The 68627-nt window shown below is 48.5% G+C and overlaps 7 protein-coding genes across 9 annotated transcripts in view; all 7 read left to right on the forward strand.

Moving 5' to 3' along the window:
* The first annotated feature begins 6798 nt into the window (after positions 1-6798).
* Positions 6799-9373, forward strand: HOXA10 (homeobox A10). Its single transcript, XM_050891514.1, has 2 exons — positions 6799-7618; positions 9036-9373. The coding sequence occupies exons 1-2, from the start codon at positions 6799-6801 to the stop codon at positions 9308-9310; spliced, it is 1095 nt and encodes a 364-aa protein (XP_050747471.1). The 3' UTR covers positions 9311-9373.
* A 6531-nt stretch (positions 9374-15904) lies between these two features.
* HOXA9 (homeobox A9) lies at positions 15905-19005 on the forward strand. Its single transcript, XM_050890838.1, has 2 exons — positions 15905-16463; positions 17578-19005. Exons 1-2 carry the CDS (start codon positions 15905-15907, stop codon positions 17814-17816), a joined length of 798 nt encoding a protein of 265 aa, XP_050746795.1. The 3' UTR covers positions 17817-19005.
* A 5780-nt stretch (positions 19006-24785) lies between these two features.
* On the forward strand, positions 24786-28075 carry HOXA7 (homeobox A7). Its single transcript, XM_050890737.1, has 2 exons — positions 24786-25226; positions 26281-28075. Exons 1-2 carry the CDS (start codon positions 24851-24853, stop codon positions 26562-26564), a joined length of 660 nt encoding a protein of 219 aa, XP_050746694.1. The 5' UTR covers positions 24786-24850; the 3' UTR covers positions 26565-28075.
* Positions 28076-33685: 5610 nt separating this feature from the next.
* On the forward strand, positions 33686-35909 carry HOXA6 (homeobox A6). Its single transcript, XM_050892291.1, has 2 exons — positions 33686-34121; positions 35508-35909. Exons 1-2 carry the CDS (start codon positions 33686-33688, stop codon positions 35765-35767), a joined length of 696 nt encoding a protein of 231 aa, XP_050748248.1. The 3' UTR covers positions 35768-35909.
* A 1829-nt stretch (positions 35910-37738) lies between these two features.
* HOXA5 (homeobox A5) lies at positions 37739-40512 on the forward strand. The gene is made up of 2 exons (XM_050892290.1): positions 37739-38472; positions 39440-40512. Exons 1-2 carry the CDS (start codon positions 37911-37913, stop codon positions 39688-39690), a joined length of 813 nt encoding a protein of 270 aa, XP_050748247.1. The 5' UTR covers positions 37739-37910; the 3' UTR covers positions 39691-40512.
* An 11148-nt stretch (positions 40513-51660) lies between these two features.
* Positions 51661-53456, forward strand: HOXA4 (homeobox A4). Its single transcript, XM_050892288.1, has 2 exons — positions 51661-52278; positions 52802-53456. Exons 1-2 carry the CDS (start codon positions 51687-51689, stop codon positions 53128-53130), a joined length of 921 nt encoding a protein of 306 aa, XP_050748245.1. The 5' UTR covers positions 51661-51686; the 3' UTR covers positions 53131-53456.
* A 5733-nt stretch (positions 53457-59189) lies between these two features.
* Positions 59190-68627, forward strand: part of HOXA3 (homeobox A3) — a 15093-nt gene continuing 5655 nt past the window's right edge. Inside the window, exon 1 of one of the 3 annotated variants that reach the window (XM_050892285.1) lies at positions 59190-59226. The gene's annotated coding sequence lies outside the window, so the exon portion shown is untranslated. Of the gene's footprint in view, positions 59227-59291; positions 59335-62006; positions 62040-68627 lie in introns of those variants that run through there. The other 2 variants (XM_050892286.1, XM_050892287.1) reach the window with 2 other exon arrangements.

Here is a 68627-nt window from a genome sequence, read left to right on the forward strand (position 1 = left end):
CCAGTTAAAAGGAGACGGACAGATGGACGGGCGGTGGGAGAGGGACAGAGGGACGGATGGAGAGCTGAATGGCAATGAAAGTTAAGCCAGCAAGCTTCCTTTCCTGGTTAAAAATTAACTGGCATTCAGAGCCCATCCCAGAGACAGTTAAACCATGGAGTTTCTCTGGTCGGGGTTTTGATTTCCCAGCCCAATAAAATCGCATCCTCTGTGCTGCTGTGACAATTGTGGCCATAAAAAGCGTCCGTGACTTGTCCGCTCGCTCGTCCGAAATGCATCGCTATAAAGGCAGGGGAGGTTCGCCCGGAGGTTTCTGCACCGGGAGGTGAGCGGCTACTGCCCGCCGCCGCCGTCCGTCCGTCCCGCCCGCCCGCCCGCCGTCCTGCCGCGGGGGCCCCCGCGGCAGGACGGCGGGCGGGCGGGCGGGACGGACGGACGGCGGCGGCGGCGGTTTGGGGGTTGCTTTGCCACAAGATGGCGATCTTCAGATCAATGTCAAAGCCGCCCGGGGCGAGGGGAGCAGCCCTGCAAAAAAAAAAAAAAAAGCAAAAAAAAAAAAATCTTGGCCTTTGTTCATTTTGCATCCCTGGAGCCGCACGGGTAATTATTGCACTTACCGGGCTCCGCGTTTACAAAAAGCCGCTCGGGATGCCGGGGGCGGGGAGCCGCTGGGGCTTCTCGGTGGAGTTAAAAGTTTCCTAAAAATTAGGAAATGCGCGAAGGTAAGTGTTTTATACATCTAGCCGGCGTGGAGAAGGGCGAGGAGTGTGCGGTGATCGGAGTGGTACCGAGCGAGCTGGGGTGGCCCCTGCCCCGACCACTGAGCACCGCGGAAAAGAACCGTAGGGAGGGGAAGCGATGCAAAAAGTTGGTGATTACGATGTGAAATAATATAGAAGGGACTTTGTAAGTTGCAGCTGACCTTTTATCTTCTCTTCGTAAAGCTTTGGCCAGCCGCGTGGAAAATCCACGTTATCTGGAAATATTTTTTCAGAGTAACTTGTAGATTTCTTCCAGTTATAAAAAAAATGTAGCACTGGAAATATTATGAAACTTGACATTTATGTGTGGAACAGTAGGTGTCTTCAATCAAATAGATCTATGGCAACGCAGACTGCAAATGACAGACAATTCTGACGATCTTATTGGACTTGAACTGTAGTTTAGTTAGGGTCGTTTGGTAACTTTAAAGGGTAGTCTGCTTCCTTGCAGCTGGACACAGATTGTGGTAAACAAGTTTTGACACACTTATGCTAAAAACTGTTAATATGATTGCATATTAAGTCAATGTTAATGCAAGACTAGATTTGGATTTCCTCTATCTATCTATCTATCTATCTATCTATCTATCTATCTATCTTTCTAAACCAGCACATGTGCTGTAAACAAACAATAGTCACAAATTCTCGCGTGCTCAGGGCTGCTCTGGGTTGTAGCTTTGAAACTCTATCCTCGCTACGAGTATCCCTAACTCCAGGTTACTTTTCTCGCCCATAAAAGTTTCACATGTTTTTGTTATGTCTCCATTTGAGAAGGGCGGGAGGGAAGGTGGTATTATATGGAGGAGATACTGGTTTGGCTACATATTTTAATCCACGTGTTTCTTAGGAGAGCGTATACAGTTTTTAAATATCTGTCCGGAAAAAAAGAAAAAAAAAAAGAAAAAAAAAAAGAAAAAAAAAGGATCATTTTGTCCTTGCTCTCGTATGTAAAGTAATGCAACTTGCCTGCGGTATTTTTTAAGAAAGCGCCCTTTAAAATTGTGCTTCCAGGGAACTGTTGCAAGTGTAGTTAAAAGCACATGCTCAGTCGGCAGAAAGCAGTTTTTAGATGATTATCGGAACCTATCGATTTAATCAAAGATGCTCCATTAAAAGCTCGGGGATGTTGATCTCTTTTGACCTCCCCTCGGCAACGTCAGGACGTGAGAAGCCACTTCTCGGGAAGGAGCAGGGCGATTTGAGGGTCCCTTTGCAACATTTCATTTTATACCAGTCAAGTTAAACTCAGCATATTTGATCAAATATTTATTTTTCCCCTTGTTGTTTCCCTGCCCCATTCAATACTCGGCTGAATAAATCAAAGGGACCCCAGCAGCAGTTAAAGCGCCCTCTGGTTACGAATTGTTTACTGACGGCCGCGGTCATAGGATAATATTTAAAAAAAACAAGCTTGTTTCTTACAATAACTGTTTATTATTTCACATGATTTGGGTTTGCATGTTTTGGAGGGAAGAGGCGAAGCCAACTCAGTGTCTACACTGTGTTTAATTAATCGTGTACTCAACTTCAGCTCACATACCACATCCAAACCCCTGGGAGGCTTTTTCATAAGCTCTTTGGGTTTGTGTTTTGTTGTCTTTTTTTTTTTTTTGTCTTTTTTTTTTTTTTTTGGTCACAATCTTTTCATTAAATGCTCTGAAATCGAAACTTCAGGCCAACGTGTGTGTCTGAGAGCCAAGCTATACCGCAACCAAAAAAGATATTTGTATATGCATCCAGATCTTATTTAAAGGAGAGGGAGCTACAAAAAGGGGAGAAGGGATACAGTTTCAAATGCTTAATACAGCTGTGCGGCCCATCTCTCGCAATACAAGGGGTACACTTAAAAGACGGATTTGGGTATGTAAGATTTTCCCGACACATATATAACCCGATACCGTTGTTGCTTCTGCACGGTGTTTGGGGCTCTCCGGACAATAGAAAGCCCCGTTGTTCTCGCCAGTGCCGGAGGAATGGCGAGGAGATAAAGCCCTAATGAATTGGTTTGGGTGTATTTTGTCCTGCCGCACACTAGAATTCGGAGCTCGTCAGAATTACTTGCAAAATATGTTCCTAATCCAAATGAGTAAAACGATACACATATACTATAAAACATAGTTAGGAGAACAAGCCTCCGGATGGCTGGAATAGAATTAAATCTCAGCCTAATTTTTAACAGGATAATCCGCCAAAACAAGCTAACCTCCCCACCACCACCAGCGTGAAAGAATTTCTAGTAGAGATAAAATTAGTGGGGCCGTCATTAGTCACCTAACTTGGCACAGACGCAGTTCCTAAACCTCCTGTTTGAAATCCGCCTTCTTTGGAGCAAATCCAGGGAAGAAAAAAAAAAAAAAAAGGAGGAATCTGGCACACAGGCACGTTCCTGACAACTGACAGTTCCAATATTAAATAACTATACCCTGATTGCATTAATTTTTGGAGCTGTATAAAATGTAATCCACGGCTATATTCTCAGATAGGCGGCGCATGCACCCCTGCAGCAGACTGCGAGGCCACTTACGTTTTCACAAATTGCAGTTTGCCCGTGTCTACAAATAAAAGCATATTTTAATTAGCTCGCAAAATGCGTCTCTGGATTAACAGTGCTGATCTTTTGGGTTATACGGGCCAATAATAAAAAGATAAATCACGGTTTAACACGATACATTTTGAGACTTCCAGTCAGAGTTTGCTTAGGGTGAGCTGTCGGTTTTTATTTATTCCCTTTTTGTTTTTAATTTTAGTCCAACCAATAAAACGGCTTAACGACGCTATTAATGCATCTATTATATTTTTCTTAGATCAATAAAGTTTTATTTTGATAGTGTTGTCTATGTACGCCGTGAATTTAGATTCTCCGCGAAAGCACCTTCTCGCCGGTTTTGATATTTATCAGAATTTTATTTGCTCGGTTTTATAGACCCTCGGATAGCTTTGCTTACAGAAGTAGAATTAAAAAGAAAGTATTTCTCGTCCCCTGGCGTCCACAATATTCTTTAAAATTTCTTTTAAATAGGGGTTAAGCTCCAAGGGACACATTGTTAAGCGCTGGAAATGCAGTAGCTACACCCAGCGCATGCCAAATTAGCTCAGTTTAGTCAGAATTGACCATTATCTTTTATAGTTACGAATCAAGTGAACATTATTAGTTTTACTTCACTGGGTTTGATGATGCTGGTTACTATTTGCCTTGGCCTTGTTAGCGATTAAAGAAAGCGGAGATAATGCAACGCCGAGCGGAGTTCATGATCTAGACGGAGTCAGTGCCTTGACCATCAAACCGGCACCGTTCGCTGTAATCAACACACCACCACACGGCCTTGCCGACGGCAGCTCCCGCAGGACCTGACACGGGGAGCAAACCCCAGCCCTCTGCCACAAAACCTAGGAAGGGAGGCTAAAGAAAACTTAAAACCTTCCAAATTGTCCCTGGCCTCCGCGCCTTTTGTCTGACTTCCCTGCATTAGCTTGCAGAGAGGGAGAAGAAGCCAACCCGTGTTTCTTCCGATGCATTTCGAGTCGTTTTATTCCGGCTGACGAGGATTGCAATGTACTTTTACAGGCATTTCCCCCCCTTTAATCCAATTTTTAAAAGGGAGCTGCTTATTTTAAAAACAGCTTTGGAAGGATTTCAAGTGTTGCTCCTCGGTTCCGTATGGCTTTTAGGTTTGCAATCCATTTCTATTTAATTTGGCAAATGCAAAATAAACATACCGCAAGAGCGGACTTCCCCGGAGTAATTTTTATACCTGACTTGTGTAGAGAAATGTATTTGGAAGGCGGCGTTGAGGCTCACGTTTCATTTTATTTAGATCTGTATTTATAACGCTAAGCCTATTGATAATAGCCTTCCTGTATACCAGCCAATAAACCGGTGCCTTATATGGTATTAATTTTGTTAGCAGTGATATGGCCCTCATAGGAATCTGATAAGGGTTTGTCCATCGCACATTAACACATCGAGGGGTTAGTTGGGTTGGGGACATGCAAACAATATTACGGGAGGAAATGCGGGGGGGTGGGGGAGGAACTCGAAGGGTTTCTATAGGCTGTGGGATCTACCCCTGTCACCGCATCCCACGGGCCGGTCAGAAGGAAGCCGCGCTGTGATGCTCGCCCCATCACACCGGAAAAATCAGACGCCTTTCCATAAAGCTTTTACGGGTATTGCAAAGTTGTAGCAGCCTCTGCCTGCTCCGGCGCTTCCACCGGGCGCGGAGGGAGGCTGGAGAAGGCCCCGCCGGCTCGGCGGGCCCGCGGGAAGGGACACTCGCCTCCCGCCGCAAGGAGGGACTCCTCCGGGGGAATGTCACGCTGCGGAAAAAGCATTTCCCCGTGGCAGGCAAACACTGCGGGACGAGACCACGTGGGGCTTGACAGATCCGTGGGGCGGGGGGGGGTAAAGGGCCGCCCCAGCCCCTGCCCCGCGGTGCTCCCCGGGGCGGTTTGAACGCCAAGGGTAGGCGCCGGGGGATGCGGGGCGCCGGGGGATGCGGGGCGCCGCGCCTGCCCCGCCGCCACCCCGCCCGGCAGGCAGCGGGCCCGCCGCCGCCGCCAGCGCCCTCCCGGGCACGGCAGCCGGGTGCCAGGCAGCGGCTCTCGCCGGGGACGGCGCTGACGCCCGGCCGGCAGCCGCTCTCCCCCGCCCGCCCTGCTGGAAGCAGAGCCCGTTCGGCCGCTGTTTCCCCGGGCAGCGTGCGGGAGAGAGGAGCGAGCCCCGCTCCTCGGGGGTGGGCAGCGAGTACTGGTCAGCCCCAGACTCCCCTTGGACTAGAGAGCCCTTGGTTCCGCTGGCCAGGCAGTGCGGCGACTTCAAAATGGCATAAGCGAGAGATGATGGAAGTGAAAGCAAGCCTTCATTAAGCGATTCATTAGAAAATCTATCTGTCTCTCTGTCTGCGTCCCTGTCTGTCTGCTATCTGTCTGCTACCTCCGCCACAATTACATATTGACTGGACAGGGCTGTCTAGAATCTCAAGATTCATCTACTTAATCTTCTATTATTTAGTACATTGCTTGCGAAAGAGACGGTGCTTTCGAAGAGGCGAAAAGTGAATGACCCAAATGGAGGGGGGGCAGGGGGAGATATAAAAATGATCGCCCAAATATAAACACATCAATAAACAGGGTGCACAGCATCCTGCGAGGATCCATTTGAACTGCTCGCGTCTGGATTCTTTCTGTGGCATATGTCCGGCTTTATATTTTAAATGGTAATCAGACCTCGGGAAGAATCCAGCGTTAACTAAAGCATTAGGAGCTGCAACCGCACAATCAATCCTCCCAGAGTGGCATTGCTCCCTAAGAGATTCTTCAGCGCAGCAGCGAGCATTTTATCTCCAGGAAATTTAAGCCCAGCCTGGCGTCGTGGCGGTGATGTTAGGCTGGAAGCAGCCCCCTTCCTCGGTAGTTTAACGCGAGAGGCACCAGGCCCCTTTACGGTTTCCAATGATCCGTGATAAACAATAACACGTCTTTTATTTCTTAAAAAACGAGACAATCAAATAAAATGAGCAGACCCTGAGCATAAAACACCGGGCGAGCCGTGGCTTTATTAATTTCGTGAGACACATAGGCTGTGCAGGGAGATGAGCAGGCATTGCTGCCGGAAAGCCCAACCGCGGGGAGAGAGGAGTGATAGTAAAAGCTTCATCTGGACACCGCTTCAGCCTAGGTATAATAAACATCAGGACCGCCGGGCTATTTTATAGCGGTGCGTGTGATAAGAGGGGAGCAGAACTTGGAGCCAGTACCAGCCAAGCCCTCTCCTTCCCCTTCCCGGGAGCGCGGCTCCCGCCCAAGCGCAGGCATTCGCCCATGTGGGCGAAGCGTGCGCGCCTATGTGTATGGAAATCCATATTACACATTAATATACATCTATCTCCCAAATTCAGAGGTCGACCTGAGAGCAGCTCGGTGCATACGAAACCAGACGGGGAGGGGTTGCTGGGGAGGCCCGGGCTTCCATTGGCTGCAAGCGTCTGCCGTGGTGCGGGGGTATCTCTAATCATATTCAGCATGTTTTGCACAAGAAATGTCAGCCAGAAAGGGCTATCTGCTCCCTTCGCCAAATTATTCCACAACAATGTCATGCTCCGAGAGCCCGGCTGCAAACTCTTTTTTGGTAGACTCCTTGATCAGCTCGGGCAGAGGGGAAGCGGCGGGAGCAGGAGGCGGAGGCGGAGGCGGAGGCGGCTACTATCCCAACAGTGGTATCTACCTGCCACAAGCGTCCGATCTGTCCTACGGGCTGCAAAGCTGCGGACTTTTCCCCGTTTTGAGCAAACGCAATGAAGGTACTTCTCAAAGCATGGTCCCCAGCTCGCACCCCTACGTGTCAGGGATGGAAGTGTGGCTAGACCCCCCCCGGTCCTGTCGCATGGAAGAGCCGGAGAGCCAGCAGGCCACCTCGTGCTCCTTCGCTCCAAGCATTAAGGAGGAGAGCTCCTACTGCCTCTATGACTCAGAGAAATGCCCCAAGGGCTCGGTCGCCACAGACCTCGCTCCCTTCCCCCGGCTGAGCGCCGAGGTCAGCCCGGCCAGCAGCGGCGGCGGGGTCCCCGTCCCGGGCTACTTCCGCCTCTCCCAGGCTTATGGCACCTCCAAGAGCTACGGCGCGGGGCCGGCCGGGGCTGTCCCCTTCCCTCCGCAGCCCCCCGGCCGCTTCCAGACGCCTCCATCTTTGCCTCCCGTCCCGGACGCGGGGAGGAAGGAGGACGAGGAGCGCTCCCCCAGCCCCTTGGCGTGTGTCTCCCAGAGGGAGGACGAGACTCAGGCTTCATCTTCCACCGCAGAGGAGCTCTCTCCGGCTCCGTCAGAGAGCAGCAAAGCCTCTCCCGAGAAAGAGCCCGTAGGTAAGCGAATGATGATGATGGTGATGGTGGTGGTGATGATTTAAAAAAAAAAAAAAAAAAAAAAGAGGACAAAAAAAAAGCGGTTGAGGATCATAGTGGCATCGCGATACGAAAGGAGGATCCCAGCTGCCCCGCGGGGCTGCCAAGAAGCGCTGCTCAGACTGACCTTCTGAACTTTGTAATATTCGGGCATGGGGTTGCCGTAAAAATTAATGTCCATCCTATAGTTTAAAACCCTTAGAGCCTCCGCTCTGGGCAACTTTAGCCTGCATGCTGCTTAAACATATAGAAAAACAAGATCAATCTTTCCCCTGTGATGTGAAGGTGCCTACCAGATAACAGAGATGTTTGTAAAGCATCCAAAATAAGCAATAGGCAGTGCCAATAAATAAACCTATTAACGCGGTAAGTTATATTTTACGATCCAGAATGCTTTTCGGAATAACAGCCGCGCTGAAATGTGCCATCTATGAACTGCTATCAAATTAGACTGATGAATGCACCGCGAATATCCTTCAGCGTCTACACTAGATAACAGGGTTGTTATTTATTCATTTGCTTATTTATTTCCCTTTCGGGTCCCCACGGCAAAAAAAATAACTCCCCTTCCCTGGGCGGCAGACTTTTCAGGCGCTTCTCTCCGGCCGCATTTCAGACGCCCTGTTATTCCTTCAGGCGCCCCGTTGGAAAGTAATCAGATCAAAACAAAAAAGAAAGCGGAAAACTCCTAGAGAGCCAACCCCAAACCACGAACCACTCCGAGCTATCGAGGGATCGGTGTCACCTCTTTCCCAGCCGGTTCCACTGACAGGAATAAACACTCTGCAACGGGGGATTTTTAATTTTTTTTTTTGTTGTCTCCCCCGACATGGTTGGAAAAGAGAGGGCCGGGGCTAAGCTCCCCGGGAAGGCAGGGGCTGGAGGCGGGAAGGCTCCGGCTCCCCGGCTCACCTTGTTTTCCGCCTCCAGAGCACACTTACAAAAGTTCAGATCCGCAGGCTTTGTTTTTTTGGAAGCAGGTGCCTGGGGCGGGGGAAATAAGACTCCAGGCCATTCACCAAGCTGCCCCCCAGTAACAGTGGGCTCGGAGCGGCCGAGGGGGAGCGGGTAAAAGCCTGTTTTGGGGGGTCGGAGTTGAACTACCAAGCTGGGCACGCTGCCCCGCCCGAGGCTGCCCGGACCTTTTTGAGCACAGAGATTTTTCCGGGCGGATCCAGGACCTTTGGGAAACCGCTTTGAAGCTCTCGGTTCCCACAAGGACACCCCACATTCCAACTCCCCGCAGCTGGCGGAGCGAGCCCCCCGCACGCACACACACACACACACACACACGCTCCTTCCCCCCTCTCCCCCCCCCACCCCAGCTCTTTGCCTCCTACCCGCTGGTAACGTCCCTTTTTTACTTTCTCAAAACTAGGCAATTCAAAAGGAGAAAATGCAGCAAACTGGCTCACGGCAAAAAGTGGCAGAAAGAAACGGTGCCCCTATACCAAGCATCAAACTCTCGAGCTGGAAAAGGAGTTTCTATTCAATATGTACCTGACTCGTGAGCGTCGCCTAGAGATCAGCCGCACTGTCCACCTCACAGACAGACAAGTTAAAATCTGGTTTCAGAACCGCAGAATGAAACTGAAGAAAATGAACAGAGAGAATAGGATTCGGGAGCTCACAGCCAACTTTAATTTCTCTTGATGAACCTATAAACACATCTTTATGGTTTAAAGAGCCAGTATCATTTTCCTAGGCTGTAGTCATCCGCACCTGTATGGATTAACGATTTTAGACGTTCTCAATATGTCCTTAACCTCTTAAGAGCTACTGGGGGGGGGGGGGGGGGGGGCGGACTAAAGCCACGCTAATGCACAAAATGCCGTGCGTGAACTTCCCCGCTTCCTTCAGCCTTCCCCGGGGCCGATTTGTTCCTTTAAGGGTTGAAACACAGAAATACCATTTCAGGAGCTGCAAATATCTTTCCCCCCATATCTCCCTCTGAAAAGTAAACAAGCTTGGTTAAAGGCGCATTCTTTTAAATTATAAGCGGCGTAACTTGGACTGTATGTAGCTGCAGAATGAAGAATTTAAGCCTTGCCATATTTCTATATATTGGGAGCTTCTTCCTCCTCTGTTTTCCTTTTCTCCCCCCCCCCCCCCCTTTTTCCTTCGAAAAGCAGGACTTACAGTAATGAAATGCAGGCATCCTTCAAAAGGGCTTCATGGGAACGGGTGTTAAGACCAATTCTTTTTTTGCTTTACCTTAAAAGTCAATATTACAGCTTTAATTGGCCAGGAAAATGAAATCTCTTCTCTTTAAAGGTATAAAAGAGTTCGTGTTGCTCATGGACTAAATTATGACACTTACCTCTGAATTTCTCTCGCTCTTTCTGGTTGTAGATATTTACTTAATGTAGTTTCGCTTAAATATGTGGAATTAGTGATTTTTTTGTCTATAAATAACGTTACCGTTGGTAACGCGTGACAAGCACACAGAAATTCCCCCTTGAGAAGAAAGTAGTCACTTTTTCCTCACTAATTTCACTGAAAAGTATATATCCTGAACATCAGAAGGACTTTCTGAGCCAGAGTCTGAGACTGCGAGGGAGAATATGTTCGTCTTCCTTTATACTGTGAAGTTACATGCATTAAAGGGTCAAACACATAGGTGAAAAAATTTAAAAAGAGAAAAAAAAAGAAAGAAGGGGAAAAACTATAAATACAGATATGTATAAATGTCTATTATTATTAAAATGCCGATACTGTTTTAAGCAAATGCATTCTATCGTTATTATAAATGTTAGTTCTAGCTATATCTAGTTCTTACCTTAAATCGGAATAAATTAATATTGTAATGCTGCTGTGCGTGAAAAAAACGATGTTTATGTTCTCATAGAAGAATAAAAACCCGTGGAATGAATCCTTTTAATTTTACCTCTTTTTGTGACTGTTTATCCTCAGGTTCTACTTTATGTCTTCGAGAACTTTTACAACAGGAATAGTTGCCTAAACCCCCTGCAATTACTTTAGGAATCTATTTAAATATTACCTAGACGGTCGTAATTTGTCTGGGCCATATAGCGATGGTGCTCTAAGGTTTGTCGGCTTTTGTTCAGTTTTATGACTTGCTAGTATATCTGGATTGTTGCTGTCTTGAACGAGTGGTTTCAGTTGACTGAGGAGCTGCATAGACGGAGGAAGCAAATTACTATTTCTTGAGGGTAGGGAAACGATTTTTCTTTTTTTTTTTTTATCAAACACCTACAAGTGCGCAGAGATCTTTAACTCCAGAGGACGGTGACAAAATCCTAGCTTTTATCTCAGGGCTGAGAAGAAATCGTAAAGGTGAGCGCATGGGGAGAGGGGGACCCTAGCCTCGCCTCCCTGCCAGCGGGCCCCTCCAGGCAAGGCTATTCCCTACCTGGCTGCATGTGCAAGAGCTTATTTCACCCAGGCTGCTTTTTTGCATCCTCCCTTCTTTGCTGCATGTTTAACTAATAGAGTCTTGCACAAAGGGAAGGCAAAAGGAGGGCTGGGAGAAGAGCGACAGCTAAATGCTTCCTTGCAGGGTATATATATATATATGCTGGGAGGAGGGGGGACAGACTTTGAACCCGGGCTTCTTGGGAGCCGTTAGCTTTTCATGATGTAACATTGTCGTGCACGGCCTTTTTCTTCCCGATTGCATCTGCATGGAGAGGCGAAAGCTGCCCGGGGGGGGGGGGGCGTTGTTATTATATTTTTCTCTTGTTTTCATTAACCCACCCGAGGCTGGCCGGGGGGCGCGGGGGGGCGCCGGCGGGGCGGGCGGGCGGGCGAGAGGGATGTTTTAGTCACGTTTCTGGTTTTATTTTCGTAGCGGGATCCTTGCGTTAAGGACCACGGCAATGGGGAAAGTAATAATTAGCGCCTGAGAACTGCTCTGTGGTTTAGGTAGTTTCATGTTGTTGGGGCTCCACCTTTCTCTCTACAGCACGAAACTGCCTTAATTACTTCAGTTGATATCATCACCAGGTATGGTTGGTGCGAGGGTCCTTTCTGCCCGAAGAAATCTTAGCGCTGAAGTGATCTGTAGGCGTCAAGTCCCAATGCCATTGTTCCCCATCTGCAACGGAGCCTCCTTTGATTCCTCAGATAAACACGGCAGCCGAGGGGGGAAGCTTGACAAGTTCTTCAAGGTTAGCTAGCTCCTAAGCGAGTCCCTGCCTGCTTGCGGGATTTTAATATATCTCGTAGGCTGCATTCAAGGTCAGGTGCGTTTTTGCATTCTGCTCGCCGTGGGTCGAGCTCGGGGGGGCCGGGGGGAGGGGGCTGTTTTTATTTTTCTGTCTGGATTTATTAAAAAACGGAGACTCAAGAGCCTGCCTGGGGGAGGGGGTAGGGAGAGATCGAGTCTGCCGTCCCCGCTCCACGCACCATCACAAACAAGGCCCCCGAGCGCAGCGCCTGCGGCCGGGCGGACCCCACTCGCGGCGGGGGTGCCCGGCCCCGCCGGCGGCTCTCACCCCCCGTGGGGGGTGGCTGGTGCCCGCCGGGGCCTGTCTCAGGGCTTCGCCGGCCCCGCGCCGCCGCCCGTCGGGCCCGCTCCCCCGGGGCTGCCCGGGGGCGCCGGCTGCCCCAAGGCCCGCAAGGCCTCGGTTACGATCACGATTGCGGCGCGGGCGCGGGCGCTCTCCGCGGCGGCGGAACGGGCAACAGCGACCTCTCCGGGCCCGCCGCCGCCGCCGCCGCCTTTTGTGTCCGCAGCGCGACCGCGGGCAGGGGCGGCCTCCCGCCGGGCCCTCCGCCCGGCAGCCAGCGCCGGCACGGCAGCGGAGCGGGGCACCCTCAGCAGCGCAAAGGCAGGCGGGGGAAAGGGCCGAAAACTCACTCCTTGGGGCTTTAGTTCTGTTTATTTTTTTAGTGACCGTGATTCTTTTTGCCTAAAAAATAGTAATTAAAAAAAAAAAAAAAAGGCAACTATAAACTTTTTCGAAACTCCAGGCTGGGCTGCAGGAACTCAGAGGAGTTCGGATAGCGGATTTTAGCTAGACTCATCCTAGCCGGTTCCTTAGAGAAGGAGACGTCTTCGGCCGGGGCAGGAGCCGAGCTCTACATTGCAGTGAAATTTAAGTGCTTGTGTCTGCCTCTACACACACTGTGCGTCTGATGGGCTATCTGCTGGGTCTGTGTACATACGGGGAGTGTATTGACAGTGTATATGTCTGTGCGTGCCTGTATGGCGCTTGTACATAGGTTTGCCTCTGCCCGTTATTTCCCATTTGAATCGCATCATCCTGATTTTGGACTGCTTCCCCCAAATTCTGAATCATTTTTTCTCTCCGCCGTGCCAAAACACCTCCGTGCATTCGTAGCGCTGACGATTCCTTGAGAGAGGTTTGCAGTGGCAGGAAACCCTGGGGAAAGGCGATCCTGAACTTCCCGTTCAGGAGAGATCGCTAACGCCCGCGGATTCCTACCCCGCGCCCGCGTACACTCCGCGCCTCCGGGGTGCGTGGCTAATGAAGCAGGGGCTTGCAGATGCCCCTCGCTTAAAAAACCGACGGGGTCCTTCCTGTTGCAGCCGGGGGTAAGAGCTAGCGGAATGGGAGCTCTGCTAATTTGGTTATATCGGGATGGAGAGCAGGGAGTATCTTTATTCAGGCACGATCGCTCCAGCGGTGCTTCGTTCCTGGGAATTCCGATTTCATATTGCAATTTGATGTGAACGTCTGTTTCTGCCTTCTTTGGGGTCTTTTGCCTCCGAGGGTGGAAGCCACCAAAACCTTGAGTAATTTGCAACGCAAATTGTACCAAGCCCACGCTGTCCCCACTAGCCTTCGTGGCTCGTGTGCAAAATGTACTTTGGGGAAAAATGGGTCTAAAAGGACGAAAAGAGAGGCGAATGCTCCAGCGTTATTATCAGCAACGTGATCGCGTGAAAAATGTCTGTAATTATTCGCTATATTTTCTCTCTTGCTTTCTGTACACCCTCTCCTGCCGCTTGGATGCCGGCAGTGAACAAATGCAGAATTTTACAGGGAAATAAAAATGCAGGCACGTTCTTTTAAACGTTATTGTTATTGTTATTCATTTGCTATTATTTTTGGTGAGGAACCAAAAAAATGAAACCCGCTGCAAGTTGAGAACCCAAATTCGAATATAAACATCCAGGACTCCTGCCGCTAAGATTATTTTTTCTGAATGGAAAAAGGAAGTTCTACAATCACATTTCACCACAGCTGACTCTTAATAATAAATAAAAATGACGTCGAGTTCCGTCTTTCCAGGAAAGAAATACAATTATTTTTTTCTATTACGGCGTGTCTATACAATGGCCACAGAAAATAGCAGAGGAGAGCTTTATTTGCATTTTTTAAATTGTTAGAAAATAACGGGCTCCTTGTTTGTGGAGATCTTGCAACTGTTCCGTAATTTTCGAACTCTAATGGGGGATAATAGTTTCATTATGGGCCTTTGTAATCCTGAATAGGGGGAGAGAGCGTTGTTAAAATGGGATCTCTGTAAGATTTCGGATTAAACTGTTGGGAAGACATGAAAAGAAAAAGAAAGAGAGAAGGAGAGAGAGGGAGAGGGAGAGAGACAGCCCACATAGCGATGTAAAACTAATTAGAACCACACTTTCGCATGCACAATATTTACACGTGATTTTAATTATTACTCAGCCGTCCCCACCATTTGCTGGGCTCTATTTTCAATAAAAGTTATTTCGAGTAAATTGAGCCTCTCGCGGAGATTTTTTGTGCCCCCTGCATCCCGTTGACCGCGCTCCTTCGCCAACCACGGGGATAAACAGCGTGAGTGTCCGCCGGAGAAAAATCAGGGAGTCACAGGCATATTTGCAAAGCGCTCAGCCACGACTTTAATTCCTAACACTGGACTTGGATCTGGCCGCCTCTTACTTTCCCCCCGCGCACCCTCCCCTCCTTCTGCGGAGGACTGTAACCCTCCGCTCGGTTTCCGATGCCGCTAGCGTGTGTCCTGCAGTCAAAGGAGGTGCCAGCAAATAAATAACTATATTTGCACATAAATTCGATTCACCAGAATGCGGGACGACCGGCTGCGAGCGCCCCTTTGATAGCCGCCCTGAGAAGCAGGGTGCCTTTCGGCAGCGGGGAGACGGGGCTTTTTCTCCCCTTTCCCCCCGCTGCTTCCCTGCATAGTTAAAGAATTAATCGTCGTGATAAATACCGCCGCCCGGCTCTGCCCGCACTCCTTCCCTCCCGGCCAGGACGGCGGCTCCGCTCCGCTCCGCTCCGGCCGCCGCCGCGCCGCCCAGCCCCGGCTCCTCTCCCCGGCCTGGAGAGGGGGTCCCCGGCCGCCGCGGCCCCGTCCAAGGGCAGGGGCGGGCAGGCGCGGCGGTGCGGCGGGGAGGACGAGGAGGGTGTTTCGGTCACTGCCGCAGGGTAGGGTGGTGAAGTGCAGTTTGGTGCGGGCCAGCCTAAATACCGAGCCAGCGCCTGCCCCGGTCCTCCTCCGGCCGGGCGGGGAGGGCCGGCTCGGCGGCGCAGTTTCGGGAAGGGGATACGTTGAATTTGACTTTCCGCTGCCAGCTCTGAGCCGAACGGAACGGTATTATTTACAGTGAGTTCCCAAACTAAACACAATAGTATAATTTAACCTTTCCAAGCACTCGTAAATTTTTACTGCTGTGAAACACAGCGATGCAAATGAGCGCGCTCATAGTTACTGACTTAATAACAACCCCGTGGCTCCCGAAACAATAACTCCTTATGAAATATAATAAATATATATTTAAATACAGTATACCGCAACTGCTATTTTGCTTTTTTTATTGCTTCAATTATTGTATAATTTTATGTGAAGGTCTCCGATCACAAGGGTGGTGGGTTGTTTTTTTTTTTTTCGCGGGGAACACGACCCACTGATGGGATGATTAATTATGATATAAAGTAGTCCGCTTAAACGGGAAAAAAAAAAAAAAAAAGAGGAGAGAGAGGGAGAAAGAGGGAAGGGGGGGCTGTAATGCGGAATCTGATCTTTTAATCTCAGTTGGCCGCAATTAAAACAAACCCCGCCGTATAACTCAAATATCCCTTTGCATAAAAACATATGGCCTCGCTATAAAAATTATGGCTGGAAAACACTGACCCATTAATAGCCCGCGGACTGATTTATACTTTATTGTTCTGCTCCCCCGCCACGTGACCGGGGCAGCCAATGGGCGCCCGGGCTGCCCTCAACTTATTACTGACTCTACTTCTCCGCCAGCACCAAGTTGTTACGTGAAACCCGCAGCCCCGAACCGCGGCGGGTCCGCCGCCCGCGCCCGCCATGTCGGCTCCCGGGACCCTCAGCAATTACTACGTGGACTCCTTCCTGGTGCCGGAGGGGGACGAGCTGGCGGCGCCCCGCTACGCCCCCGCCCCGCTGGGGCCGCCGCCGCCGCCGCCGCCGCGGCCGGCGGCGCTGGCCGAGCACCCCGAGCTGGCCCCCTGCAGCTTCCAGCCCAAGGCGCCCGTCTTCGGCCCCCCCTGGAGCCCCGCGCACCCCGCCGGCGCCAGCGGCGTCCCCGCCGTCTACCACCCCTACGCGCACCACCAGGCGCCCGTGGCACCGCCCGACGGCAGGTACATGCGTTCGTGGCTTGAGCCTGTGCCGGGCTCCTTGTCTTTCCCCGGGTTACCTACCAGCAGGCATTACGGCATTAAACCTGAACCGCTGGCGGCCAGAAGGGCTGACTGTACCACGTTTGACACTCACACTTTGTCTCTCTCTGATTATGCTTGTGGTTCTCCTCCAGTTGATAGGGATAAGCAAAGCCACGAAGGCGCATTCTCTGAAAGCAATGGAGAAAGTGAGGCAAACGGAGAGAAACCGCAGATCGATCCAAGTAAGTGGGACTGCGAGGGTAATGGACTTCAGGGCGCTGCGCCGGCCGCGGGGAGGTGTCGAGGCGCTGGGGCTAATGACGCGGCCGAGCACCGGCTGCTGCCGCCGCCGCTGCTCCAGCTCGCCGGGGTCTGCGATCTGGAAAAGCCAGCGCTGCCTTTCGCAGGCTCGAACGGGATCTAGGACGGCTCGGGCTTTCCAGGCTGAAAGGAAAACAAAAACCCACCCTACAACTGCGACTTAAGCAAAACAGCAACAAAAAAAAAAAAAAAAAAAAGGAAAGGCAAAAGCCGCCCACTCCCGCCCCAGCCGCCCCAGCCAACTCCGCAGGACGTGCTCGCATCCTCCTGCCTCGCCGCGCTCCCAGGCGTGGGCAAACGCCGGGGAGAGGGTGCCTAGAAAGCATTGGATGTGAATCTGATCTTTTTGAGACGGCTCGCAGGCTGGGGCGGCTATTGCGGGGCTGGGAGCAGAAACCTCGCCGTTGACTTGGTCCCCCCCTCCCCCCTTCGTCTCCTCGGTGGAAAACCCCGGGCTGGATGCTCCCAGGGCTGCGGAACTGATGGCAAAGCGCCTCGGGATTGCTATCGCGATTAACGCCGTGCGAATAAGGGTCTTAAGCGGGCGAGGTTTTAATTATGCCAGCTGTAGACTGACTCGCCAGCTCCCTGGGTCTTGCCAGCGATGACACGGGAGAAGGCCGAAATTAAAAAGTGAAACAATTTCGATGACATGTTGGTCTGGCTGGTCACTCCCCGGGCTGGCAGTTTGGGGGGGGGGGGTGTGGGGTGTGGGGAGGCCGGGAAGGAGGGAGGGAGCTAGTAGAGAGAGAGGAGGAGAAAGTATTTTAAAATTGCATCCTACAAACAATAAAAAACGGCGAGGGGAGGCGGGGGCGGCGGGGCTTTGCCGCGTGTGGTTGCGTGTGACCTCTCCATGTGTCTGTATTTTGGAGTCCATTGTGCCTCACCATCCTCTGTGCCTGGGGAAAGGAGAGCCACGTCCTAAACCCCAATATCAGGACACCTATGCGGCTGGTCCTGCGTGGATCTCCCTCCCCAGCCCCCTCCCTCCCCCCTCCCGAGCCTGAACTTCTCCTGTTGTTTTCGTTGTAGATAATCCAGCTGCAAACTGGCTCCACGCAAGGTCCACCAGGAAAAAGCGATGCCCTTACACCAAGCATCAGACGCTGGAACTGGAGAAGGAGTTTCTGTTCAATATGTATCTCACTAGGGACCGTAGATACGAGGTGGCCAGACTCCTCAATTTAACTGAGAGACAAGTGAAAATCTGGTTTCAGAACAGGAGGATGAAAATGAAGAAAATCAACAAAGATCGAGCGAAGGACGAATGATGGCGACAAGCGGGTTAAATTGAAAATGCATAAAGTAAAAAAAAAAAAAAAGAAAGAAAAAAAAAGAAAAAAGTTAAAAACAAAACAAAAAAATTTCCTCCCCTCGAGCCCTGCCATGCAATGCGTCTGGGTCCAGGCCTCATTTTTTTCCCATGGCAAATTCTGGTTATGATTGTACCTTGATTGTCACAGTGGCCAGTTTGCCAGGAGAGGTACAGTAAGACTTTCAATTTTCTAATAGGAAAGAAAAAGGGGGCATTAGCACGAAAAGGCTATTTAGATGGCTTGTATAAATCTACCTGTTTCTTCACTTACGGAAAGAAAAAAGAAAAAAAAAAGAAAAAAGAAAAAAACTACCTTTTCATAATGCACAACTATTTACGGACTGTATAGTTTAGTCTACGTAGTTAATTTTATTCGCTCTTTGCGCGGCAGAGAGATCTCTGCTCTAATACTTGAACACTGTGTTTTATTGTGGTAATTATGTTTGTGACTCAATTTATGTGCTTGGGTGCTGTACCGGATGTAATGGTGTAAGCTAGAATTCAATTTGAACTCAGGTTGTTTATTATAAAAATTGCATAGAGTATAGCTCTGTAGTGTATTAAGTCTTTTCTGTATAATTAGACAGTTAACCTTTGATTGTAAAATATATATTATATATATATCCCAACGCAAAAAAATAAAAAAAAAGTAGAAAAAAAGTTCGTCCGGGATGTCTGGGAATTACGGTTCTCAAAATATTGAAGCAAGTCATTTTAGTATGCACAGTTGATATATATATAGTACTGTCTTTGTCGGTTGTATATATAATCTATATATTAAAAAAAAGTAAATAAACAAACTAGCTTAAATATTGTTTTTGCACCAGTGAGCAGTTATCAGATTTCGGAGCTATACGTATATGTGAAAAGGGTAACTACCTATGGTTTACGTTTTAATTTTAATCGAATGATTTGATGGTTATTGTAATGAAGGTTAATTTTATTGATAATAAATTATACACTATAAAAACCTACATTTGGTTATTGTAAATTTGTATCGATTTAAAAAAATAAATCTGGGAAGTTATGTTGATGCAGAACGTACACTGTCTATTTTGAAATAGTTACCTCATGGCCTACTGACCAAATCGTTGTGTTGAAATGATATTTAACTTTTTGCCAAATAAAATATATTGATTCTTTTATATTTTGTGATGTTTTAAGATTATTAAGGAGGGGTTCTTTCACGGCACACCGAATCTCACCAGCAGACGTGGCAGGGCTAGGGCAGCTGCGGAGGCGAGGGGAGTAGCAGCATTATTTCTGAGCCAAGGCAAACCCACGGTTCTATAAACGCAGACCCCAGGTGACGAAAATTTGGGCTTTATTTTCGTCCTAAATGGGCAGATTCAGGTCCTAAATGCCATTGCTTTGCCGAGGGGAGGCACAGCTCCCCCCTCCCGGATATAATTTGGTAAGCTGGCGCTTAGCAGTGCGAGGAGGGAGCCCCTTCGGATGGCAGCGGGGGCACAGTCCCGCGTTAACGTGCTTTTAATAAATTCGCCTGGCGGGGCGGGGGGATTTAGGACCAAACCAAAATGTCCGACGTTCTTTAGTGCGGACAATAATGTAAATCAGCTCAGACAGCGACATTTAAGCTGAGATGGTTAATTAGCTTGCACCAGAAAAATGTCCAGCACTAAGTGTGCTTCAACAAGCTCTGTGAGAAGGCTCGCCTTACCAGCGCGTTCATTTTAAATTCCCTTGTAGAGAAAATTGCGCATGCAAAATATGTTATTTCAAACGTCACCCTTTTTTTTCCTCCCTTGCCTTCACGTTTGGGATTTTTTTCCTCCCTTTTAAATGTCCCGTGGCAAATAAAAACAACCCGTTGCATTTTACTAGCGCCTCGGATTGTATATGTATGTATAGGTAGATATAGATACAGATAAAATTTTACTGACAATTATGGTAGAATTTATGGTGTCAATTTTACTCGCTGATTTAGCCGAAGGAAAGAGCTGGGCTGGCAGCAGGCTAGAGCAGAGAGGACAAAATAGGATTTATTTTTAAAAACAGAAAGAAGGTTTCTTTGGAGTGGAAGATTTCCACACACATACCCATTGCACCCACCCCTCCCCCGCCGCCCCAAGCCAAACCAAGCTCAGCAACAAAAGAAAATAGCGAAGTCTGTGAGCTTGCTGAATTTTACCCTTTTTTTTTTGGGGCGGACATCTTACTGCTCAGAGTAGATATCCTCCATAATATGAGCCGCAGCACACTTCTGCGCCCCACCGACCCTTGTTTGCAAATATGTCGAACAACAATAAAAGCCTTCTCGTTTTACGGAGGTACACTTACATATATATATGTATTTAAAGGAAAATAAGACGGAACACACTTATGGTCTTGGCAGAAGTTGTTGTTAGGAAAATTCAGAGCCATACAGTGCAATAAAAGAAAATGACTGCTGTAACCGTTTATGGGGTGTAAAACGCTGCAGGGCTAAAGACAAAACTTAGGGAGCCGGCAAGAAGTTTACAGATGTGCAGAACTGCGGGAGAAAAAAAATGCTTTCGGCTTCACCTTAAAAAAAAAAAAAAAAAAAAGAGAGAGAGAAATCCGGGCTAAGATTTGATGAGTTCTAATTAGCAAAAGGGAGCTCGTTCTGGTGTGCACACACACAAAAAGCCCCTAATTGATCCCTGAGCCAGTATTTGGGGATGCTGGGACGCCCTCTGTTGTTGCAGACAGAGGCAACTTCAAAGAATCAGCATTAAGAGTGTGTAATAAATGACGGGTCTGCAAACTGTCTGGAATTCGGCTCTTAATGAGTTTACAACTGTCCAGCCACAATTAAGATTTTCTACAAAAGCCTTTTCATTTGTTTTGTCTGGCTGTTTTAGATAAAGCGGGCGAGCGGAAATAACAACCTTTTATTGGCCTTCCCCTGCTTAAATCCAGGCTGGGAGGTGGACATTTATCTTCCCGTGCGCTGGCGGGCAGAGGCGCTGGCTCCGCGGGGCCGGCGCGGCGGGGCGGCGGGCGGCGGGCGGCGGGCGGGCGGGCGGTGGCGGCGGCGGCAGCGGCGGTGGCGGCCGGGCGGCGGCAGGTGGCGCTGTGAGCCCGCGAAAGAGCGCGCGCCCGCCCGCCCGCCATCAAGCGCTCGGCCGCCTCCCCGAAAGCTCCTAAAATGTCGACTTTATGGGAGCATAACTGGGGTTGGAACCGCTGGTTTGGTTTTAAGACAGGCCGATAGGTTTGAAGGCGTTTCCCCCCCCCCCCCCCCTTATCCCGGGAGTAAGGTGAGGGGTGCCCCGGTGCCACCGGGTGCGGTTAGGGTGGCATTTACCGCCTGGGCACGCTCGGTGCTCTCATGGCAAAAGTAAAGCCTGCTCTGCACCAGGGACATACCCTGCATTTATTCTTCTCAAAACACCGAGGCGTCTCCTATTAGCTAATAGAGACGGATGGAGCCCTGGCACTGAGCTGCCAGCTCCTCTTTCCCTTGCCCCAAACCTTCGCCCTTCTCTGGCGAAGCTCTGAGCCTGCAAACAGGGTGTCCTGATCTCCCGAAGGGCTGGTGAGAAATGAAATATTTGGAGAAAGGGGGAATTAAAGGGTTCGGGCAGGAGGGAAGAGGGTCTCCCTGGATCAGCCCGGGAGGAGAGCCCCCGAAGAGCTTCACCCTCAGAGCGGGGGGCGAAGCGACGGATTTTCCAATGCCCTTCTCCGCCCCGCGTAGCTGGAGACACAGCCGTGCGGCGAAACGGCAGCGCCGCAAACCTCTCGTTTGAAAATTATTTACCGGCGAGTGAAATTCCTCAAAAGCTGTCTTTGATACAAATAAAAAGCCCTCCTTGTGTCCCCAGCAATTTCAGCTCTGTGGGACCCTTTGTAATTATCTGATACAGATGCGAGCAGGCTGATGCTCTGCAAACTTGACGTGTCTCTCAAAGTCATTCCTAACTTCTCCTCGCCTTCTATTTTGACTTCCTCGAGTCGTTTTCGTATTTTTTTCCGTTTTGCTTTTGTTGGCTTTCGCGTCTTGAGAATGAGGCTTAGTGGGGAATTGTGGAGTATTTTCAGATGGCAGTTGCTAAAAGAGAGGGGGAAAAAGTAACTGGAAGGAAAATAAAGGCAGAAGGAAAGGAAGCATAAAATGTGGGCTGAAGTATGAACGTTGTATTTTTCAAGTTTAAGCCAGACAAGTAAACAAATCGCTGCATAGTACTCCGTAACAGAACTACTTTTTCTGCGTTATATCTACATTTCCTTAAATCAAAGCCAATCTCTTTATATCGAAATTCAGCATCGGGAAGGAATGTGAGCACTAAGCTATTTTTTCCCCGCACTGTTTCAAAGATTTAATTCTTTCTAGGGATAAAGAGTAACAGCCACTCCCTGCTTTCTAACAAGAGCCTTCCTATCAAATGTTTGTCTACAATGGCATTGCTAAACTTATTATGGTTAATTATTTTTTTCCTTGGGCAGTAAAATTATATTGAAATTAAAAAGTGTTTATGCGTCGTCATACTAAGTAATAACTTGGCACAGTATGCTCCATTATAACCGTGGATAAATTACAGCGAGAACAGATTCCAAAACAACAAAATCTTCTCTAGTATGAACCACATCAAGATATTGCTTAATACACAAGCCATAATCATGTAGTGCTCCCAGGTCGCTTATAACTTATGAGCACCGTTTTATCACTACCTTTTACTTCCCGGAAAAGCTCAGAAGGCAAAGAGAGGTAGTCCAGAGCTCACACGACAAAAATAAATACAATGAATCCCGCCTAGAGGATTATTTTTAAAGCGTGTGAGAATATTGCGGTGACCGAAACCTTGCAATCTGCGCCCGTTCGCCGTTTCCTCGACTGGGGGGAAAAAAAAAAATCAAATGAAAAGTGCGTTTTCAGGCGCGGGGATCCAGCCTGGTTTTGTGAGCGACAAAACGAGAGATTTCAGAGGCTGTTTGAGAGGCAGCGTTGTGCCTAACACGCAGAGGGTGGGGGAAGTAAATAAGGTGGTGGGGACCCATGTCTGGGGGTCCTTTTAAGATTTATTCGGTGAAGAATTTTTGAAAAATCTTAAGGGCTGGCAGGAAAAAAAGCTGAAAGCAAAATATTAAAAAAAAAAGGTGGCAGCAGTAAACACATACACGCAAAGTAAAATATACAAACGTGCAAATTGTACAGGATCAGAGAGCTCGAAATACAACCACCCAGCTCATGTATTCGGTCCTACGCTATCCATATTTAAGTCTAGACATTGGTTATATTTGCTGTTTCTTTCTTCTTGCATCTTGGTATGTTGTCACCAGAGGAGCAATTTATTGGTCTAATGTCATCTACTTCAGCCTCTTTGATCTTCTTGGTCGTCGTCTTGTTTGCATCGCATTCGTTTAACTTCTTGGGCCTTTATTCCTTTCCAGCAGCCTCTTCTGCCGGCGTGTTCCCACATCGCGATTGCGACCGCAGGGATATTGTCTAATATTAGCGAATTGGAAGAAATAACCGAAGGGGGGTCTTTCGCCAGCTTCTCCCTTACGCCTGCGAATAATAACTGCGTTTTCACACACTTAACACTTGGCAAATATCTACATACAGCCGCCACATTTGCATGCTCTGAAGCACCAGTATCTCAGGGATCTGGCTTCAGAGAATTTACTTGCTTCTGTCAGTAACCTATATTCATGGGGCTGCAATAACCGCGCATAAAGAGTCCCAAAGGGTGCGTGCGTGTGTGTGCGTGTGTGTGTGTGTGTGTTGGAGGTGTGTGTGGGGGAAAGGGTGTTCCACGTTTACAAAACGTAAAGTTTAGGGTCCGTGCGAAATATCGCCAAGAACAATTTTAACTGGTGAGAAAGTCTTTGTACACGGGGCACCAAACTATAATTGAAAGGAGAATTTCCGGGGCAATTCCATTGTGCTCCTTCCAGTTTATGATGTGCAATACAGGCAGGCAGTAAAAGCTGTCTTTACCAGGACTCCCTGTCTGAGGGAAGGAAACTCATTTTACGATCCGTTTAAAGGAAGGGCACGGTGCAGCATCCTCAATGGAGAGCCATTCGCATTGTTGGGGAGCCCAGTGTTTAGAAAAGCAGCAACGCTCCCCGTCATCTGAGCGTACCGCTGCCGCCTCACGCTTAGGACTGTAAGGTATGTAGGACGGAAAGGTAAAAGGGGCATTAAACAGGCGGCTGAGATTTGAAGCCATTTGTAGGCGATTTCTTCAACTCTGGGTTTGGGGTTTTTTTTGTTTTGTTTTGTTTTTTTTCTTTTTGAGGCGTTCAGAAAGTTGAGACCTCGCATATTTTCTTTCCTAATTTTTGGTGTTTCTTTTTTTTTTTTTTTTTTCTTCCCCCCGGGGAGGGTGACCGTGTTTTTTTCCTAGGGGGAAACCGGCGGGGCTCGCTCCAGGGGGGCGCCTTGATTCTCAGGGCTCGGGCAGCCCTTCAGGGTCGGCGGAGGTGCGGCGGGGGCCGGGCGTGGCGGGGCCCGGCGGCCGGGAGGTACCCCCACCAACCCCGCTGCAGGGTTACCCCCGCTTATTTTCCTTGCCCAAAAGCGACGCGAGGGTGACGAGCAGCCTCCTTTAAAGTTCATATTTTATTTTATTTTTCGCAGCACCCCCCGGTCCGTCTAAAGGACCACATGGTGCCAGCGTCCCCCCCCGGGGACCCGAGCGCCCTCCCCCCTCCCCTCCCCTCCCCTTCCCTCCCCGCGGCGGCGCCGTCGGGGAGCGAGGGGACGGCGGCGGCTGGAGGGCGCTGCCGGGCGCGGCGGCGGCGGAGGAGGCGGCGGCGGCGGCGGCGTCCCCGGCCCGTCCATGGCCGGGCACCGGCGGGCCGCGGCCGGCACCACCTGTGAGGCGGGCGGGGATTGGCGGGCGGCGTCATATGACCGGTCACGTGCTCGAGGCAGCTCAGTCCAAAAGAAAATGGGGTTTGGTGTAAATCTGGGGGTGTAATGTTATCATATATCACGCTACCTCGTAAAACCGACACTGAAGCCTGCCGGACAACAAATCACAGGTCAAAATTATGAGCTCTTCGTATTATGTGAATGCGCTTTTTAGCAAATATACGGCGGGGGCTTCTCTTTTCCAAAATGCAGAGCCTACTTCTTGCTCCTTTGCAAGCAACTCCCAGAGAAGCGGCTATGGACCAGGCGCGGGTGCCTTCGCCTCCTCCATGCCCGGCTTGTACAATGTGAACAGTACCATATATCAAAGCCCGTTCTCTTCCGGATACAGCCTGGGCTCTGATGCCTACAACCTGCATTGTTCCTCTTTTGATCAGAACATTCCCGTCCTCTGCAATGAGCTAACCAAACCCAGCTGTGAGAAAGCGGAGGAAAGCAACCTGCACAACCAGGCTGAGCCTAATTTCCGGATATACCCCTGGATGAGGTCTTCAGGTAGGGGCAAGCGGAGAGGGCTCGGAGCCGTGGCAGCCAGGCAAAGCGTGTCGCCAGAATTACTGTCAGCACAGCCTTTATGGTTTTAATTATAGCCGAGGCGCCATTGCGTAGAAAGCCCGTGGCATTGTATGTAAATGAGTATCATAAAACTTTTTATTGCCCAATTAATGGGTTCTAGCCTCGTAAATTTATTTAACTCCATTTGCTATGGAATTTTAGCATTGAGTTGATTTGCGCTGTTTGCTATAGAAATGTGGAGAGTTGGCTGCGGGCTCCCAGAGCCCCCACGGGTAAGCGTCTCCCTTGCCCTCTGCCGAAGTTGGGCAAAAAAATCCCGCTCGCTGGGGAAGGCGGAGGGGAGAGGGGCGTTCAGGAGCGGGGGACGGGCTGCTGAGGACTTTGCCAGCCCACGTTGCCGAGACGTGCCACTCGCGTCCCCCCTGCCCTTTCCACGGAGATAAGAATCTGTAGAAATGTACTAAACAGGAAAACAGGGCGGGGGGGGGGGGCTGGGGACGAGAGTGTGTGAAAAAGGAGAGTTCTCTTCTGGAGCTAAATGCGATGTATTGTTTACGATCCAGGCGGGGTGGGGTGAGGGGTGGGGTGGGGGGAGCCCCCGACATTAAAATAAAATAAATACAGCCCAGCCTTCCAGCTTTTTATTTCCCCTTGTGAAACGCAAAAGTCTGGAAGGTTTTAGGGAAATACATGGCCTGAGGGGAAAGTTCCTCCTCCCAAAAGCAATTTCCTCCCCCACCTCCTCTCCTGAATGTTTTCTCTCCACTTTTTCTAGGTCTCGAGCAACTTAATTTTTGCCCTGCCTGAGCAGGGCAGGTCGTGTGACTGAAATGTCTTTGTTAGGGCAAAGTGGGGGGGCGGGTGGAAGTGAGAGAAGGGGATCATTCACTCTCGCTCGGCCACTTTTTATTTGTTTATTTATTTATTTAAAAAATAACAATAATAATAATAAGGGGGGGGGGGGGGAACTAAAAAGAGAAAACTTTCCACCTCTCTTCTTGCCTAACTCCTGGCCGTGTGTGCCTGCTTTCAGGTCCAGATAGGAAGCGAGGGCGCCAGACCTACACCCGCTACCAGACCCTGGAGCTGGAGAAGGAATTCCACTTCAATCGTTATCTGACTCGGCGACGGAGGATAGAGATCGCCCATGCCCTCTGCCTGACGGAGAGGCAGATAAAAATCTGGTTCCAAAACCGGAGGATGAAGTGGAAGAAGGAGCACAAGGAAGAGAGCTCCAGCACCCCGGCTCCCAACGAGCCCACGTCAGCAGCAGCCTCTGTCGAGAAAGTGGAAGACGACGAAGAGGAGGAGGACTAAAGAGTCCCACTCGAGGAAGCAATTTCTTAGTATAATATATGCACATGACAGTTGGAAAAGCTCCCTTTAAAGGAAAAAAAAAAAGAAAGAGACTCACTGTTTTTATTTAAAAAAAAAAAAATCTGTTCCCTTTAATAATCATCTTGCAAGCGAGCGTTTGCAAACATGAAAACGTTTCTTGGGGTGGTTTTCCAGCCTTCTCTCCACTCTCCCACACTCCCCAAACCTGCCCTGTGCCGAACCTTCGGTAATATCTCCTAAGAGCATCCTACAATCATTTTTTTTTTCGTTTACCCAAACCTGGGTGGGTTTGTCCAGGGGACATTTCAGTGGGAGAACTGCTGCTTGCACAGATAGTAAACCGTAACCTTCCGAAGTAACTACCTGACTCAATAGTCCCAATCATGTGTAAGGGGAAAAGTGCATTAGGCTCACATTAAGAAAAACTACCTAATTTTGAATAAGTAGCTCTGCACTTCTCTTTTTTTCTTTTTTTTTTTTTTAATTATTGTTAGCAAAGTATCATAACTAACAGCTACACTAACAAAAGGTTAAACAGCAAGTAAGGGGAAAAAAAAGATCTTCCACAAACCACTACAATCTACAGCAATGATTTGTACTACCTATTTTCCAGACTACCTATATATCTTGCTCCGCCTACCTATCTTCGAAAGTATACTGTATTTTAGTAGTCAAAAGAAGATAACATTACTAATGTGAATCGCAAAATGCTTTTAGAAATATAAGTGTAGTCGTTCGAAAAGCACGCATCAATAGCTTTGGTATAGAATTTGGTACCGAAAAGGCTGAATATATTTAAATTTAAAATAATATATTTATTCCAAAGCAATTATAAATGAAAACCATATGCTGCAATATATCTTTGTTCTCGATTCTTTACTATTCCGAGTGAGGAAGCAAACACACGCCAATATTGTACAAAGCGGTTTAATATCTCCCGTTGGCTTCTACCTTCGGCTGCCTCTGCTAAAGGCCGTTTTCTTATTCTAGGTTGATCTTACTTAATATAGCGGAAAGTGTTCTTTGAAAAGTGAATTTAAATGACCATGTAACCACCTTTAAAAAAACCTGTTTATCCTGATTATCCGAACGTGTTAATATGTAATACCGTGAATTTTCCTACAATAGCAGATACTGTATATTTGAACGTTGGGTTTGGTTTTTTTTTTTGTCATTTGTATTCGTCTTGGAGCTCATTTGTAAGATCATGTCATAAATTGGGAAGTATGTAATTAATTTGGAAACTTTGTAGCATGATGTATTGTTAAGAACTCTGTATAAATCCGTCTTGAAGGTTTGGCTAAAGTTTATTCAAAAATTGTATGTTACAATGTGTTTCGATGTGTTCGTTGTGAACATTTGGATATGCCATGTAAGTATTGGAAGTGGAAAAAAAAAATATGTCTGTGAACTCTCTTTGGAAGTGATACCGTGTTCAAGTATCTCCCACGATAAATGTGTTTTATGTTACACAGAAAATAAATATGCTTGTTGACAATGAATTGTGTTTCTTTATTAGGGAAAGAGTTCGAAGGAAGCATCAAAAAATAATTTACACAGACAAATAAAGAAATTAGACCATATAAATCTTTTTTTTCCCGTAATCAGAAGGAAAAAAAAATCCAAGGTGATGAATTGATAGGAATCAGTCAATTTCTCTATCTCGACTTCGTGATTTTTTTTTTCTCCCTAGCGCAGTTGATTAATAAAGCGGAAAGCCTTCTTTATGGGAGGGCTTCCTTCCACCGTGTTCCCGTGTGCTCTTGCAATCATAATCCCAGTCCAGGCGGCCGGCGATCAAGCCGAAATTGCATGCAGTGAAATAATATTTTGTAATGAACAGAAGGTGCGATGCGAAACTTCCAAGTGTAAATGATCTGATCGGGTACGTGTGTGGTTTGTGCGTGCGGCTTTCGGGGGGTGGGGGGCATCAGGGTGGCATTAAAAAGGGGAAAAATCGCCCCGCTTTAGAAAATGTATCATTTTTGCCAGCTACCATGTAATGTCAAGGAGAGCTAATATTTTCAATCTTTTTAAAAAATAAAATAATTAAAAAAAAAAACCACCAAAAACCCCACACTCGTCCGAAAAGTCCCTTTATTCGGCCGGGTAAATACAGGTAGAACCAGAGCATCATTTGCGCAGAAGTTCCCTTTTTCTACTACACTCCGTTCCTGGTCAACGTACTAACTGTAATTTTAATAAAATTAGTACAAACTCCAGGTCTTTTAAAAAACTCCAGGGCTGCCTCTGTGGTAAGATGGCGCCTCTCTAAGACCTGCCTCTTCTTAGTGATGAGGAAAAGGCCATAAATCCGTTGTTGTTTATGAAAATTTACAACTTTGCAATACAACTTTATGAGTTGTTCGGTTTTTCCATTGGTCGTTGTCGGTCATGTGGATGGTAACCGTGAACATGAACTTTTTTATAATTTCCCTTGCGAGAATAGAGCCGCATTCTTTTGCTGAGCTCTGTCCTGCTTCGGATCTCTCTGGCTTTCAATCCCCATTTCATTTGTTCTTTGTAAGGCAATAGTGAACAAAGTGTGCGGAGGTTCGGCATAAGCAGCCGCCTAGAACACAGATCCAGGATGGCAATTTCCAGTTCCCCCGCTGGAAGGTGTGGCATATTGGATTCAAAGCACTGGCGTGGCAGATTTTCAACTTGCAACCTGGCTAATTTCCTGCTTCTTCTGGCACCAAAAGGAGGGCGATTCGTCTCCTGTGCAGCCAAAGCGACAGCTGTCAAAGTCGCAGGGGCTCCTGTGAGCCAGAACCTAAAAGGTGAGAAATGTATATGACACTACCGTAAGCAGGGAAACATGGTTTAATACGTTTAAATATTAGACATGTGCAATTAAACCAAATGGAAATGTTACTGGCCAAAAATAGAGGTGGCTGCAGCTCAGCTGATTTCGACTTAACCAGTGCATGCAAAAATATGCCTAAATAAAATGTCTACTTTCTACTATTTAGCAGGGAAGCCGTGGATTTTTTTTTTTTTTCACGAAGTTTATTTCTGTTTGCATTTGCCAGGGGGTTGCTGTGACATTCAGGTTATGTTCTAAGAATTCAGGTTTACAGCATCTATCTGAGGGGATTTTTTTTTTTTCCCAGCACGAGGGGAAAAAAAAATTTAAAACCCCAAACATTATTTTTTTTTTTTTATTTCGCAGCATTAACTTAAAGTTCATTTGCGGCGGCTGAAATTTAGATTTAATTCATTTTTCACTATTTCAGAAAAAAACCCCACCAGCCAGCACAATGTCTCCTGGCTCCCCTGGCATGTCCAGGAGAAAGGTTATTTCTAGACGGGGGAAACAGCGCGAACGTGTCTTTGGTTTTCTTTATCAGATCACGCGCTGCCTGCAAAATCCCCGTGCCCCGCCGTGGGTCCGTCGGTACTGCCTTCCCGGCGCTTTCCAGCGTGGGTAGCTTGCGCGCCTCGGCTGCGCGGAGCGGGCTTTGCAGCGGCTAAACCGATTTCAGCGCCGGAGACGGAGCTTTTTTCCCCTTTCTCTCCTTGTTGTGACTGTTACGGTGCGGCGCTGGGGCGGGGGGGCGGGGGGGAGAGGAGAGAGGCGGCTGGCGGGCCAGTGCCCCGCGGTGTGTGCCGGCGGGGGGGGTGGGTGGACCGGGGCCCCGGGGACGGTGCCCCCGAGACCCCCCGCCGCCGCCGGGCTCCGCTCCCGCCTCCTCACGGCGAATGAGCGGCTCGGAGTGCTTTAAGTGTTGGCCCCGGCTCTGCCTGTGCTGCCGGGCTGATAAAGCATTGCATTTGCATTGCATTGCGGTATCTGCCGGACTGGAGCTGCAGTGAGCGCCGGATTATTTATTGCGGGGCCGCGGGTGCTCAGTGCTGCCACGGCGTGGCGGAACGGCGGAGGCGGGCGCGGAGCGGCCCCCGCAGCCCCTGGGAAGGGCCGCGCTGGGAGCCTGCGCTGCTCGGGGGAAACCCAAATGAAAGACCACCCCACCCTCCCCACCCCCCTCCAAAAAAAAGAAAAAAAAGAAAAAAGGAAAAAAAAGAGATCCGGCCTACCTTTTTCTACGGGAGGATCGGAGCTCGCCCGCGGCCAGGATATTCCGGCAGGACCGGCTCTGCCCCCTCCCCTTCCCCTCCGCTTGTACCTCGGTGTGTGTCAACTGTAAAATATCACAGTGGGAGCTGGCTGGGGAGGACTCGCCCGCGTCCCCCGGGCCAGGCTCCCGATACCCCGCCAGTCTAAACAACGGTTCGCCTTGCCCAAACTGTTTGGATTAGGAGCTATTAGTTAAAGGTCGGTTTTGGTGACGCTGCAGAGCATGAGGAGGATTTGTAAGTGGTTTTATATACGAGGAGAAGGAGGCTTTTAAGCTTAAGAAGGTAACTGCACCCGCACCTGTATCCGAGGGTGGCTGGGGTTGCCGGCCGGGTTTTCGGCGGGAGGAGGAAGGCGAAGTGTTTGGTGGAGGAGGTGCTGGGGGTGCAAGGAATTCCGAAAACAAATAAAAGGCGGATGAAATACACGGGTATCGCAAAGTGTGACTTTGTTGCGGTGGCAAAATGCAGCGGCTGGCTTTCTGCTTTCCAGGGGGGGAAATGGTGAAGGGAAACTGCTGCGAAATGTGTCCGGGCAGGGCATTTCCCCGGCAGAGCTGGAGGGTAACAGATTATTGTAATTCGGGGTTTTCTGGGGGTAGGGGGAGGAGCGGAGAGGACGCCTGAATGTGACTGAAGCGGAGATTGCAGTGCAGATTGTTTAGCTGTCACTGTAACTACTCTAACACGACCCAGCCAGGGCAAACGTGCACATTTCATTCCTTTTAATATTATGGGATCAACGAAGAAATGTTTTCGCTGCCTGCGGTCGGGCTTTCGACAGTTTGGTTTGGACGCAAACAATAACTTGAAAAAGAGGAAAGAAACAAAAAGAAAAAGAGAGGGAAAAAAGCAATCACTCTGTAACCAATGCTATAAAATGTAAATATAACTAAGCCTGGCGCGATTTTTTTTATTTTGGTCTCTGTGTGATGGATTAAAACAAAAGGCCGTCTGGCCACAACTTTTTAAAGTAAGGCCGGTGGGTTTCGCTTGCCCCGAGCATTCATTTTTCATCGTGCGTTTCGTTCGTCTATGTTGGCGAAAATCTGCTCTTTTAAAAACCTCTTTGTATTTAGCGTGCTGTGTCCTTGCTTGCTGGTGTTCCCTCCTTTTTTAACTCTATTCGTCCTGAGCAAAAAAACTTTTTCTGGAGAAGGCTGGCTTTCAGGAAATACACGTTTCTGAAATGACCTCCCAAAGCATGCAGCTAGTGAGCTGTAATTCTACCAGGTGTGTTTATGGATTAGCCGGGCTGGAGCGGTTAAGGAAGTTGAAGAAAAAGAAAAATTGGAGGCAATCAACATTTGAATGTGAAAGTCCAGCTGAGACTGTGAACAATACAAACTATTGTGGAGCGATGTTTTAACTCACTACTGTTTTATAGGTATCGTAATCTGCCCCCGGAAATGAGATAAATAGTCTCCCAACAACAACAAAACTCTCCTTTGAAAGCTACTTTAGGAAACGGGGCTCGTACGAGTGTCACTTTCCGTCAGAGCGCGTTTAAAATTAGGCTATTCAATCTGTTGTAATGGGCACGGATTATGAGTAAACACAGCTTGGAATGAACAACCTCATGTTATCTCCAGGAACTGCAGGGTTACGGCTGAATTAAAAGCGCCTCAGCGAATTTCATCAGCACTGTTACTGTCCCTATCCTGGGCCAAGAATTATATTTCCGCTATGGGGTAACTGCCATGTTGAAAAATGAAAGTGGAAATGTTTGTTTCTTTTTTTTTTCCCCCCTCTTAAAGACACACATCCGAGTTTAATCAAATTATTCGGAGCAACAACGAAACCGATTGGCTTCTGCTGACTCATTAGCGGGGCTGTATTAATTAGGAATAGTCCTACTGGCTCGTTTTTGAATTTGAATGTTTGATTCCCTCGGCTCGACTCTGGCGGGGGGGACCCGGGGAGAAGAGACACGTGGAACTTTATCTGGGCTGCTCGGGGGGCGCTGGGAGCCCGCCCAGCCCTTCCCGGGGCCTTCTCGGGCACTTGGTGCAAACCGAAAATCCCCCTCCCCAGAAGGCCACCTTTTCCTGCCCCAGCGACAATCTCCGCGTTAATTGTGGGGGTGTTCATTAAGATACGAGATCTCTTCCACGCAGGACGCGTTAGCCTCTCTCACAAAAGCTGGGTTCGGCGCTGAGGCGGGATCCCCGAGCTCCGAAGGGAAGCCTCAGCGGAGGGGAGATTTCCGAAAAAAAAAAACCCCAACCCCAAACCAAAAAAAACAGAACCCAACACCAAAACCAAATCAACCCAAACAAAAAAAACCACCCTAACCCCAAAACCGCCTAAAAAATCCTGGATGCGGTTGTGGCATCGCGGTGGGAAAATGGAGAGAGGCCGGGCCGGCCCCCCCGCGCGGCGCGGCGCGGCGCCCCGCTCCCCCTTTCACGTGCTCCCTCCGCTCCAAACTTTCCCCCCGCAGCGTCCACCGCCGCCTCCCTCCGCCGCCGAGCCGCGGGCGGCTCGCCCACCCTGCCCGTGGGGCTGCGCGGCTCCCTCGGGGGCGACGCGCCCGTCGTGGGGCCGCCAACTTTTAAGGGCGGCCCCCCCCCACCCCCCCACTCCTCCATCCGCCGGGGTGGGGTGGCGGGGGTGTCCCCGTCCGCCGCTGTCACACTGCCCGCGCTGCCTGCTCCTGCCGGGAATTATTACAACCACTATCATTATTATTATTATTTTTAGCTATTATTACTGGGATATTTTTCCTCCGGAGGGGCGGTGCCGCCCCGGGGGCGCGGCCGGTCCCCGCGGCGTTGCGCGGCGCGGGCGGCGCGGCGGGGCCGGGGCTGCCGGTAAGTTGGCGGCGCGGTGGCGGCGGCCCCGGGGGAGCGGGCGCCGCGCGCGCTCCCATTGGCCGCCCCGCCGTCAGCTGCTCCTATTTTCTGCTGTCGCTTTTGGCGCTCGGCCATCCAGAAACAAACCACTTCGATGACTCCTAATAGTTATCGCCAGATGTACTAATACACAACAAATCACGGTCCGGGAGAGGGGGAGAGCAAATGAGTTCCTATTTCGTGAATCCCACTTTCCCGGGGAGCCTGCCCGGGGGCCAGGACTCTTTCCTCGGGCAGATCCCCCTGTACCCGGCGGGCTATGATGCTCTCAGGCATTTTCCGGCTTCGTACGGGGCAAGCAGCCTGCAGGACAAGACTTACACCTCACCTTGTTTCTACCAACAGTCCAACACCGTCATTGCTTGCAATCGGGCTTCCTATGAGTACGGAGCCTCTTGTTTTTATTCGGACAAGGAAATTAGTAGCGCCTCTCCCTCCGGCAGTGGCAAACAGAGGGGGCCCGGGGACTACCTGCACTTTTCTCCCGATCAACAGTACAAATCCAGCGGCGTCCAAGCCAAAATTGTAAATGACGAAGGCACCGACCGGAAGTACACGAGCCCTGTTTACCCCTGGATGCAGCGGATGAACTCCTGCGCTGGTAAGGCATTTCGATGCAATCAAGGCGGGCGGGGGGGGTGGGGGGGGAGGGCAAGGAAGGAAAAGTTTCTTTCCCCAAGATTCTTTTTTTTTTTTGGTTCTTAGATAAAGTCCAGACTGCCGGAGAGACACGGTTCCTGCAGGGCAATGTGTAACATGAAACCTTCCCAGGTTATTTTAGACCTGGCACGTTGGCACCCTGGGAACGGTGGCCGAGAGCCCAGCTTGTGGGTTCACTGGTGAAAGTTACCGGGGAATCCTTAGGAAGCAGGCAAAAAAAAAAAAGAGAGAGAGAGAGACAGAGAGAGACAGAGAGAGACAGAGAGAAAAAAAGGAGCAGAGCAGTTTTATCACTCTCCTGAAGCCACCCCAAAGCCTCTGCTCCGCTTCTTCATTGTCAGAGAGCGATGCAGGGAATATGCCCTCTGTACTGAGGATCCAATGCATTTGTGGCACATTCCTCCTCGCCCCCCTCCCCCAGCTCATTAGCCTGTAAGTATTGGATATTGAGAGCACGTTTCTGGGGCCGTGGGCGCACTTCCATGGCATCGCGGATTTTCTCTGACTTACAAGTGAACTTCACATAATTGAGCTATTCTGTCCAGGAGTGGTGCTGGGGGGGAGGGTTGTATTGGGGTGGCACTTATTTTTAATAATCCCGTATTAAGACGTTTACTTCCAGTGTTTGCTAATGAATTCCCTCCTCTCTCCTCCTCCCGAGTTTATGTTTGCTGGACTGTGGGTCGCATTTCTTTTTTGGGAAGTTAAACTTTTAGCAAGACCATTCTGATGCTGCTTTGCATTCGAGGGCAATAAATTCCGGAGCAAATGGCAAAGGCTCTCCTATGATCTTTAGCTGATGTCTATAATTATACTTAAATTACAGACCCTCCGTAGTCACAGCCATGGCAATAGAACGTGTTTGTGTAAACACACCCGCATATGCGTGTGCACACACACACACACGCGCGCACACACACACATGCGTGCAGCTCCCCGGATGGCACACGTGTGTGTGTGTGCGCGTGTGTGCGTGTGTGTGCGCGCACAGGCTCTCAACACGCAGAGGGTAGACACTGCTCAGCGATTCACACGGGTGCTACCTACTCCAGTTTCCCTAGGTCCACCTTAAAGCCTCTTTGTATCCCAGTTACCCCACCACGGTAAGCACGCTGCACATCCGCATTTACAGCTGGTCAGGCAGGAGAAAAGGAAAAGAGGGACAAAAAAAAAAAAAAAAAGCCTTCAGGAAACCAGAACAGCTCCCCCCCTCCCCCCCCCCCCCGTGATTATGCCTGCAAAAGGAGGCAGAATATAGTAACCACTCTTTCTGATCTGAAATCACTGGGCCCTGTCCAATGCGATCGTTTTGTCTTTACTTCTACAGGTACAGTATATGGAACTCATGGGAGACGAGGGAGGCAAACTTACACCAGATACCAAACGCTAGAGTTAGAGAAGGAATTTCATTTTAACAGATACTTAACCCGAAGACGACGTATTGAGATTGCAAATGCTCTCTGCCTTACTGAACGCCAGATTAAAATATGGTTTCAAAACAGGCGAATGAAATGGAAAAAGGAAAACAAATTCATAAATTCCACACAGCCGAGCAGCGAAGAAACAGAGGAAAAGTCAGGGGAGTAGAACCACGTTTAATAAACGCTACCAGGCCTTTCCTTAGCGCTTACTATTACTATTATTATTTACCTTGTGTTCCTTCTGCTACTAAAATCCTATAGGTTTGTCACAGTCTATTAATTCCCAAAAGGCTTGGTTAAAAGATGTATATTTGCAATCATCTGTGACTTTCTTTAATATATGTGGAAGTCCTAGCTTTTGAGCTACAGGCATGTATGTATATAACCACCTTTCCAAAGCGTAGATCGTGTTGCTTAAAGTATTAGAGAAATGGCCCAGATTTTTAAATATTTGAGGTGAGCATCTGTGTGTGGGTGAGTGTCCCTGGCATGCCTGTGTGAGAAGAGATAAGCGAGTGATTTTTTTTTTTTAACTAGAAATGTTCATATTGTAGAAATATGAGAGATTTTAGAAAATCTTGGGTTTATGTTTTTGCTAACTCCCGCTACGTCGAGCCATCTCGTTATGCTGTGTTTGGGAGCTTATGGTCTGCCGGGGGGGGGGGGAAAGTTTTACGCATGTATAAGATATTTAAATAGCAAAAAGAAGAAAAATCCTTTTAAAAAATCGTTGTATAAAACCCTGGGTATAAACTTGCAGTTAAAGCGAAGATTAATTGCAGGGAGATTTTTAAAATGCCGCTAAACTGCCTAATCTGCACTACTAGTATTAAAGTAAAAACTCGGCGTTAAACTTCAGGGCAAGCGAGGGAAGAGGTTTCGAAGCGGCCGAATTTCTGTGGTTCCCGTTGAGCTTACACTGGGGTTTCGGTGAGCTCAGCTCTACACTGAAGGGGCTTTGAATTATGGACTACATTTATTGGGGCTTCGTGGGCTTGGGTCGATCTTTCTTTCCTTTCTTTTCTTTCTTTTTTTTTTTTGTTTTATTAAAAGAAAAGTGTCTGTCATACTAACTCGAGGATCTTCTTCCCCGCTTTTGTGTTATCTTAATTCACATCGCATTTCTTAGCACTGGAAAAAAAATAAATAGATACTCTAAAGAAAAGTAGCTGCCATAAAATGCTTCCACTTCGAGTTCTGTATAAGTAAAATAAGCGCAGCGAAAATATTGATTAATATATACGTTGTATCTCTCTATATTATATTGTGTGTGCGTGAGTGTGCGTGTGAAGCTGTGTACAAATACACTTGTATACGCATCAAGGGTCTTTTGTTTGGAAGGCAGCGCAATTTGGGCTACCGCTCTAAATATTTTAAAAGCCAAATCTGGAAAATACTAATGCAAAATGGCTACCGCCGCATTTAGAGGTTTTTTCCCGAGAGGCGGAAAAATAACGGCGGCCGTAAAGCCGCCTGGAATTTGACCCCCTAGTTGGAAAAACGCTGCACGATATTTATCTTTCATAGGTACCTGCCATTTCACATCGGCAGGACCCGGGTGCCTCTCGAAACCTCCGGCACGGGCAAAAGGGGGGGAAAAAAAAGTGTGTGTGTGTGTGTGTGTATATATGTATATGTATATATATATAGGAGGGACGTAAGCGTTGCCAGCATCCGAGGGTGGATCATATAGGAATTGTGAACTGGTGTAAATAAGCCTCGCACGGAGGAGAAAACAGGCACAAAGCGGAGCGCTCTCCGCACGCAAGGCTCTCCGGCGGCCGGGGCGGGGGAGCAAGCCCCGCCGGCCCCGCAGCCTCGCCGCCGGCTCCCGGTGCCGCTGGCGGCGGCGGCGGCGCCGGGCGCGGTGGCGGCGTGCCGTGCCCCCCGCTCCGCTCCGCTCCGCGCCTCTCCGCGCCGCTCCGCGCCGCCGTCGGGGGCCGTCACCCCGGGCCGACCCCGCGGAGCCGCCGCCATCCCCCGCGCCGCCAGCGGGTGGCGCTGGAGGCCGGCGGACGGGCGGGCGGCGGCGGCGGCGGCGCGCGGCGGCGGCGCGCCCCGGGCCGCCCGCGCCCTCCCAGCTCCCCCACCAGTGCACGAGTTTACCTCTAGAGGTCATCAGGCAGGATTTACGACTGGACAACAAAAGCACGTGATGTGAAGCCGTACCCCATATTTGGGTGCCTACGTAGGAGGGAACCAAGTACATGTCCCAGTCATTTCCATAATTCATCATAAATTGTGCAAGGGTGCTATAGACGCACAAAACGACCAAGAGCCACAAATCAAGCACACATATCAAAAAACAAATGAGCTCTTATTTTGTAAACTCATTTTGCGGTCGCTATCCAAATGGCCCGGACTACCAGTTACATAATTATGGAGATCACAGCTCGGTGAGCGAGCAATACAGGGACTCCGCCAGCATGCACTCCGGCAGGTACGGATACGGCTACAATGGCATGGACCTCAGCGTCGGGCGCTCTGCTTCCACCCACTTTGGTGCCAGTGAGAGACCCCGCAGTTACCCGGCCAACACCACCTCTGCCTCGACAGAGCCCAGGTACAACCAGCCCGCGACGTCTTCCCACTCGCCTCCCCCTGACCCTCTGCCCTGCACCGCCGTGGCCGGTTCGCCTGTCAGCGAGAGTCACCACGGGGTGAAAAACTCCCTCGCCAACTCCACCAGCACTTCGTCCAATTCCAGCAGCAACACGCACATCAGCAGAGACGGGGTTGGCACCTCGTCTGGGACTGAGGAAGACACTCCAGCAAGCAGCGAGCAGGCAAGTGCCCCGACCGACCAAAGCACAGCCCAGCCTTCACAGCCCCAGATCTACCCCTGGATGCGAAAACTGCACATAAGTCATGGTAAAGCAAATACCCTGTTCTTTCTTTATTTCTCTGGAGGAAAAGGAGGATTTAATGTAAACCGGGTGGCTGCGCCGAGCAAGGTCGGGGAGAGCGGGAGAGGAGGGCGTGAGAGCGGGCAGCCTCCGCGCACAGCACAACTCTGCTCGCAGGGAAGCACGCTCCCTTCGCTGGGAGAGTCCCCCCCGAAAGGAAAAAACGCCCGGCCCCAAAAACACAGCTCGCCTGGCTCCCAGCGCCGGCCCCGGCGGGCAGCGGGGGAGCAGAAAGCGCCTTCCCGAAGGGGGATCGGGAGCAGAGGCTGCTCCCGGCTCTCCTCTGGAAGGGGGATCCTCCAGTGGGAACGGCGCGGCTGACCCCATTTATTTTGCCGAGCCATATTAAAAAGAGAATAGGAGAGGGCGAGGAGGGCAGTTTTCACTGCTGGGAAGCCGTGGGGGAGGGGGGGGTGTGAGTCGCCCCAAACTCCGGGGAGAGGGCTTGAGGGGCGCGGGGAAGCAGAGCAACTTTCAGCCCCGGGTACCTGCCCTGCCCTCGCTGCTGGGGGAGCAGCCGGGGGCTCGCTGCCTCCCAGAGCCTTCCCCAGCTCAGCCGTGGGAAAGGGCTACACGCTTCAGCTTTGCTCTCCCAGCCCTGAAAACCCAGCTAGCACCAGAGGCACCCTCCAAAACCAGCTTATCTGGGGGAGGCGTGGGGGGGGATTAGCCTTCTTAAAAAAAAAAAAAAAAAAAAAATTTAAAAAATCGAACCCCAAATCCAAGCGAAAACTTACTGAGACCACCAAATTCCCCTCCCCCAAGCCTTTCCTAAAAGGGGCTGGAGGGGGAAACTTGTTGAGCGTTTATCCAAACCAGAAACAAAACCAGGCAGGACTGAGAATAACGGTCCTGGTCGCTGGTAGCTGCAATAAGACACGAAGGCTCCGAGTAGCTGCTGAGAATCTAAATCATGTACTTTTCTCTTCCAGACAACATAGGGGGACCAGAAGGGAAAAGGGCTCGGACTGCTTACACCCGCTATCAGACCCTGGAGCTGGAAAAGGAATTTCACTTCAATAGATACCTGACCCGCAGAAGAAGGATTGAAATAGCACATGCTCTTTGCCTCTCAGAGAGACAAATAAAGATCTGGTTCCAAAACAGGAGAATGAAATGGAAAAAGGATAATAAGCTGAAAAGTATGAGCATGGCAGCTGCAGGAGGGGCATTCCGTCCCTAAGCGTTTGATCAATTAAAAGTACTGAGCAGTATTAGCTGACCCTGCGTCTCATGTCAGTACTAAGTTGACTTTCTAAAACTTCCTTGTGTTACTTCTGTGAAGAAACCCTGTTCTTGTCGCCCTTATTCATCTTTTAATCATGAGCCTGTTTATTACCATTCTCTCGCGTGTATAAGTAGATCTGCTTTTATCGTACATTTCTTTGTCTTGAATGGCTTTGTCTTGAAAAAAATAATAGATGTTTTAACTTATTTATATGAAGCGAGCTGTGTTACTTGAAGTAACTGTTAAAACAAAACAAAACAAAACAAAAAAGAACAAAAAAAAAGAAGGTAAAAAAAAGGAGAGAGAGAAAGAAACCCTCCCCCGGTTTAGTACAAATGTTATGTGTTGCACTCAACCTGCTTAACTGTGCATGTGTGGTCAAGTGTTAATGTCTGTATAGCTCCAAGCTGTTAAAAATATTTTTATTCAAACTACCTATATAATTCCTGTGTAATTAATGCTGTTGTAGAGGTGAAATGATGAAATCAACTGAACTTGTCCTACGTGTAGTGAATAGTGAATCTGTGACGAAAACTGTGATTCCAAGCAGTATGTCCTTGCTGTGCCTTTGTATATGACTCTTTGCACGAACTCTTAGAAGTGGCTCTTATTAAGCGCAGCTTCTGTGATGTATGTTTTTTGTGAACAAAGTTACAAATATAGTCAAAGTCTGGCTGTTTGAGCAAACTGTGATCAGCTTTTTTTTTTTTTGTATTTGTTTTTAAAAAAAACTGACTGGAAATCAACAAAAAAAAATAAACTTTCTATTGTAAAGTTTTCGTGACCTGGTTTGTGCAAAGCAAGAAGTTGTGCTTCCTGATTTGCCTCTGAACAAAATATTAACCCGTGCAGAGTTTGTAATAATATTTTACCTGGCTGCTGCTGCACGTAGCAAATGGTAGATGCTGCGATTGTCCGCTACCAGTATTTTTAATTGAAAGTTTGACCATAAGTTCCTCCTTACTGGTTTCTCGCTAGGTGGAAAGCTGCATCGCAGGACCACAATCAACACCCTTTGTGGGTGAATGAACTGTTAGCTGTTTGCTGATGGTTGGAAAAAAAAAAAAACAAACCACATGTGCTTTGTTAAAACACGCTGCTAACTCCAAGACGTGTTTGCATCGCTCTAGAATTTCTCCTGTGGTTTCATTAAGTATATTTGCAGGACAGCCACGTCCGAGCCCTCTGCGTCTATTAGTAACCCTCGCTAGCCACATTCCCACTTTTCAGCCTTTAAAGATTTTTGGTTTTCTTCGCTACAATTAGTTTGCTATAAACATAATGTTACTTACCCCATCAGAGCTTGAATGGTTAACTCTTCTGAGCTTCTAAGAGCAACTAAAGATTTGCACATTTACTGACTGGTTACATTGATGCCTTCCCTTAAAAGTTATAAAACAGTAAACTTTATAAGCCCCAGTTCCGGCTATATGACATTTGGGTGCCAAATGAATAGGGTTTTGTCTATGAATTAGATCGTAAAATCATCCATAGCACAGACAGATAGGCTCACTGGCTATAAAAAGTCACGTGGTGCCATTAAAGTAAGTTTTATGGTTTTGGGGAGTTGACATCCAACATTATATACCACATAACATATAATCTCACTGACGCTGGACTTCATTTGACTCTTTTGCAGGCTACGTGTGCCTCCTGGCCATTCAAATTGTCAGGTTTAGGGACAGAAGTATCCAAACCACAAGTTCTCAATACTGTATGAAAAATGGCTCCTTGCAAGTCAAAGGTAAGTTTTGTGCACAAGTTCCTTAAAGTTTATTTGTACAGTGGGGAAGCCGAGGCTCCCGCTCGCTCTCGCTGCCTCTCGCCTCTCTCTTTCTCTTTCTCTTTCTCTTTCTCTTTCCCTTCCTCTCCGCCTGGAGCTTTTCAGGACGGTCCCACCGAGCCCGAGAGGCAGGATCAACCACTAATGATCCAGGTTGCGCTGCAAATCCCCCCCCCCCCCCCCCCCCCCCTCCCTTCACTCGCAGCAGCTAGCTTTCTATTTTAACGATCAAATCAAAGTAAACCACAATAAGCGACTTTGGCAGAGATGGATTTTGGGGCCTAGCTTTAATCACTTTGACTACCGCAGAAGATAATTACTTCCTTTACTCCAATAGACTCTCCAAGTTTGGAGAGGTTTTGTTTAGCAAAGAGTAGTTACTGCAGGCGATTAAAAAAAGGGGAAACAAAATAGATAAGGCTTGATATTATCTGGGCAGTGTCTTATGTAGGCATGATAGAGTTGGAGGCGTGCTGATATGGTAATAATCTTTGGATTGGTGAAATATGTTGCACATTAGAGCTAATATTAAAATGGCACAGACTGTACTGGAGCGCTTAAGATTCCTATTTTCTGCATTGGATTGTGCAGAAAGCTTTAGCTGTGTATATAGGTCCATCTGCGAGCGCGTAGTGTGTTTCGGGGTTGTGCATTTATAACGTTGCTGTAACTTTTTCCAGATCCTATATGTAATTGCATAAATCTAAACATATTTAAATTATGTCCGTGTGTGCATGCATGTACAAATCGATGTATATGCCTGTATAAAGCCGTGCACATGCATGTGTGTGTCTAATATCGGTGTATTTATGTATACAAAGGGTGTGTACGCATGTATACATATATATGTTCCTGTGACTTTTTTTTTTCTTTTTTTTTAAAGCGAACCAATTGACTGTAACTTGTAGCATTAATACAAGAGACTACAGGTCATTAGAGTGCTGCAAATTATGAAATACGGGCTTGGTTTATTGAAGATTGTAAATATCCCCTAGCTCTGCTCTCTCCCTCTCTGCCTTATATTGCTGGCTGCCATTGTGGGGTAGGCCCCAGCTGCGTGTTTACTTCAACATTCTTTTTATTTAAGTGGACTGTTCTCACTAGAGTGTGATTACTCAGCAATAAACTTTATGGCCGGATTTAACTTTAGTCTTTGAATTTCCAGGACTTGAATGAAAGGGTGAAAGGAACTCTGTCTTTCTCTGGGTAGCATTAAGGCCTGATCCTTACCCTCAGAGCTGTTCTTAGGCGAGTGATCTCGGGGGGTGCAGACCGACTAGTTGGGGGCTAGGGAATAGATTTGAGAATTGCCTCCAAAATCTATCTATCTATCTGTCTGTCTATCTATCTATCTATCTATCTATCTATCTATCTCCAAACCAGCTGTGAATATCTCGTTCTCTGCTCTGGTTTGGAGTAGCAGGGATTTAGCAGATCGCATTGTTTTCTTTCATGTGTCATAAAGTCGGGTTTGCAAAAGAACAGGGTGGTTTGATGCGAGCTGGGAGATGGGCTTTGTTTTATTTCGCTGGTGCTATCCCGTTTGAATATTGCGGTTTAGGCTGTGTCTGTTACTGCGAGCAAAAATGAGAGAAAGGCGCAGGGGTACAGGAGGGTGTAAGGTTGTTGTGTACCTCTGCAAGGTCTACACATTGCTGACTGATCCCTATTTTTAATTTATTTGCCTTTAACGTTAAAGAAATGGTAGTATGTAAGGTTGACTCAGCTCAAAGATCTCACCATTTTACAAATTTTTAATATTTAGAGTCAACCCACTGTGTAAGATAAATGGAGTCCGAAGCCTTTGTGTCTGTGTATCCTTCCTATGAACACTAAAAAAACACATATGCATATACTTTGTATTAAAAAAAATGGGAAAGGCTTTAAAAGTGCATATCCAAATACACATTTGAAAATCATTTCCGTAATAAACAGCTGGAGATTTTATACTACACTAGCTGTCACATTTTCGTCAATAGGAATACCAGAAAGTTATATATGACAGGCGTGTATTATATTATATTATATGCCATAAAATTTTATAGTTTGAGGCAAAGGCATGAAAATACTTTAAAAGTTTGGACTTCATTTATATACGGGTCCTTTTCCAAGGAAAATCCTCCGCTTGTAAACGGGAATGATACTAGACACAAACCGTTCGCGATTATTCAATATTCAACAACACAGCGTTATTTGAATTATCTGGTGAATATACAAACACACACGCACACCCGTTCGACTAATATTTTAGGAACCTGGATATCGTCGCGGGTTGTAATTTTCCATTGTCTAGAGCGAAAAGATTTGCTACTACATATTTTCACATTTTTGAATGTAGCTTCTGGAACATATTCCACGTAAAGCAGTGTACAGAGATTCAAGAACTACGGAAAAGAAAAATATCCCCAAAGCCACAAGCATATAAAACCGCCCGTACTGCAAGAAACTCTCTAACAACAAAAGAAAGTTAGCTAGAAATGACAGCTTCTCCAGGGCCCTACCCTGTCCTAAGCAGGACAGTTGAAGCCATTCAAATCCAGAAACGCATTAAGATTTTCTAATCCGCTTTGAAATTTGAAATTCAAACAACCCCAGACTGCCGAACTCTACCAAAATATTCCCAGGTCCTAATTGTTTTCCGAGGAAAAAAGTCGTGGAGAATAATCGCTGGGAATCGGGAGAGAGGTCTTATCTGCGCACGCTATTTTTCTGCTGTGTTTGGGGGATTAATGCGTGTGAGTTTGTGTTACTTTAGGCATGGCAAGTGGCGTTCTGCGCGTTGAAATACAGTTTACCTAATCATTTGAAAGAAATACCTGAGTGTAGTGTGTCATGTCTAAGCGTAAGGCCAATTAAAGATTAGGCAACTCTCTTAATGTGTGTAACTAGTGACTTTGCAAGGCATAACTTTCTCTAAACCAGAAGTATAACAATCCGATGGAAAGTCATCCGTAAATTACAGCTCTGCAGCCTTGTCTAAACCCTGCAAACGCCCTAATTGCAGAACATTACGGGGAAATTATTATTCTGCCATTTCCTTACATTTAATAAGTGTGTATCTGTGGAAGGGTGACAATAGAGTGGTTTGCAATCTGCTCCATGGGAAATTGAATGGAACAGATCATGAGGGGCGGATCGGGAGGTTTCGATTTCAAACCCTGGATACTGGAGCAATGCCTTTTCCCTCCCCGCAAATACAGATTTAACGCATTAAATGCAGACATAAGTAAATCTCCTGACCAAGTTCAGACATCGCTTTGCTTTCTTAGCTCTTTCTCTTTCCTCCCCTTAAAATCTCCCCAAGTTGTTGCTAGAGTTGCTAGCCAGAGTGCAAAAACACAGCTCCCACAGCCGCCTGATCATCTTTGAAAATATTATCCCTTTCAAATTAAAGCATCTTCACTAATGTCCCTCTGGAAGGCAAATACTCATGGACCATCACAGTCACATGTTCTTGTAGCTACACGCACAAACAATATCAAATCTGACATAGAGGGTGTGTAAAATTTGCAAGGATTTCGCCTTATAGCACGCATAAGGAATCTTTCCTATATCCCCTCCCCCCAAAAATGTCTTTTCAATAATAATATTTGCTATGAAGGTTATTGGGTAATTATTGCAATTTTGTGGAACAGTCCTTGCTTGAGGTGAAGTCTGTCTCTGGATAACAAATGGCAGCCCGTGCAGTTCACTGCCAGGTTAAGTAAATGCAGAAAAGATAAATCTGCACACCCTAGGAATCACCAGCAGAGCTCGCTTTAGACCAAGTTCACAGTCAACTCGTTTGCCTAGACAAGGCTTCGCAAACAATTAGAGTTGTTTCTTTATGTTTAAATCAAGGAGAAATGACTAAGACCCTCGCAGCAGAGAGCTGCAGCTTTTCCCCCAACGCTCGTCGCTACATTCCTTCCAACCTCACGCCCAGAACTTACCCAGCATTTCACCTGCAATTGTAACCATATAGCGCCTTTGAGTAACAGACTTCCCTCCAACGCTGCCGAAAGGCTGTGCAAACTGATCTAACAGCGCTTTACAAAGCTGCGAGATTAAAGAAAAGGAAAAAAAAAAAAAGGTAATAATTAAAAATGCAAAAGTATCCGATTTCTCAACAGCAAGAAGAAGGAAAAAGAAAAAAAAGCCCTTAGAAAGCTGGGGGAAACGGCAGAACTATTGAAACAAACAGTGCGAGTCTCTTACTCCTAAAAGAAGCTGCATAGCTTTTGTATATCTTTGTGGTTAAGGGCGTTACAACTGCAGGTCAAAAAGTTGAGGGTCAAAAGTTTACGTTTTGCACCACTCTTAGTCATTCGCCCAGACAGAGTTTGATGTCAATGTTATAGCCGAGATCTTGACTATCAGCACAAAAGATAAAATAGCTTTGAGTTACGTGTGTATCACAGTATGGACTCCAGGTGAACCCTACTGGCTGAATGACCTCAATTACCGAGGAAAGGATAGAAAATTCCTCTTTTCAAGAGTAATACACGTTGTATTTCATCTTGAATTATCGGCCACATTTGTGTCTGAATATCTCGGGTTCAGCCGCGGCAGGTAAACACGCGTGTTACCCCCACAGCGGCCGCTGATGCTGCCTCCTCCGAGAGTCAGGTAGCAAAATGTTTCACCCTTGTTTATTATATAATAACCTGCTTTAAGAGGTTTAATGGTAAGCCTTCTCACTTTGCAAAATGGCAGGAAGATAAGATAGGAGCGAAGCTATTAACGCGTGTATCGATCCTAGTCGCGTCTTTGTTTTTGCTCTCATTTCTGTAGCGACCGCTAAACTGTGCCTAAACAGGACATGCTGGAGATAATACGGGTTATATGTTTGGTCCGAAGGAGCTCGTTTAAAGTGCGGAGCGGCGGGGCCGTGTTGTGCTACCGATGGAAAATATTGCGGAGAAGCTGGCGCCCTGCGCCGCTCCGTGATTTGGAGGGCTCTCACAGCCTTCTGGAATTACCCGAGGCAGCAGTTCCCAGCGAAATGGGGAGCAGGGAGGGTTGTTTTCCCTCCCTCCATCCCCCCGGCTTCCCCCCCCCCCCAAGAAAAAGTTTAGTGGAATGTCTTTGCGCAGAGAGTTATTCCCACATTGCTGGGATTTTTTTGTTCCCAGTGCCGCCTCGGTGTTGAAGATTTAGCTCCTCGGTTAGGCGTGTCTGTAGGGAGAACTGGCCAATATCGCACAGGGAATTTAATTCTAGGGGAGATCGCTGCAAACCGGATTCAGCCTGAAATGATGAGGATGAGGGGTCGATGGAAGAGGGAAAGGATATGCCCAAATATTCATAAGCAGATATGAAAGGTGTGGAGGAGGGGACAGGGCGACGAGGAAGTCCGAGGAAGAGCGCACCTCACCCCATCCATGCATTGCTGCCTTTCCACCCCCAAGGCAGAAGGCTACACCGGCCTCTGTGTAGCTGGTACGCGTGAATTATTTACCAGAGACACAGCTGGATCGTGGCAGGCGAGCGCTATTTCTTGGGAACAAGTATGCGAGAGGTTAGATTTCAGATTAGCCAAAGTGATTGTTGGAGATTTTGCCTAAAGTACCTGCTGAAGCCTGGAAAGTATATAATGCAAGTGTTTGCTCGGCGTGTAGACGCTGTTCACAAGTTGCTGGTGTTGCTCACTTGTAGCGAGCGTTGGCATTGCATCTTTGGGGAGCCTGCCCTAGCTGGAGATAGTATATAACCTTTCACATCCAGAGTGTTTATTTGCTGTAAGAGCGAAGCCTGATAACAAGCTAAAAACCGTAGCCAAATATCTGTTTTGTTAGAGAATAGCAGACGGATTGTTTCCAAGAATAACAATGCGTCTTTGATATACCCAGAACGAAAGCTGTTACTATAACCGGCTTACTCAAGAGTAGGTAACTGAAATCCATTTGCTTCCTCACCAAAACAATCAGTGGCTCGAATTCCATATTTTCAATCTGGTTTAGAATAAAAATATCAATGAGAATATTTTCAAAGAAGTTGAAACTGCGACTTCAATAAATGTTGACTCTTCTGAATTCTTGTTTAAATTCTTCCTTAAAAAAAATAGGCAACAACCTGGAGCAGAACAGTTAATAATTTGAGACGAACTCTTTCTGTCTTTTCACTCTCTGCATTCAGCACACTGCTCTCTGGCGTGGAAGATCTGCTCAAAAGACCATTCATTTGAAATCCGGGCACAAATCACATTTTACGTATGTTTATTTAACCGCGCCAGGACAGAGCGAGCAAATCCCGCCAACAATCCCCTTGTTAAGAGGAGCCCCGGTGCCGGAGAAGTCACCGCTTTTACCAAATGCTGAACTTGGGGCAAAACTGCGAGCATTGCCCCGGCAGCGAGAACAGGAAAGGAGCGCTCCCGCCCGCGGAGGCAGGAGCAGCCTCGGGGGCTGTATCATTCCCAGGAACAAAGGAGGGAATACAGTCGATACATTCCATAACGTTTACATTTTCCCGCGATTTTTTCTTAATTTTCCCTTAGAAGTAGTGACCTGGGCAAAGCACCCCGCTATCTAAAAGACACTGTCATAGACCTTTTAGAAAAACTAAGTCCAAGGCCGAGGTGAACTTCAGGTCACCGCGTCTAACAAATATGAAAATGTCGCCTGGTGAAGGGCACGCCTTGTTATTTAACAAAGACTGTCAATGTGTAAGATTAATAAGAAACAAAATGCACACGGTGTCACTTTTCGGTCACTTTGAAACTTGGGACAGCCTCGCATTCAAGAGGGGAAAGTTGGGGCTAAATATATTCAAAATGGTTCAACTCAAATTCAAACCAGGCTGCTAGTGCGATTCTTCCTCCTCCTACCGCTCTCGGTGGAGGATGCCCGGGCACGGCGAAAGGTTGACTTGAATTATTATTATTATTATTATTGTTATTGTTATTGTTATTGTTATTGTTATTACTACTACTACTACTACTATTACTATTCTTGCTGTTATTATTATTTTCTCTTTCCGTAATTACGTTTTAGCCGCGCATGCGGAGGGTAGCAGGAGTGCTTGCCTGTTTCACAAGAAAAAGGGGGATTCCCCTTTTCCCCTTCTTTGGGTATGTATGAGGTTGCCTCTTCTTGGTGCATGAAAATTGACTCTCTCCCTCTCAACTTAATTCCGGTGGGGTCCCCATGTCCTCCTCGGCCAGCCTCGGCCAGGAAACTCCCGCTCCTTTATTAACTGATTAAAGCCTCCTTCGCCAGTGAAATCGAGCCTTTAGTCCTTCTGGAAAAATAAGGGAGCTGGCCTATTTTTTCCTCTCCTTTTCTTTCTCTGAGAGCTCAGGATGATGCTACAAGTTTGTTAAAGGGAAGTACCGGGGAAAAAAAGGGTTTCTGAGATTGTTTATTACAGCCATAAATCTTGCAGTAAAATGTCGAAATGGCCGTGTGCAAGATAACACTTGGTGGTCTTGGCTGGGTTCTTGTTTATGATAACAAAACCACAAAGACATGGAACAGGCCTTTTGGAGGTCCTGCCTCAGCACATCTTCGCAGACTAATAGAACCACACGAAAAAAACAGACTTCAGCTGAGCAGCTCAGGTCACCTTGCAGATTTACAGTCGTATACAAAATTGCATCCTTCTCTCTGTAACCGAGCGCCAGAGCCCCACGGTAGAAAGAGGCGCAGTGAAACAAGTATACTTTGAGATCTAATCACGGTAAATAATACGAAACAGAGCCCGGTCAGCTCTCCCAATATAGCGCTGAGCTTACAAACCGACACACCGCTTTTCGTTGTGTTTTACCGTGGCTTGGGAACACGGCAGCCAGCTGTAGTGCTGTGGCCATAGTGTCTCAGGACTTATGCCGAGGACAATATTTACGATAACCCAGTGTAATTCATCTGGTGCTGGCCGGCAGGTATTTGTACGTATGTGTCTGTATGTGTGCATGTATCTCTCTACGCCGGGAAAATGGTCTCTGCTCGTGGGGGACTTTGGCAATCTTTTATTTTTTACAGTCATGTAGGTGGGAGCTTTATTCTTTTACAACACGGGTTGTTGCTGTTTTCTGGTTTTTTGTTGTTGTTGTTGTTGTGTTTTCTTAAAAATATAAATAAAACAATCTCCTCCTTCCTGTCAAACGTGTATGGTTGAACAGTTGCGGCTGTCTCTGTGTGCGTGTGTGTAACCGCATTTCCTCTCCACGCAGAGTAAATAGAGAAACTTATCTATTACCCCAGTTAAAGAGTTCCATAGATGTGCTGTTGGAAATGAGTAAGTAAATGTGTTTTAACTCTCTTTACAAATTAGACATTCGATAGGAGGAGGAAATGAGTGATTGTTTAGATAAGTACCCCAGTATACCCAAGTGCTGGAAATGTTCTAACATATTACAAGCCGCCTGCAATGTGCGTGCGTGTGTGTGTGTGTGGATAAAATATAAATCGATACGATGTGTGTCTTGTTAGATAGAATATATATTCAAATAGAATTTTATTGCATGTATCCATTATCTATAAAACTGCAAAAGACAATAATCTGAATTTAAACCAGGGTAACTGTTAATGTAATATCTTTAGGAGGGCAAGATCTAAACCATATCATATTTACGCTTGATATATTAGATGTATTTTCCCATACCAGCAGATGAGATTACCCACTCAGCAATTATATTCTTGAAGAGTGCGGTAAATATTTCTATGTGTTTATATGCTTTCCTGAAAAGGAGAAAAAAAAAATCTGAAAAGTTCGCTTCTAACTCCGAATGTACCAGACTAGCTGACGTTCAATAAGTATTTTTTTCCCCTTAGAATAAAAGCGTAATTAGTTTAACCATCAAATTTCAATTATCTAAGGTCAGGGCGGTTGCCTCTTTTCCCTCTGAGCTGCAAATATCGTTAACAGTCTCAGTTTTAGCAACGCAGAAGTGCCCGAGTGCCCTCTCCCTCCTACGCTAGGGTTTGCGCGTTAATTCTGCGAAGGCACTGGCGGTTTCTCGTGGAACAGAAAATTAAGCAATAAACCCAAGACGAGGCATACCAAAACGACGGACTTAAATTCGTAGTTTGGAAACCGCTCCTCCGCGGGAAGGGATGCTCGCAGTGAGCCCTGCGATCGCCGGTAGGAAGTATTTGATACCGTCGTGTCCGCCTTCCCCTCTCTCCCTTCCCCCTCTCCTCCCCGTTATTTTCAGGCTTGCTATATCCCTCACACCCCGCAAGCCACTCGAGGACTCTCCTCGGCCTCCCCGCCACCCTCGTACTAACTTTTGCATCTATTCCTCCAGTTAGCACGGCTTCAAGGGTGCAAAGGGCTAGCCCCCAGAGCTGCCACCCGCCCGCGGTCCGCAGCGGCGGGGCGCTGGGGGCAGACCCCGGAGGGCTGCCGGTGGCCTGTGCCCGGCAGCCGCTGCCGCCCTCTGCCTGCGCGCAGCCCCGACTCCAGGCATTTGGAGATGGGCTTGTTTAAAAGGATGGTGCAACGCCTTGTGCAATGCCTGCCTCCCTCCGGATCACGCAGCTGGGCTGCGCTCCGCTTCCTCGCCCCGCTTCCTACGCTCTCCCGCGGGGGAACGGAGGAACAAAAAGTGCTGGGGTGGGGTGGGGGGTGGGGAGAAAGGCTGTCAGAGCCGGATTAGTTTTATCGCGCTTGACACCGCGACTGCCGGCCGCGGCCCGGGTCGGCGGGCGGGAGGAACCGCGGATGCTGGTGAGGAGCGGACGCGGGACGCGGGCGCCCGGCAGCCCCCCGCGGGGCGCTCCCTCGGCGGGCAGCCGCCGCCCGGGGAGGAGGCGCGTCGGCAGCGGCCCCCGGGAGCGGCCCCCGCGGCGGGTCCGCGGGCGCGGAGCTGCCCCGCGGCCGCTCGCCCTCCTTCCATTTCCTGATCCGGGGTCCGCGGCCCCGCGCGGTAATTGGCGCTGGTGGTCAGGTGGTGATGGGGTGGCGGGGGGTGCGGGGGGTGTGTGTGTGTGCGGGTGTGTGTTGTGTGTGTTGTAGGCGCTCCAGGGGTGGGAAGAGAGGAAGGGAGGGGAGTGCGGCGGGGAAGGGGCGGGGGGGGTGGGGGGGAAGCTGGAGGCCCAAACTTTGGCAGCGGCGAGCACTTGACAGCAGCGGGAGGGGGAGAGGGAGGGAGGGGAGGGAGGGAGGGGGGGAAGGGGAGGGGCCTCGCCGAGCCCAGAAAAACGACAACGCGAGAAAAATTAGTATTTTTGCACTTCACAAATTAATGACCATGAGTTCGTTTTTGATAAACTCCAACTACATCGAGCCCAAATTCCCTCCCTGCGAGGAGTACACGCAGCACAGCGGCAGCGCCGGCAGCTCCGCCAGCTACCACCCGCACCACCCGCACCCGCACGCCCCGCCGCCGCCGCCGCCGCCGCCGCACCTGCACGCCGCGCACCCGGGCCCGGCGCTGCCCGAATACTTCCCGCGGCCGCGCCGGGAACCGGGCTACCAGGCTCCTGCGGCGCCGCCGGGGCCGCCGGGGCCGCCTCCCGAGGCTCTCTACCCGGCGCAGGCACCCTCCTACCCCCAGGCGCCCTACAGCTACAGCAGCGCCGGCAGCGCCGCCCCGGGCCCCGAGCAGCCGCCCCCGGGCGCCTCGCCGCCGCCGCCGCCGCCCGCCAAGGGCCACCCCGGCCCGCCCCAGCCCCTGCTCCCAGGCCATGCCCTGCAGCGCCGCTGCGAAGCGGCCCCCGCCGCCGGGGCCGGCACCGGGCCCGGCTGCCCGCTGCTGCCGGACAAGAGCCTGCCCGGGCTGAAGGGGAAGGAGCCGGTGGTCTACCCCTGGATGAAGAAGATCCATGTGAGCACGGGTGAGTTGCCCTTGCCAGGGGGAGGTGGGGATGCGCCTGCAGAGGAGGGAAGGGGGGAGGGTGCTCCCGGGGCCGGGATGGGTCGTTGCGTGTGTGGCTTTTTTTTTTTTTCCCCCCCTTCCTTCACCCTCCGCGTTTCCTAATAAAAAAAAAAAAAAAGAAAAAAAGAAAAAGAAAAAGTGAGAAACCTTTTGTATCCGGGGTCCTTTATCAAAAGATTTACGAGACGCCAAACTGTTAGGGCAGTAATTATAGCCCCCATAAATTTAATTGCCCTGCAGTGGCTCTGGGCCATGTGTCTTTGAAGCTTTTCTTCTAACCCAAATGCCCATCACCATTTTTTATTGCTCCTCGATTGTCCCCACTGTCGATAGGCTGTGAAACAATTTTTCTTGCCGTTTATGTATCTTATGTGAACCTGGTGTCAAGTTATTATATAATGATTATGTTCCATCGCTTCCCCCCCCCCCCCTTTCTTTCCCCTCCGCGTGTGTGTGTGTGTGCCTGCGTGTGCACGTTTCAGTCAATCCCAATTACAACGGAGGGGAGCCCAAGAGGTCTCGCACTGCCTACACCAGACAGCAGGTCCTGGAGCTGGAGAAGGAGTTTCACTTCAACCGCTACCTGACCAGGAGGCGACGCATCGAGATCGCGCACACCCTTTGCCTCTCCGAGCGCCAGGTCAAGATCTGGTTCCAGAACAGGCGCATGAAGTGGAAGAAAGACCATAAACTGCCTAACACAAAGATGCGCTCCTCAAACCAGTCCACACTGAGCCAGCAGTCCAAAGCACAGACACAGGGCCACCCCCATCCGCTCGATGGGGCTACACCCAACGCAGCCGCGCTATAAATACGGTTATTTTTTTTTTTAATATATATATATATATATTTACCTATCTATTGGGGTTTTCCAGCTGCCCCATGGTGGAGGCTGGCCGTTTGGACCAAACAACTGTGTAAAACAAAACAGGAGCGGGAAAGGAAGACGAGACGTGCCCAAGAACGAGCACATGTTTAAACCAAAACCCGGACGATTGTCTACATTGTATATAGATAATGGTTCCATGCCCATCATTTTTTTTCTATTTATGGAAACGCTCTCTTGCCCTCGGTGTAAGAGAGGGCTGGATGCTGTCACGGACGAATTCTCTGTACCTAAGACGGACTCTTTTTTCATTCTTTTTTTTGTTTGTTTTTAAGAGAACACTTTAAAAATAAAAGACGGTTAAAACAAAGCAAAGATCTCGTGAGACACTTGTGTAAGGCATTGACTTGAATAGCGCTGTTTCGTGGCGTGTTCGTGGATTCGTGTGTGTGTGTGTGTGAGGGTGCACACACACGTATGCACACACACCAACACGGGAGAGAGAAAGAACACGTCCACGGGAGGTTAAAGACTTACGAAAAATGTCCCCTTACGCTGTCTAAAGGAAAATGTTTTATGTATCAAAGGTAACTTAACTGGTTTTAAGTGTAGCCCCGGCAGTAGCTGTGACCTATTAGTTTTTCTTCACATTCCCTATTGCATTTATTTAAAGAAATATTGCTATAAAGGCTGTTGCTGTCTTCATATTTGGCACCGTCTAAATCGTTTGGGTCCATGTACAATTTGTGGATTTTTGGTGTAATGTATAACAGTGCCAAATGCTGGTAATAAAGATTATTCTGTACAAAAGAATTAAACGCTTGAAACACGAGTCCACTCAGTGCTGTCTCATCCACCCTGTGCTTGGCTGGTGTTGGCACCAGGAATGGAAAACGGTTTAACGTATTGTTTTAACTTGGATTCACCTTGTCAATAAGGTAATGGTTGCTTTAAATATAGTGAAACCGTCCTGACTCCTAATCGCCTGGCTGGGAAAAAAGAGCGCTGTAGGACGAGGAAAGGTCTTGCTTCATTGTATAGGTGAGTGGTATTCTCTTCAGCGGACTTCTGGCAGAATTAATCCGGCTCTCCATCGCTGTCCGTACGACTATTTTCAGCTGCCTTACAGAGAAACCGTGCTTCTACTGGGAGCCAATAAGCTCCCATGACGGGTTTTGCTGGAGGAGAAGTCATACATGCTCCCCATGATAACGCTTTAAATCTTTAGCCAGTCCTGATTTATTCGTTCATTTTCACCCGATTATGATTTCTCAATTGGCTAGCACTTTTGAAGGGGAGTACATGGGCGGTAACCTGAAGTTTCTCTAAGCTGCCTTTTTTGTTTCTGTTTCCTTTTATTTTATTTTTAAGACTATTTCGAAATGTGTTGAGAAAGCCTCGGCAGAAACATGAATTTGGGTACAACTCAAGAGGTTTATTTGACTGAGATTGTCGAAACGACGGTGGCAAAATGGGGTTCAAGTGGTTCCAGCTCTGGCTGCACATCTTGCTGCTTCCAGGCAGCTAAGGAGTGCAGGCACAGCGGAGCTGCTAATGGGGAGCCTTGCTCAGGGCTTCCACAACAGAGAGTAGCGCTGAGCCGGGTAGGAAAAGGCTTGGAAAGGAGCTCAAGTGCTAGTAAATCTTCCAGGGAAGGCCTGAAGGCCAAGACTTATTTACTTACCCAAATACATCCGAGCGGGATTTTTGGAATCAATGCTTCTCTTCGCGTGAGTGAAGCTGCCAGGACCTGGTGCATCATCACCCCCTGGGTGAGGTAGCACCAGGCCCCAACGGTGTTGCCAGCATCCCTGCCTGGCCATGGAACACGGATTGTCCCGGAGAAAAACGTAACGTGCCACTGGCAGAGCACGTTCAGCATCAGAGAGGTGGCGGCTGTAAACACCCTCAGCAAACACTGCTGTCTCCAAACCTGACCAAGGAGCAGGCCTGAAAAGCGCGCTTCCACTCACATATTGCTGTTTACTAAATCCTGAATTGCCAGCTGCCTCCTTATAAAGGGAGAAAAGTATAGCTGTGAGGTAACTACTGTCCGCAAGCCTGTAACTCTTCGTTTTGTTTATTGCTTGAGAATCCCTCAATATATTTAGAGCCAAAATTAGCACAACCGAGCAAAATTCCAGCTGAAATGTATTAACTGGCGATGCAGGATTTCTTTAGTGTGCAGCCTATGCGTATAAACCTGGTTTACTCCCATTGTAAAGAGAAATGAAATCACGCTGCAAATAGCAATTTTAGCAAGAATCATTAATCACCTCCTACAATAAATACTTCTTTGTAATTCAACAGCGGTTCTGAAAGGCATTCTCTTGGAAAAGTCTGTGAAGACGCAAAGGATTTTCCTGGGGAAAAAAAAAAAAAGTGGTCATGTGTAAAGACACAGCATCTTGGCTGTCTGCTAAAAAAATGTACACTCTCTTGCTGGAGATTGAACCGCGGACTGCAAAATACCCCATGGCAGATTATCGTCGTTTAAGGTAAATTTTCCTTTTTCTCCCCCTTCCCTCTCTGCCTGTGCTGGGAGCGGGACGCTGCTCCCGGGCTGGGAGCCCTCTGCTCCCCATCTGATACCGCCCGCCTTTACAATAACTTCGAAAATTACATCGTCCAGTTTAAATTCTCGCATTGTGCTCCCTTTGCTAAGGCAACCGGGAGTTCACCCAGAGGACAAATTTTCTATCCCATTAATTGTTTTTTTTAGAGGAGCAGACTGACCCTTCAAACCCTTGACCTTTAAAGACAGTATTCTTTTTAATCCGGCACTTGGACCTAAATGTCTCTTTCCCCGCCTCCCTCTCTCCCGCTCTCCCGGTGTCTCTCACACACGGATTTGTCTGCTCTGGCCACAAAGGCGAGCGCGGCCCGAAACGCTGGAAGTGGAAGTTTGTCAATATTTCAAAGAAAGACCAAATCACCTCGGAGTCAATTTGCTGGCCGCAGGGAACGCCGTGCCGTTAACCCCGGCACCCACCTCCCCTCCACCCACCAAGAAAAATGCTCCTTTTCCAAGATCCCGCTCCTCGTTTCTCCTGCAAGCTCTTGCTATACCTGGTGTTTTATTACACGAGGAACCCAGCTGTGGCAAGCGCCTTGTGGTATTTAATAACTAGAGCCATCCTGCATTGGAGGATTACCCAATGCTGGGACTTCTTTTTCTTTCTTTTTTTCTTTTTTTTTTTCTTCAGGGTGCTTGCCGTCCCGTGGCCTTCTTGCCCAGTGTTTGTAAACGAGAAAGGGGTGGGGGGAGCCCTCACACAGGCAGAGATCTTGACAGACTTGCCATGAAACTCCAGCCCCCTTGGTCCCCCCCCCTGCCCCGCTCTGGGGCCCGATCCGGGCAGCCCCGGGCCCGCCCGTCGTTCCCACACCTCCGCCGGAGCCGGTCGGGCGGCACGGCCCCCGGGCCCCCGGACGTCGCGGCCCCGGGGAGGCGGAGGCTCTTGCCGGGTCTAGAGCCTCACGGCCTGGCCGGGCCGCGGCGAGGTGGGACCCCCCGGGGGTCGCCCCGGGGCCGTCCCCTCTGGCGCGGCTCTGCGCGGGCGCCCAAGCCCGGCCCACGCGGGTCTCGGTGGGGTCGGGGCTCCCCGCGTGGGCAGGGGAAGCTCCGCGACCGCCTCCCCCCGGCCCCGGGCAGCCCTCCTGGCTCCGCCCGGGCCCGCGGACAGGCAGTACCGACCCGCGGAGCGCAGCCCGGGGGATGCCGCCCCTGATGCTCCCCTGTCCCCCTGCCAGCAGCGCTCAGAGGCCCTCCACCCCCGCTGCAATGAGGAACTGGGTTCAGCTGGCTAATTTGGGGGTGGGGGGGTGGGGGTGTAAAGCTGCCCCATCTCGCTGTACAAAGCGGGACAAACCCATATTATTAATGCCCAAGTGCTCTCCATAGAAACTGAGGAGCTGTCAAACCCAGCAGAGATTAGGGGACCCAAGTACGAGGATCCCTGCGCTCGCAGATAAAGGTGTTGCGTCTGTTCTGGGGGAGATATTGAAATTTTAATCTTTAGGGTCACGTGACTCATTAAATAATTAATGCAGATAGTCAGGAATGGATCTGTGGCCGTCAGTCCTCACTAGGAGTGATTCTCTCAGAAGTGAAACTCAACTCCTTATTACTGGAGTTTGTTTTTCTTTCTTTCTTTCTTTTTTTTTTCCCTTTTAAAAAACCCCACCTGATTTATCTTGAAAGATTCTAAACTTCTTAAGCAAGCAGTAGGGTCTGTGTTGGTAAGTAGGTAGTGTGTATTTCTAGCTTGATGACTTTAATTGTTTGTGCTTGCTTTGTCTGCTGAGCATTTGCTTAACGAGTTTAATATTTAGAAATGTTAAATCTTTGTTTTAGCTGCCTTGTGGTCACATTACGGCTTTTGGTGATTAAGTGTTACCGAGGCAAACACATTTGATAATGTTCTAATTCACACTGTGGAAAGCTGGGTGCCACAGTGCAGGAGGACCTGCTTTGTTCAATTTTCCTGGCGTTAATAAATCACCGGCTCCTAATGCAGGGCCAAAAAAGCAATGGAAAGGCAGTGAGCATTGTAAAGGAAAAGTCATGGACGAATTTCTCTATGACTCATTAGTCTGAACGATTTATGTACGAACTTAAAGTGCCGCAATGAATATTAGAGTTTGGGATAACAACAAATTAAAAAAAAAAAAGTCTTAGCGTTTGTAAAGAGCTTTATTGCTACTTAGCAACTCTTTCAAGAAGCAGCATAGTTTAAAGGACTGTGGCAGTGTAAAATATGGTGGCGTGACTTAATAGCTCCAAAATAAATAACAGAAAGTTGCTGGCACCATTTTCAGATATACGCTCCATATTTAACATGAGAGGGGCAACCCAGTCACGACACGCTTGATCGATGATTATTGCCGTTTGTAACATGACTATTGATTAGGGATCAAAACGGCTAAGGTATGAGTTCGAGCCTAAAATGCCAGGGGGTTCCCCCTGTGCTGGAGCCGAGTGGAGCGAAAGGTAGAGCTAAGAATAACCTCAGGCAGCAGCGCCCGGGCTCTGTGATTGCAGATTGAACTTTCCATTTTCTTTTGTGTTTGCCAGTAGATTTTAACAGTCAGCGCTCTCAAATTTATGAGACGGCAATAAACAGCTTAGTAGGCTATTATTGCATGATTTTATGTAGACTGGAGTTCAACACCAAATTTAAAATTATTAGCGTAATTATGGAACTACTAAATTACCAAAGCAAAGTCTCTGCTCGAAAAGTTCTCCCAAGACAGACTTAATATTTCCAAGGCTCAGATGACACCCTTCCGCAAGAACTGTGTTATTTAATTATTAGCATTTACATTTACTGACAATTTTAAGATGGGTTAGATGGCTTTTATTAGCGAGAATTAATACGGGGGGTGCTTTATTATATCTGACAAATTAATATGTAAACGTGATTCAGTAAGTGGCATGCGAATAATCTGACTATTGTCTTTTTGGATTTTGCAATATTGTTTATTTTAGGGGAAGAAAAGCCGTCCAGTTTTTTCCCTCCTTCAATGGCTTTCAGTGTGGTTTAAAAAAAAAAAAGGCTGTGGGCCCGATCCCGCTTCAGTGAGGTCAATTGGTAGTCTCTTATTGCGCTAGTGGTGGCAGGATCGGGCCCCGGCTAACCGTTTGAATAAAAGCCCAACTACAATACGCCCCGCATTTAAACTGGAACCCTTTCCGCGTTTTATTCAGCAGAGATGAACACCACGACTTGTGTTTAATGTCTGTTCTTGATTAAATGATCCTAAACAAAGGTTTCCCAGAGGAAAATAAAGCAGACATTCATGTAACAAGAGTTTGGAATGACAATATTTCCAAACACTTGGAGACAGAAGGCATAGCTGTCTACGGGAAAAGGAAAAAAAAAAAAAACAACCAACCCAACCGCACGCTTTTATTTCTCAGCTCCCCGTGCTCTTCACCCGGGTGGGAACCCACGCTCCGCTCCGGGAGCCCGCACCCGCTCCATCCCTGCCCGTCCCGCTCCGGGGCTCTCCCAGCGCACCCGGCAAACCATGTATTGCCTATGAAGGAGAAAAATACCTCCCCCCCTGCACTCCCCGGTAAGGCACTGTTTGTTGCTTGTTTACAGGGAGCCCCGAAAAAAAGCCACTCGGCTGGGGCGGTGGAAGCTGGGAGCGCTTCAGCCCAAGTCTGCGCAGCTGGAGGAGGTAAGAGCCGGGAAGTGGCCAGGCTGCCGGCCGCTGCTTTTGCGCCGATCGCAGCTGTAAGAAAGCCATTTGCCTAGTACCTGCATGCAGAACAAGCCTGCTGGAATGAGATTTTTGTTGTTGTTGTTGTCGTGATAAATATTTAACCTAGCTGGAATTTTTTTCTGGATTGCCTCTATTCATCTTCCGTGGGTAGTGAATGCGCGTGTCTGGGCAGACAAAGAAGTGTACGGGACCTGAGTGATCGCCATCCTTATAAAGGCATTGGGGACAGGAAGGATGCAAAGTCATTTGAAGAGCGAAAGAGGTTGAGAATTTCTTTGTCCATTCTTAGCTCCTTCCCAAATCAAAGGCGTAAGGCGAGGGAGAGCGGGTTGGAGCCATTTCGGTGTTGAATGGCTTATCGCGGCTTGTCTGTTTGCCTCCTCCTCGAGGAGTTCCGCAGCCGGTCCTGCAAACGTGGAGTTCATGTGGGGATGTCAGAAAACCTGATTTTTGTCTGAGTGCAGGCACCAGAATGGATAGCGAATAAGTTTCGGGTATTTGTCTGTCCTGGCCTGCTTTGCACCGGGCGGAGGTCGGTGTTCGGTGGTTCAGAGTTGCTGGAGTCCTTGATGCGCTTGGTTCTTTGGCAAGAGAAATGTAATGCTTTTCATAGTGACCATTTTCTTATGCCGGCCGCCGAGAGGGGAGGATTACATGGAATTAGCTCAAATTCCTGCTAGATTTACCTGCTTATTTTTGGACGCTGATGTACAATTAGTATATTTTACTACCTTTTAAAAGCGGCCATAAATTACAGGACTACAAGGGCTCTTTGTGTTGGCTTAATGGGCTGCTTAAATCTTAACTACAAAAAGGCGCTGCAAATGTCTATTCACGCTTGTGTTAGGAAATTAAAAGCGAAAATACGGTACGAAGGAACCTTCCTCCGGTGGCATGTATCCACAGCATTACGGGCAGAGATATTTGGGATTCCTTAACGGACCCAACACTCGCAGGCTCAGCTGACTCTGAGCAGAACTTCTCCCACAAGGGCACAGCTCTATTCTTTTTATCTGCTTGGACATGATCAAAGACCAACTTTATCTCTATCAGACGCACAGATGTAGGTAAACAGCTCTGCGTCCCAGCAGATTTCAAATCTTTCGAGGAAGCGAGGAAATAAATACTTATATCGTACGGTGATTCCCATTTCATCTCCACATGGGAGTGATAGCCTTACCTCTTAACAACTGGCATAAAAGTAAACTTGAAAACCAGTAAAAATTCTAAATCTAATTATATTGAAGGTAAATCTAAATAACATTAATGCTAAGAGTGGCTATTAATGCCAGAGCTGGCACAAAGAGTCTCTCTTAATGAAGGCACGTTATGAAATCAGATCTGTTTGTTGTTACTGAGCCTGGAATTTCAGCTCAGCTCGAAGCCATGTGTATAAAGCACAGAAAGATCAGTAGCAGACCTACTGATAAATTCCACATTTTTCTGCTAGAAACCGTGTTTCAGGTCTCCAAATCATCGAGGTAATAAAACACAATGTTGAATGTCCAGGAACAGGAACAAAGCAATATATGGGGTGGCGGGGGAAACCTAGCGTCTGCGACTCGCAAGATCATTCGAATTTGTATTTGAAAACTCGTAATCACGATACTAGAGCAAAGAAAGCTTTCTCCAAAATCGGCAGAAGGGAATAATTTTCAGCTGCGACCCAGGACAGCATAAAGTTAGGCAGACTCCCCCTTCCGCCCTCCCAAAGCACACCCTGTGGAAGGTATTCACAAGTCAAGAAGTTACTTTTCTTAAGAATTAATTAGTTTCCCCACAACATACACGAAGTTAATTGTTAAACAGTAGTTTTAGGATTAACTTGACCATTTAATACTAATAAAGATGTTCATAGAAACAGGGTTTTGAAGCCAATAGCCATAGCTAGCGTTAAGGCATTTAAGCTGACTTATGATTGTGATTTATTGCTTTTGTAGTTTCTATTTGCTCAGGACTGTAACTTCTAAAGCCATCTTTCTGCTTTTGACGCAAAGCAGTCGATAACTTTTTACAACAGCCCCAAGAAAGACTTGCTCTGCTTTTTTCAACATCTGCTCCATTCCCCATTAATTTCAGTTTCATTGTTGCAGAAGAACTTCTCTGTGTCTTTCTTTTATGGGATCTAAACGCACCGTATTTAAGAAAGGCGTGAATCCATCTCGAATAAATATCAGCCTCGCTTTACGTTGAGTACGAGGATAGTTACAGACTTGGGCATGTCGTGTGTGGCTAATGCTTTCTCAAAGGTATATAGTTTTAATTCCAGTTCTTAGTGAGGGATAATATACCCCGCTACTAGCTTAGTCACTTCTATATGAAAAATTGCAAATTCTTCCTCTGTTGTAATGTCACGCTGACTTTGCTGTAATGTCCACTACTATACACTGTTACTGATGGGTTTAAATTCCAGTGGTCCACTTTTACAATCCAAGCGAGAGTATATAAGGCTTGCCCATAACACTAAAAATCACCTTTAAAAAGAAAACTCCTTCCATTTTTTTCAATGAAGTGCAGGTGAGACGGTAAGAGGGGATATGCAGTTAGCTGAAAGTTTTCTTCGAGCTCATGGGGGATGGTGGAAAGATTTAGGCAAGAGTATATACATCACGATGCAAAACGCCGGAGTCACATAGCTGGACCAGGAACACGTTAAAAGGGTGAACTATCTGATTTTCTTTGACTCCTTCCAGAAAAGTTATGTGAGTTGAGGGTTTCTTTTGTTTGTTTAGCTTATTGTGTCAATAGCACAAGTTAAACAATCTTACAGGGAAGATGTGGTGTGTTCGCACACAGGCGAAGCTGCCTGGCTCGGGGGCCGCATACAACTTTGCTCCCTTTTTTTTTTCTTAATTGTTTTTTCCCCTTTAGGCAGAAAGCTCCCCCTCCCCATTTTTTTTTTTTCATCGTTAGAAACCTATAATTTTGTGCATCACTCAAACTAGCTGTATAGGAAATGCGTAAGCACAGGTTTAACAGCAAGGTCCCAAAAGGTTTTGCAAAATTCAGAGCCACGCCAGTGAAGGAAGGTGTATTCTTCATAGTGTGTTACAAGGACAAAAATCAACTAGCCTCTTAGAAGAGACTCTTTTTTGCCTTTGTCAGGTAATTACAGGTCTTTTTAGTTTCTACAGGAGCCCTGATGTAGCGTGTGGGAGTTGAGCAAGCCCTGTACAATGGCAGGGTAGAGGCGGTTGGGGGTGGGGGGGAGGCTGGTAATCATCCCATTTAGAAGGGGGCTGGAAATAATAGTATTAAGATTTGGGCTTTCTTCGGGGGTTGCAGAGGACATGCGACGTGGAGCAGAGTGGCGGGCCTGGGGAGCAAATGCCGGTTAATTAGGCTAAGTATCAAAGTGCAGCGTAATCCCATATTATGAGAAGAATTCCTCTTGCCTTCCAATGGGCTTTGTGTAAAGAAATATTGGCGTGGGAGGAAAAAGAATCAAACCAATCTCTCCCCCCCCAGTCATCTGCATCTCCTGGATTTTTTTTCCCCCTCCCTTAAAACTCTTCTTTAACATATTGGGTTAAGGCTTTAAAAAGCAAAGGCTCGCGCTAAGAATCCCTGTTCCTTCAATGATTCCCTATTTCAAATAAAAGGATTTAAGTTGACGTATGACCACGTGAGCACATAATACAGCGCATTATTGTGGCATTTGGAGTGGAGACCCGGTCTGGCTCCGTCTGCGATTACGCTTTTCCAGTTTCTGTTCAGAGCAAGCACTGCTTTCTATTATTTTTTTTTTTTTTCCTCCTGCCCCCATCACCGTCCCCGCAAGAGCTGGCCATTTCGCTGACAGCTTTCGTTCCTTATGGAAAGGTTATTGTCGAGCCGAGAGGACGAAATGCTTCGTTAGAAAGGATGGATTTTATTTTAAGGTATTTCCGTTGATTGTTCATTTATGTGGTGAGTTATTGCTGTTCGAGGCAAAGGTCAGTAGCAGAGGCTGGAGTGAGTGCGTGTGTGTGCGTGCGGGTGTGTGTGCACCCGGAGCCAGGCTGCTTCCCCCTTTGTTTCAATTTGCTGCGGTAAATATTCAACTCTTCCCTCGCAGCGAGCAGAGCAGGGAGAGTTTGCTTCTTTATTTATTTTTCTCCATAGAGATCCCACACTGCTGTTGATGGCCAGCTGCCTCAGCTCCAGCCCCTCGATTGCCATCTTATCATTATTTATGATCGGCTAGAGATGGGAAGCCTCTTTTATTGTCGTGTTTGGATTTTTTTCCCCTTAATTTTATTTTATTGTTTTATTTTATTTGAGTGTTTGTGTGTTTATTTATTTATGTATTTGGGGAAGTCGGAGAGAACGATGCGGGGGCGGGGGGGATGCTCCTCGGTCGGGGTCGTGCTCGAGTGTGCGGCGGCGGCTGTTGTTGTTTTATGGGTGTTTGTTCGGCCGCTGCCGCTCCGTAAATCGATGACTATGCGATCGTGCTGCCATTTTATTTATGATGCTTTAGCGGTACTTTGTTTACCGTGCGCGGAGGGCTGCATGGGCTCTCAGCTCTGTGGCAAAGCTTCCCCTTCCCAAATGAGCCAAGGGGCTCCTCTTTATTTCTCCGCGGTGAGAAGGAGCTGAACCAAGAGCCAGCCATGGCTTCTAACAATAAATCAGCCTTGGAAACGTGAGTTTTCCCCCCTCTCTCTCTGAATGGGGATCTGGAAAGCGAGAATAAAAAGGGGAGGAGTGGAAATTATCTTCTAGGAGAACATATGCTAGTCCTAAATTCTTATCCATACTGTCGTTTACATAAATATAGATATATCCGTACATACAAATATGTAAGTGTTTGCATATACTAATAAATATGTGTGCGTAGCTATATATAAAGAATGCACTTTAAATGACGAAAATGAAAGATTACTGGGTTATCCAAGGAGGGCAAAATGCTATATAAAACGACATTTCCCCGGTGTGTCCCGGCTTTGGGGAAAGGTCGGAGCGCTGGGGTTCGCTTTCTTCCAGTTCGCTCCGCGCCTCTCGCCTACTCCTGCTGTACCATTTTGTGCCCAGTTACCGGTTGCTTGTAATTACTCATCTTCTACGGGGTCAGAAAGAGAGGGAGCGAGGAAGAAAAGCGAAAGATGATAAGAACTCCGCTGAAAACAAAACAAAACAAAACAAAACAAAAGGTTATTTCCACTCGGAGTTATTCGCGGCCGTTCTGCAGAGACCTGCAGGGCAGAGAAGTTGGGGTTGCTTTCTCGCTTTCCTGCTCTTTAAGCCGCTCTCAGAGCAGAACTGACCCAAAGAAATGCTATTTCCCCTTCTCGCCATACTGAAGCACGTTGTCCTTTCTTAGGCCCGGCGTCTCTCCCTCTTCGGCGACGGGAGGAGAGCTGTTTCGCTCCCAGCTGTGTCTCTAAAAGCCAAGGTTGGCTTTGCCGTATTTTGAAATGGGCCAAAACGCGCCTCAAAAATAAAGTGCAAGCTTTAATTGCAGCTCCATTACTTGGCAGCGTTTCCTCTGATTTATGACCCAGTTCGGACGCATATTGACCCAGTTAAAACACTCATAAATAATACAGTCTTGCTGTAGAGCAAAAGAAAGCAAGAAGAGTTTTGGAGGAGAGGGAGATTTCGGTGAGTTGTGTAAATAACCTCAGTCTGCTGAGCAAATAGCAAAGAGTCCGTTGCCTTTCTTTAGTGTTAGAGAATATAAACAATAATTCAGATTAACCACGGCTTGCTTCCAGTCCTTCTCTAAGGCAGCTAATATCCCCTCCTAACTCTCTAACGACTTGGACAGGGATCACTTCCAGAATTGGTCCCCTTCTCCAGCAACTCCCCGCCTTGCTATTTCATCCCTAAGAGATCCCCCCAAATCAGCCTTGAATTATGGTTCTGCCTGCTGCCATTTCGGAGCATCCAAGGACAAAGCGCTTTACAGGCACGATTTTATTCGGAAACTAAGAGTAATTCCATGAAAGGGGGGGAGTCCCGCAGAGTGGGACCTTTCGGGAAGAAAAAGGCAGCTCATTTCTGACCCGGGAATCAGCCCCAAAAGCTGCCGGTCCCTCCCGGAGCTAAGCCCTATCGCTCTCCGCGGAATGGAGCAGAAAGAAAATATTCGGCCTCTGGGAGGGAAAGACAGATAAAAGCAGCGGGGATCTGTGCGTTGGGACACTTATCCCGACATCATAGGAGACATTAAAAAAAAATAATCATCTTCTCATGTTTAAAATTACCTCTTTGGGGAGAGAGGGGGCGTGAGGAAACGGGACTAATAGGCGAAATCTCGCAAAATACTCTTTGCAGGCAGTAAGACGAATGGAGGAAACACTTCAGTATTCCTATGAACCACTTCGGTTCTCACGATTAAAGTCCCTTGCAAACACCTTCAGTTTTAAAAAGACCCCCTTCCCCCGCCCCCTCCCCCGTCCTCGTCCCCGCTCTTAAATACAGATGTGTAGTAAGAATATCCCGCTGGAGATCGCTCCAAAGTTTAAACGCGCTCTTAGGAAAAGACGGCCCAGGCTTTCGGCAGGGCTCCCCAAACCGGCAGGCTCCCCGGCGTCCGCAGGTTTCTGCAGTCCCCAGCTCTCTCTCCTTTGCCAAATCCTCCTCTCCAGTCCGGGGGGCTTCGTCGGGGCGCAGCGCTGCCTCTCGCTATTTGGTCGGGCAAGAGGGCGAATGGCAGATCAGCAGTTTCAGAAGAAAGTGTGGGGTTGATTATTGACTAAAAAGACTTTTTTTCTTCCGATGCAACATTCAAGGGATTGTTTGAAGCAAAACGCATACGCGGGATTTTTGCCTTTCCTCTCCTCCTACGCCGCCCGCTTCCCCTTTCATGTGGTGCCTTCTCACTTATGCCATAAGGAGCAAGTGTTTTCTGTTTTAGTGCTCTGTTTACAGCTTTGGTGCATGAAGTCATAAATCTTGCATAGCCATAAATGACAAAAACCATTGGTATGCGTAAGAGGCCACCCCAGCCTTATAGTGCTTTTTATTTCTCGCTTCCCCCTCGCTTTGTTTGTGCTTTAAGATGACGCCGGGCTCCCTCGTGCTTTAAACGGACTAGTTATATTTTTAATGCCTTAATTAACGAAGTAACGTCAAATTTACACCTAGGCATTATTCGGAGCCTCCGCTTAATGCACGGAGCCCATAGTCCAGCTACTGTCTGCCAGAGGGGCAGGGGCTGCAACTTTACTTAAGTTCTCGTTTGCACGGTCGCTGCCGTGTTTCTGTTGCAGGGAAAGGGGGGGACACCCCCACCCCCAAAACCCGGGGTTCTGGAGAAAGAGGCGAGCGCCTTCCCCAGCGCTGCCGAGGAGCGGGAGGCGAAGGCGAGCTGGGCGGCGCCGGGCCCGCGTCCACGCGGGGCTGCCGCCCACGCATCCCCACGGGGGGCTGCGGGCACCCCGACCCGCCTGTGCAGCACATGTACGTGTGTGTGTGAGCGCCTCTGTGCCCGTCCCGGGTGCTGGGGATATTTAGGGGGTGGGGGGGGGTGTCTTTGTGTACATCTGTGTGTGTGTGCGCTCACGCATGCATGAGTTAATAATTAGTAACTCTAATGATTTCCAGCGTGGCTCTGAAAGCATTGCCCAGAGCGGGGATCCTGGAGGGCTTCGGTTGGCTCTCCGGACCCAGCCCCGGCTCTCCGGGCTTTGCTCCCTCCCCGGGACTCAGCCGGGGCTTTGCGGGGCTCCCGGCGGCGGGGAGCGGCAGAGGGGCTATTCCGCAGCCGCCCCCCAAGCCCACCGGTAAGAGGGACAAACCCAAGCCCCCCCCCCAGCAGCACCCCCGGAGGCTGGTGAGAGCGACCCTTTGTGAGCGCCGTTTGTCTTCATTAGCATAATTTTCCTGGACTTTGGTGACGCCCGGGTGCGGGGGGGGGCCGCACTCCTTCACTGCCGCGCTCCTCCGCTCCCTCCCCAGCCCCCACCCTGCCCCAGGCTTCCCCAGGCGGCCGCCTTTCTTTCTTTCTGTCTTCCTTCCCCCCTTTTTTTTTCCCCTTTTTCCTTCTTTCTCCCCCCCCCCCTCCACTCCCCCCCAGCCCCCTTTCTCCTTTCCTTTCTCTCCTTCCCTTCCCAGAGCAGCCTTGGGAAACATCCCCGTCCTCCGTGCCCCGCGCAGGGGGAGCCCGGCACGCCGGGGACCGGCTCGGGGCAGGGTGGGCAGCCTGAAGCGGGAGGGGAGCGGGGGAGGCGGGTGTCCGGAGCAACCGTCCCCATCCCGTGCGGGGCAGGGCTCGCCCCTCCCGGTCGGGGGGTGCCGGGTGCGGAGGAGCTGATTCGGTGCCCACCCCGCGGCCGCAGGGACCGGGCCAGAGCAGACAGCCCTTGCTCCCTGGGTTGTGTCGCCTCCAAAAAAAAAAAAAAAAAAAAAAGAGAGAGAGAGAGCGAGCGAGCATGCTGGCTTCCGCCTCAGTCGTCAGAAGTTAAGGTAAGCAGGCCACAAATACGCTGCTATCAGTTGTGAATGGCGGAGTTTATGTCCCAGTGATTTATGACCGTAGACTTAAATGTCGGTTCAAGAAGAGTTCACAAGCTGGGGCTTCCTTCCAGGCAGTGACTGATACCCTTACACTTCGTGTTCAGGCAGCTCTCTCTCCTTTCTCCCCCCCCCCAACTTTGTCTTTATCTTTCAGGAAATCTTTCAGGGGGGCTGCCTGGTCTTTCGTCCTAGAGTCAGAGTTTGGGGCTCGGCTGGGAGTTACAGGGCAAAGATCTGGTCTGCTTGGGAAGATGGGAGGCGGAGGGAAGGAGCGGGTAGGGGAGAGCTGAAGTGGGGAGTGGGGGAAACGGGGGGGACTTGCCTCCCCCAAGCAGCTTTCATCTGCTGTCTCCAGGCTGTCTGGGTGGGGGGAGAGAAGTTGGTAAAGGGCAGAGAGGTGTATTGCACAAATTGAGATGGAGCCGATTAAATGGGCGCTGGAAAAATTGGGGCCTCATCTGTGAGAGACCTGGCCTTTTGTCTCCGAGGGGGAGAGGAGAGCTCTTCCCATCCCAGGACCGGCTGGGGTGGCAAACTTTCTCCCCCCCGCCCCTCCCGTTAGGGCGCTGTTATTATCGTGATCGTTGTCGCTCTTAATCCCGCTATTCCCGCTTTCGCCAGGAATGGCCGGACGCTCCTCAGGTTACCCCCGCTTCCCTGTAACTTCGTGGGAAGTGATTAACTTGGCAAAGCCAAAGGCAGGAGCTGATTTTTTTTTTTTTCCCTCCCTTGCTGGCAGGCGGCCGAAGCTTCAATAATATTTTGCCTTCCGAGTAAAGTTGCCTATTGTCTGCGGGCAGGCG

This window comes from Gymnogyps californianus, chromosome 2 (genome assembly GCF_018139145.2).
Source record: "Gymnogyps californianus isolate 813 chromosome 2, ASM1813914v2, whole genome shotgun sequence".
Classification (NCBI taxonomy): Eukaryota; Metazoa; Chordata; class Aves; order Accipitriformes; family Cathartidae; genus Gymnogyps; species Gymnogyps californianus.

Coding starts and splice junctions, on each gene's coding strand:
- HOXA7 (XM_050890737.1), top strand. CDS start 24,851: ATGAGCTCTTCGTATTATGTGAATGCGCTTTTTAGCAAATATACGGCG. Junction 25,227..26,280: donor CCCCTGGATGAGGTCTTCAG/GTAGGGGCAAGC, acceptor GCCTGCTTTCAG/GTCCAGATAGGAAGCGAGGG.
- HOXA9 (XM_050890838.1), top strand. CDS start 15,905: ATGTCGGCTCCCGGGACCCTCAGCAATTACTACGTGGACTCCTTCCTG. Junction 16,464..17,577: donor GAAACCGCAGATCGATCCAA/GTAAGTGGGACT, acceptor TTTTCGTTGTAG/ATAATCCAGCTGCAAACTGG.
- HOXA10 (XM_050891514.1), top strand. CDS start 6,799: ATGTCAGCCAGAAAGGGCTATCTGCTCCCTTCGCCAAATTATTCCACA. Junction 7,619..9,035: donor TCCCGAGAAAGAGCCCGTAG/GTAAGCGAATGA, acceptor TCTCAAAACTAG/GCAATTCAAAAGGAGAAAAT.
- HOXA4 (XM_050892288.1), top strand. CDS start 51,687: ATGACCATGAGTTCGTTTTTGATAAACTCCAACTACATCGAGCCCAAA. Junction 52,279..52,801: donor GAAGATCCATGTGAGCACGG/GTGAGTTGCCCT, acceptor TGCACGTTTCAG/TCAATCCCAATTACAACGGA.
- HOXA6 (XM_050892291.1), top strand. CDS start 33,686: ATGAGTTCCTATTTCGTGAATCCCACTTTCCCGGGGAGCCTGCCCGGG. Junction 34,122..35,507: donor GCGGATGAACTCCTGCGCTG/GTAAGGCATTTC, acceptor TTACTTCTACAG/GTACAGTATATGGAACTCAT.
- HOXA5 (XM_050892290.1), top strand. CDS start 37,911: ATGAGCTCTTATTTTGTAAACTCATTTTGCGGTCGCTATCCAAATGGC. Junction 38,473..39,439: donor AAAACTGCACATAAGTCATG/GTAAAGCAAATA, acceptor TTTCTCTTCCAG/ACAACATAGGGGGACCAGAA.